The 60,948-nt window shown below is 34.1% G+C and overlaps 1 protein-coding gene across 3 annotated transcripts; it reads left to right on the top strand.

Moving 5' to 3' along the window:
* Positions 1 to 256: 256 nt before the first annotated feature.
* Positions 257 to 47,578, top strand: Baldspot (elongation of very long chain fatty acids protein baldspot). 3 transcript variants are annotated; one of them, XM_035355427.2, is made up of 2 exons: positions 257 to 524; positions 44,014 to 47,578. In XM_035355427.2, the coding sequence occupies exon 2, from the start codon at positions 44,059 to 44,061 to the stop codon at positions 44,896 to 44,898; it is 840 nt and encodes a 279-aa protein (XP_035211318.1). In that variant the 5' UTR covers positions 257 to 524; positions 44,014 to 44,058; the 3' UTR covers positions 44,899 to 47,578. The 3 variants fall into 3 exon arrangements, with proteins under 3 accessions (XP_035211318.1, XP_035211319.1, XP_035211320.1); XM_035355428.2 differs by lacking the exon at positions 257 to 524 and adding an exon at positions 30,339 to 30,492; XM_035355429.1 differs by lacking the exon at positions 257 to 524 and adding an exon at positions 30,515 to 30,829.
* Positions 47,579 to 60,948: the final 13,370 nt, after the last annotated feature.

The raw sequence follows: 60,948 nt of genomic DNA, 5'->3' as shown, positions 1-60,948 counted from the left end.
AAAATTTAAAAGGTACTGTGAAAATGTAATCGGAGATAAAAATTATTGAGCAAATGAAATTCTAAAATTAAGGAGTCTGACTTTTTTTTTTTTTTTTTTAAATTTGTAAAACTAAAGGAATCTTAAATTTTGTAATCGAAGGAACCAATGGAAACTTTTGGCGAAACTTTCGCAGTCAGTCACCTGGAAATACATATATTGGCAACCCTATGTAACACGTAATGGTGTGACGTCTACATGTGCCTATTCGTCTGCTCTGCCGCAACATCATGGCTACTCCACATGGTATAGTCTGCTGGTGAGTGGTGGAATCCCTTTGAGCTTCCGTCGGTTCCATCACATGATTTTAAGATTGGATTTAATAAAAGGAGTACGAAAGTTGTCCCATTGATTGCTTAGAATAAACTCAGTTTCTGTAGGTAATAGCCAGGCAATTACCTTGTCTTCCTGTGCCACATTAAATGAGGAACTAGGCTTACGTTGACACTGAACCGCTTTGCATCGTTTGTCATTCTAAAATAGCGGTAAGCTTCTTTATTTATTCCCAGGTTAATTATTTTACTTTATTGAGTACATCCTGATGCTATCTTGAACTGTGATTTATTTGGATTTGTCCGGTGTATTGAAAAATAAATTATATTACTGAATTAAAAAAAATTAAAAAATGGGCGTTTGGACATTGGTTTTATATATTCCATTTATTAGCCTTAAATAGTAAATTCATTATATTACTTTTACACAGCATTAAACAGAAAACAAAAAAATTGAATTTCCGTTATTGCAATCTGAAACGAAATGATAATCATTTGAAATTACAAACGCCGGTCAGCTGGTATCCATATTGCATGAAATACTAAAAATCATATTTAATTTTTTAAAATTTTTTACTGTAAATGCAACTGAATTACGAATTTATTATAAATTTTGCTCACTCTTTTAGAACTTTTATTCGGATACATTGTTAAAGAAATAGAAACTAATGCGATAATTTTATTATTTCTAATAGTTCATTTGTATGATGTAATATTTTTTATTCTGTGCAATGTTTTATTATAACTCTTCTGATAATACTAAAACATGTTTCAAAATAATAAGAAAGCTAGCTTCGAATTTTAATCCAAAACCGTTTCCGTTATTTTTTATCCAATAGAAATGTAATAAACGCCTTTTTAATTAAACTTAAACACTTGCTTTGTCTCCTGAGGGGGAAAAAATTGAATCCGGAAACATGAAAATCTATATTTGTATCTGAACATTACAAAAGTTAATTAATGTGAAATATTTACTGAAACAATTTGAGAAGAAATTTATATAATGTCAATTGAAAGAAAAATGTTTACTCAATAGAATATCACAAAATTTAATTCTGTAAAACCTTCACAGCTAATTTTTTTATTGATATTTTTTTGCATATGTTGTATGAGAACTTCCTATTAAAATGTTAAATTTGTGGTTTGTTATTCAGTATTTTAATCTAGTATTATTATTTTTAACAACTTCTGCTAGCATTGTAAAAAAACTTGTTTCTTTGAAAGATGAGGAGGTGTTGTAATAGCATATGAAAGAAAAACTTTTATTTATTATATTTGTTCAACAGTTTTCTAAATTCATTTGATAAAATGTGCAGTTTTAATTTTTTAAATTTTAATATTAGATTTTTAATTCTTAAACTCCATATGAATAGTTTTAGACAACATTGTTTAAAATAATTGGAATTTCTGCTGTTTTTTGGGCTACTTGCCTGTTCTGGAAATATAACCAACATGCAGTAAATTGATGTTTTGGTATTTAGTTAGCTTAATTCCGCTGAAAGATGTGAACTAATAATTCAGATTTGTATTGATAATTTAAAATGTTCTTATTTAAAATTGTACTTTAAAATTATTTATATAACTTTAAGCTAATTACTAAAGTCATTGAGCTTTAACATTTCCATGAGTGGTGTATGTAAAAATTGAGTTTGGATTTTTAAAAAAAAATTTATAAAATTTAGCTGTTTGTTTTTAAGTAAATTCAAAAAATTTTATGAATACTAATTAGTAACCAACTTTTAATTGCATGAATGTATATTAGTTTTGTTACATTAATACCAAAGAAAAGGGGAAAGTGCAGAATCTCCCACTGCTTGGCACGTTTTTAAGAATTGCATAAAAATGGTATTGCGCACTGCCTTGACTTTATCCATGTACACATCGACTTATTTTCACTTAAAAAGTCAAAGAATTCTTACTCTTGTAGAAAGCGCCAAACTAATAAGTGGGCGATTCTGCACTTCACCCAAACAAAATGTGTTTAGAAAACTGATGTATTCATTAATTCTTTATCTTAATGTAAGCATAATTATCAACCACATTAAATGCATAATTTTAACACTTGCTCACCTTTCCTGATAATTTGAAATTAAAAATGCTAAAAAAATAAACTAAAAAATTGGAGGGGAAAAAATTCTGTCTATAATGATCTTATTAATCACACATGAAATGTGAATGATTATTCCATGACTTAAACAAAAGATTTGAATTTTTTCGAAATTCTTACTTATTCCTGAATTTGTTCTTTACCTGATCAAATTTTGAAAATATCTTTTTTCGGTCTCAACAAATGTTGTCTTGGCTTGTAGGTAGCATTTCGGAAAGAATTGACTCTATTCTATATAATAATTTAGCTTAGGGAATTTATTCACTATTATACAGTCACCATTTCTTAAAACTCCTTTATTAGAACAGAAGCGTGTCTGGAAACTTTTCACTTGAAAGTAGAACATTTTAGAAAGTTTTGATGACAATTTTTTTTTTTTTTTTTTTTTAAATCTGGCTGATTAAAATTATGATTTTAAATTGGGGATGATTGAAGACATTGACAATTGCTGTGAGATAAGTGCAAGTTTTATACAATCATAATTTAAATGTCCCACTTCATTCATTTAAGTATGGGAAGTTGTGCCTCTTAAATTTGCTCAGATGTAGCCATTGTTAGAAATCTTTTGTTGAATGGTTTTACTTCTGTGATATTACTCACAAAAAAATAATATTTTTCAAAATGAAACAAATAATTTTATGTTATAGTGACTGCTGTCAGGATGTTATTAAATAAAATTATTTGGCTGTGAAACTATGGCTCAGCTGAAATTTTGAAAATTTGTTTTATAATGCAATTAAGTTGTATCTAGCATTTAAACAGTATTTTAAATGAACTAATTTTGTCTCTGAATATTAGAAAAATAATTTCAGTCTTATAAATTATAGAATATGCTTATAAATATTCACAAATAGAAATTATTCTTAGAACAGATTTCCAACAATGTGTTGGAAAGAAGATTGCTGTATTAATGTATGAAGTTAAAATTTAATATTTATGGATATAGCTATGCTATCTGGGGTGCTGTCTGGTAGTTGCATATTATTTTAAATTTACTGTAGTTATAGCTTAAAATATACTGAATAAATTTTCCTTTTTCAAGATTAAGATTTCATTATTTTCCTTTTTCAATATTTTCAAGATTAATTTACAGAAATACATTACAATAACTTACATTGTAATGTATTTCTGTAGATTATCTGACCCCAGTAGTGGGAATTTAATCCATTTTATTTAAATATGAACTGTTTGTTGCCTAAGTCCAACACTGCTGGTTATGAGATTGTAACCTTGAGTTTTTACTAGTAAGGTTCTGTTACCTGAAGTAGTAGTTGTTGAGTATCTTATTAGAACTACATTTTAACCGTTGCATTACTATTAAATATTTATGCATTGACTTTTAACAATAACATATTATGCTATTCGTAAACAGAATTGCAAGATATGAAAAAAAAATTGCAAGATATGAAAAAATTATTTTTGGTATTGTTAAGTAAATATTGGTACTTCCTTGTTAGAGCAACAACTGTATGAAATTTAGGTTAATCTTTGGATTATGGTAACTTGGTGATTTTTTGGCGACCAAATCTGCTACAGCAACCTGCTAGTTTTTGTTTGGATGCCATTTTGTTTTCACAAAGTAAAGGCATTTTTTTTTTAACTCAACATTTTTTTCCAACAATCTGCTAGCCGAATTATGCTTATGCTAGAAATTTTATGGAACAAAAGTGCTTAATCATGACGAAGATTAGGTGCAAAATTGGGAGAAAGTGCAGAATCGCAAACTGCTTGCCCTGTTTTTAAGTACTGTACATACACAGTATCCATGTGCACGTCGACCTATTTTCACTTAAAAAAACATCCCAGACTTGCACAAAAATGGCATTTTGCACACTCTTGACTTTATTCATGTACACTACTAAAGTCCTAGCTAGTAACCTTTATCTCCTTACCAAAATGTCGCCAAACTACCTGTTACCATATTCCAAAGATTAGCTGAAACTTACACTTTACGGCTTGGGCATTTAAATTTGCCAGTTTTGGTGACTTAGCACAGTAACCACTTTAACAAGGAAGTACCAAAATATTTATTTGGGGAAATGGTAGGATTTTGTTATATATTAAACCATTGGCAGTTGCACAGCAGCCCAGCAGTTTAATATGCAGTGAATTCCTGACATTTAGGATGTAATTATGGGTTTCTTTAGTGAAAATTATTAATTTCTTTATTGCAATGATTGAAGGTTTCTAACAAAAAATGGGTTCTTTTGAGGAATTGGTTATTTTCTTTGTATTATTAGCAAATGTACCTTTTAGAGGGAGTGATGTATTATCTTTATTATTTGAATTTCAGTGGGTGGATTCCTTATATTATTTCAATAACTGCAAGAAAGCTCTTTCTGTTTACCTGCACTTCTACTGAAAAGCTGGAAGAAGGTCAAAATATATTTATGCACTAATCTTCGGTGTTGCCAAAAAGCATTATGGCAATCCAGGTTATGCACATAGCATCCCCACAGATCGCTGTCCACTTGTGCAGATACTTTCGCTTGCATGACAGCAGATTATTATCCCACCTATTGGAATTTCAGTATTTTAGGATAGCAGTAGACTGCATATTGCAGTTTTTGTCATCTGCGAAATCCTGGACATAATTTTTTGCATATAGAGAGCTAAATGTGGCTCACTAATAGGTATCATGCAGCTCTTTTTTTTTTCTTTCTCATTTCAGGATTTTGGTGCCGATGTTGTACGCAATGAGTTTGTGGAATTCTCCGATTTTTTTTTTTTTTTTTTTAGTGTGAACAGATCATTATGCTACACGGAGAGACAACTTTTTGTTGCAGATAATCAAAGCACCATAAGAAATTTAATAAAGTATCTAACTGAGAGCTGATACTTTGCCTTTACTATCAAAAATACTTTATTTTTTATTACTGATTATTTTTATGCATTGAGAAAATAAAACCCTTTTTTTCATAAGAAAGTCATAGTTTTTGGCCTATGTATAATTTCTCATAGAGAGTCTGGATATTTTATTTTGGCTTAAATGCTTTCAGTGATTCAACACTTACTGATGAGAGTGTTTCTGCTAAAAAGAAATGTTCTTCAGTCAAGGTTAGTTTTTTACATTCAAATAGATTCAAATTATTAAATATTCAAAATCAAAATAATATAAAATCAAAATAATTCAAAAATTACATTCAAATAGAAATATGATTTTTGGCCATTATTAAAGTACACCTTCCATAGAAAAGGTAAAAAATCTACTTTGTCATGTAATAGTGAATAAGACATTGGGGAAAACCAAGAAAATGGAAAAAACACTTGGGAAAAACAAGAAAACACATGATGTGATGCTTGGGATTTTCTTGTTTTTCCCCATGTGTAGCATGAATAAAACGTTTTCCCTTAGTTTTCAACACTTATCACTTTTATGGCAGGCGCATGTTGAAGCAAGGTGCATTCTTGAAGGTATGTACAGTGGGTACAAAAAGTATTTGCACACATACATTTTTGTTCACAATTTATAAGAAAACGCATTAATAAATACAAAAATTGGCATTTAAAAAATAGAATAAGCCTATTCATTTAAATTAATTACAAAAAATACAATAATATTAATAAAAAACATTTTTTGCAACAATAATAAAATAGCTTATGTCAAAAAAGTATTTGCACACTCAACTCAACTCTAGCAAATTTGCATTTTATGCTATTATTTGACAGTCATCCCGCAGTAAATAATATATGTAAGACGACTATAAAAGGAGGTGTTGTCGAAACGTTATCAGTTGATTGCCGATTCAAATTGTAATGGCACCTAAGAAATCTGAATTGTCGATTTCATTGCGAGAAAATTTTTTTTCTCTACGTGAAAATGGCCTAAGTTATCAAGAAATAGGTAAAAAAGTAAATGTTTGCTTCTCTACTATTTGGTATGTTATAAAGAAAGAGGATCTACATCAAATAACTTGCGCTCTGGACGCCCAAAGAAACTTTCACTGCGAATGAAGCGAAAAATCATAAGAGAAGCATCAAAAAATCCATTTGTTAGTGCAATTACTTTAGCCAATGATGTCGCTTCAACATCTGGAGTTCAAATCTGTGCCCAAAGTGTTCGAAATGTCCTGCACGATGCACAAATTTATGGGAGATCACCAAGGAAAAAACCTCTCCTAACTGAACGAAACAGACTGAAGAGACTTGAATTCGCTAAGGAATATATCAATAAGCCAATCGATTTTTGGAAAAATGTCATATTCTCCGACGAAAGCGAGTTCAATATCTTTAAATCAGATGGCAGAAAATTAGTTTGGAGAAAACGTTGTGCTGCTTTTCATACCAAAAATGTGTTACCTACAGTTAAACATGGAGGAGGTTCTGTTATGATTTGGAGTTGCATGGCTAGCAAAGGAATTGGTAATTTGTGTTTCATTGATGGGAATATGACAGCTCGAACCTATATTGATGTGTTGCGAGATAACTTGCCACAAAGTGCAATAAAATTGGGTATCAGTAATTCGTACTATTTTCAGCAAGACAGTGATCCCAAGCACACTGCTGGTATAACTCGTATGTGGTTGCTTTATAATGTACCCAGAAAACTTGCCGCTCTACCACAATCACCAGACTTAAATCCTTTGGAAAATCTGTGGAATTCTTTGGATTTAAAAATAAGAAAAAGGAAGATTTCAAGCAAATCTGCCCTTAAACAAGCCCTTATTGAAGGGTGACCGAATACTGAGCCTACTGTTACAGAAAATTTAATTAAATCAATGCCAAGCAAGATTACAAGCAGTAATAGATGCTAAAGGCATGCATATATTAGTTATTTGAAATTTGCTTATATATTTTATTTCTTTTGTATTCATGCAGGTGTGCAAATACTTTTTTGATACGAGATATTTTAATTTTGTTACAAAAAAGCATTGTTATTTATATTATTGTAATTTTTCTGTTTGTTTTGGATGATTAAACTTATTCAGATTTGGCAATACCAATTTTTTTATTTCTTAATGCTTCTTTTTATGAACTGCAAACAAAAATGTAGGTGTGCAAATACTTTTTTTACCCACTGTATATAAGGTATCACTGGATAAGCCTTGTCTCAATTTTGATAAACATTTCAGGGGTGGTCCAAGAGTCTCCCACCTCTTTCCCTACTATCATCTACTCAAGAAGACTCTAAATACAGCTCACTGTGTATTATAAGTGCCTCTTTCCTGCACAGATACTGTGTGCATACAAACATCTATGCTTTCTCTGAAATTCAATCTGGGGCTATGCAGTCTGAGCGGCCACTTCTAAGGTAGATAGCCCTCTTGAGTTTTATATTGTATGCAGACTCGGCATCTAAAATCCTAAAATGAGAAGTTAAAAAGATGCACATGGTGCCTTTTAATGAGTCACATTATGCTGTGTGGATAAAGATAAGTTCAGGACTCACTGGAAAGGACTAAACTGCTGTATGTGGTCCCTCACTATGCTAAAACTCTGAAATTCCAATAGGAGGGATCATATTCAGTGAAGTGATTAAAAAAATGCTGTATGTGGTATGCTAAAACACTAAAATTCGAATAGGAGGCATGCTGGCGAAAATGTCCAAAAAAGTGGAAAGCCAACTAGGGGAGATGCTTTTCACATATGATTGCTACATGTATAAATTCTGGTAGAATCATGGGTTCCTACATAAATACTGGGTCATCCAGAAAGTTCTATTGTTTTTTGATGATGAATATAAGTGAAACTGTTGAAGAAGCAGTCTCGCTGTATAACAAAAGCACCATTTTGTCTTATGACTTTTATCATTTCTCTGCTAGCCGAAGAATTCCTTTTTTTGGGAAAGTAGGTTTATGCGTAAAGATGCTGTTTTAAGAGTCAAAAGAAACGAATTCAAAAAATTTTGAAGTGACCTGAAGAGATGAAAATATCCAGGGGCAGTAGCAAGATCTATAAAGGATTACACAAATCATTCCAGTCTTATTCAAGTTTTTGACATTCATTCAAATGGGGGCTAAGCAGTATCATGATGGAGGACTACACCCCAACAATTAATCAGTTCTAGGTATTTTACTTCAGTTTTTGCCTTTAAAATTGCCATTTGTAAACTATACTTTTCTGAATTTGCCTGATTTAGTGGCAGCAATTCATAATTTGAAATTTCTTTGTTGTACAACATAACCAGCAGCAAAGCTGGTGCAGATGTACTTGGCAGCAGAATTTAGAGGAGCACCATGCAGAAAAATGTAGGAATGTAAATTTTATTCAAGGCACTAGGCAGCAGAATTTAAGAGAGGTTAAAAATTATTAGAAATTAGAAAGGCAAAGGGCAAGGTGATACACAAGAGAAAAATAGGTGGTACGCAAAGAAGAAAAGTATTTTTAACTATTAAATTCAAAAATTAAAACCTCAACATCCTGATTGAGTTTTTTCTCTAACACTCATAAATGTATGCTGTCTGGGCTTTGTTCAAGAGTGGCGGTGGTAGCAGTATTTTGTAGTGGTGGTACTAAAGGCTTTCAATTTTTGTTTAGGTGGTACATGTTAGTCAAAAGGTTGAGAACTGCTGGCATAGGGCATCAGAATTTTGGATCTGTACAGACTGCATTGGGTGGCAAAATATCTAGCACCAGTTTTGAATCTCACCATGCACAAAGCCTTACTTTTTTGGGATGCAGCCCTATCTTAATGTTGCTGAAAGAGGTTATTAACATATTAATGCAACCACCTTGCTGCAATTTGGTGATTTTTTGCCTATGAAAAAGTAAAAGTTTTTTTAACAAGTTGATTGTTTTTGTGACTTTTTTCAGAAAGGATTACTGAAGTATCGATAATTATTTAAGTTCTCAAACATTATTAACATATGAAAAGTCAACTTTAGCACAATTTAAAATAAAAATTTAATTTTTTAAATAAGGATTATATGATATATTAAAAAAGTAAAGCATGCTGATCTCCAAATCTTTTTGTAAATTTATTTGCATTATTCTTCTCCTCGAGTACACAGCCATCAGTTTTCACTGAAAAACAATCAGAAAACTGCAGATAAATGACATTGCTTAAACCTCAGCAGCACTAGCTATCTACCAAACGCATCTCCTCATAGATTTTGTGTTAAAATTCTGTGTTCTTGAAGAAATTTTACTGCAGTTTCATTGATTGCTGGCAAATTCCACAAGTGCATATTTTAAAATTAAGTTTTGGGCATAAAATATCATGACTTGCTTATAAAAACTGTTGGACTACAACAAAAAGAATGCATGCAAAAATGGTGACGTTGCTTGACTGAAAATATTGTTATGAGCATAGTCGCCAGAGTTTGAAGCATTCTAAAAAATTTAGTGACTTCTACTAAGGTGGTTGTGATAACATGCAAGTTCCCTTTTGGCTTGCAATATAATCTTTTTCTTGAAAGTATATAGTATCCACTTTTTATTTCCAATAAGAAACCACTTCAAAAAAGATTTTACATTGTTGGCTATCTAAAATTCAACACAAGGAAGGACAAGAGATAACATTGCTAAGTTTATAATAGAAATTATATATAATATCAGTGTTAGTTGATTTGAAATGCTGGTTTTTTGAGGTGAGGAAAAGGATAAAATCAATAAGTGTTGCCTGTTGTTGTGGAATGGCAGCCCATGTTGCCTCCACACGTAGCCAGATTCATCTGGTGTTCCCGTGGGTGCAGCATGCTGGGTTAGGCATTCTCCAATCATTGGTCAGACATGTCATGGTTTGATGGTCGCTAGATCTGGAGAATGGTCAGGCCAGGAAAACAGTACTATATGCTGAGCTAAGAAGAATGCTTGAATACTGCTTGCAGTGTATGGTCATGTATTGTCCTGTTGAAACCTCAGGCAAGCACTAAAGGTAAGGAAGGAAGCTGCAAAATCTCAGATATAGCATCGGCTGGTAAGTGTACTGATAATGCATACTAGGAGGGGGGGAAGTAGAATCCAATATCACCTCACACCAACACAGTGCAGGATTGTAATACTGTGGTACTGCAGGCAGAAGTGCGATTCATCTCAAAACACAATGTCATGTCAATCAGATTTCTCTCTCCACCATTCAATGCACCATCACAAATGCCTCTGGTTTAAAGGTAAGCGAAGCAGTGTGTGTTTAGCGGACAGTCCATTACCCATAATGATGCCAAATTGTTCATGTAGACACTGATTATGGTGTTTGTTGTGTGATATGGTTGCTTGTGTAACTGTAAGCTCAATCATTGCCATGCACACACCCATGGAGTGTGTGCCCATTATTGTTTTGCAGATTGTGTTTGTTGTGATATGGTTGCTGATGTAGCTACTATAAGCTCCATCAGTGCCATGCACACACCCATGGAGTGGTGCGATGAGGCGGTTGCATTTGCTTCTGTCTATCAGTCATTCCTGCCTGCATCCACTGATTCCATATTCACAGGACTGTTGATTGGCTACAATTGCTTGACCAATTTTCCAGAAAGATAATCTGCAATCTCTGTATTGCAATGATTCTGCTTCACTTGAACTCAACATGAATGATGCTTATGTTTTTCTATGAGGCATATTGAAGCTGCACACACCAAAAATCTGATGAGAGAACAATTCACATTATTCAAGACAGCAAGCTTTCTTCTCTTTATATACAGATTGTAATGAGTGCTGCCGTCGCCCATGATGTGCACATGCACTGCAATTGTAATCATTTCCATATTCCATCTCAGTATTCACATGATGCAAGTTTCATGAAGTTTGGATGCTTCCTTCATGGTGTTGCATTTTGGATGGCCAGCTGTTTATTTCTTTTCGGCAAGGAATTACATGCCGAAAACTTGGGCAAGCATTCTGCTGTGTTAACGCAAGGGGGGCTCATCATTGTACCAGCTACCTAGGTTTCTTCAAATGATCATGTACTGTACTTTTCGGAATATTCAGCCCATTTGATAGTTCAGTTATATAATGTTGATTTTCGAAGCATCCTTTTTTCATAGGTTTCTCTGTTTGTCATGATCTTTGTGGCTGAACTTTATGCAATTAAACTTCTCAAACCGCCTCCAAACTTGGCATCACAAATAGCACTTTTTATATATACATATAGCATAAATTATATGAGAAGTCTGACTAGCAGTTTTCCAGCTTTTAATAATGATTATGCAGTTTAATAAAAAAATAAACTTTTGGTTCTCCATTCTTAGCACTTCACTGAAATATAAGAATTATACCCCAGTATGTACTAAGATTATTAAACCTGAGAAGAAAAGGTGGTGGGTATTTAAACATCTGCTTCAGTTAAGGTCATCCCTTGTAACGAGAAAACATGCTTTTATATTAAATACTGGTGAGCCTTTCGGATGACCCAATATTTTTTCCAAGTCTGATTAGCAGTTTTCCAGCTTTTAATAATGAATGCACAGTGTAATAAAAAATAAACTTTCGGTTCTTCATTCTTAGCACTTCACTGAAATATAAGAATTATACCCCAGTACATACTAAAATTATTAAACCTGAGAAGAAAAGGTGGTGGGTATTTAAACATCTGCTTCAGTTAAGGTCATCCATTGTAACTAGAAGAAATCATGTTTTTATATTAAATACTGCTGAACTTTTCAGATGACCCAATATTTTTTGGTGATAGGTGTATTGCCTCAGTATTGTTTAGGGGCTTTTGGGCAGTTTGGTAGGCTTTTCTAGTGTATGAAAAAATTGTAAAATAAATCGGTAAAAAGAATCTATGTTGGTGTATTTAGTGAATTTATTACTTTGGAGGTGTTAACATAAATTTCTCTCAATTTAAAAAATACATAAACATCCAAAATCTCTTTAAACAAGAATATTTTGTAAGCATTTTATGATGCCAAGCAATTGAAAGAACAGTTTCTTGGCATCATAAAATGCTTACAAAATATTCAAATATAAATATTATTTGGAAGGTAAATTTTGAATTAATACTCTAATTGGCATTACAAAATTTTATTTTCTGAATAAGGCATTATTTAAAAATAATACTGATAATAGGTTCTGATAAGTTATTTTTCATTTGATTTCAATATGTTATAATGGCCTGCCTGATACATGTAAAGAAACATATGCGACTAAATTTTACTTCCTTCAGTAAAGATAATATATCAAATTATGTTCATAAAAATATATTAAATGAAGTGAATGCAACCGGGCATTGTTACTACCATAATCTTTTGCTTAATTTTGTTTTTTTATCAGCTAATGGTCTTTTAAATGACTGCTTCCAGTAGTTATTATGCAGAGGTTGTTTAATAGGTGTTGGTTTTCATGAGAAGCACTAAAATTGGAATTGTGGTCATTATTATGCAGCTACTTACAAGTTGATTTCTACTATACTGCGATTATGGGCTCATTGGGAATACTCTATATATTAGTTGTTTTATATTTGTCTATTTACTTTAATATGGTAATAAAATTTTGTAACTATTTGTTTCAGTTTAAATTAATATGCATTTGAAAGGGAGTCTTAATTTAGTTAATGTAACTATAATAGTAAGATTTTTTTTAGTGACAAATATTCCTTAAATGCTGAATCTTTCACAAGACATTACAGAATATATAAGGATAGGATGATCTTTTTCGTTTTCGAGTTTCTTGAATCTTTCATATTAAAATATGGAAAAGAAAAAGACTAAGATAATAAGTTTTTGATTAAAGCAAAATTTTAAATATGCTTTCATAGAAAACAAATTGAAAACATATTTTAAAAGCACACCTATATTTATTAAGGAAATACAAATGACATTTAATTAATAAAGTGCATAGTTAAAACTTTACTTTGGTTACAGCTAAAAGCATTGCGGACAAAAACGTCGCGGAGAAAACAACGCAAGGCGAAAACGTCGGGCTACAAAACATAGTGGGAGAAAACAACGCAGTCCTAAAACATCGTGGTACAAAACATCGTCGTCGAAAATAAAGCGGTTCGAAAACTTCGCAGTTTAAAAACATCGTCGTCGAAAATATCGTGGTAAAAAATAAAGTTATCTACAAATCATCGCATGATTATAACATCGCAGATATGCTTTTTTTTTAAGGATTTAATAACTGTAAATGGATATTCCCATAATGATTTGTGAGCGCAAGATGGAAAGAAGGATAATTTTTACTTTCATATTTTTATTAACTAATAAATTTTTGCTGAGAAAATGAGAAGGAAACTTAAACATAGAAAATTAATGCAACTTATAGCACTCAATAGAATTTTAAACCGACATAGTTAACTAACAAAGGCCATTAATGAATCATTTTTATAAAGTTTTTACTGGTAATTTTTCATGAAAAGTATAATATACAAGTTGCATTTAATTGTCTTTGCTTAAGTTTCCTTCTTACGTTTGCAGCGAAACTTTATTAGTCAATAAAGAACTGTGAAAGTAAAAATTATCCTTCTTTACATCTTGCGCTCACAAATCATTATGGAAATATCCATTTACAATTATTAAAACTTGAAAAAAGCATGTCTGCGATGTTATCGTCATGCGATGATTTGTAGATTCTTTATTTTTTACCACGATATTTTCTACGACGGATGTTTTTAAACTGCGAAGTTTTCGAACCGCTTTATTTTCGACGACGATGTTTTGTACCACGATGTTTAATAGGACTGCGATGTTTTCTCCCACGATGTTTTGTAGCACGACGTTTTCGTCCGCGGACACCTTTACTTTTGATAATTTTTTCAAAATAATTTGACAAAAGCTGTTTTATTATTTTTATATTAACAGTAGTAATATTTTAGTATATTTCTTGCATCGTCTATAATATTTTTTAGTATATTTCTTGCATTGTCTATAATATTTTTAAATTAATAAAATAGTAGACAAATATTGGATTTTTGATGGTGTAATAACTCTTAAAAGCTGTTGGCATTCCCCAGTAACTAACGTTTTCCAGTGTAATTAAACTTTTGTATCCTTATGATATATTGTTCAATCATTGAGCTTGGACAGTTGATTGTAATTGACTAACTTCCAGTTTATCAATCTCGTGCCTTTACAGACTGTTACCAAAATGATGTTTCTAAGACATTTAATAAAATATAATAGCTAAGTTATTAATATAGATTTACCTATCTGTATTAACACTTATTTATACCTTATTTGTTCGCATTTTCCTTATTTGTATATTCTATGTGATATAGAGGTGTAGTTGAATGCTTTCAGCTTTGATTTTTTAAATTAGGCTACATTCTTATTGTAGTAGAGTACAAAGTCCGTAATCCGGACTTGTCGGGACTTCGGCGATTCCGGATTAGGGGTTTGTCCGGATTATATATCACCAATTTAAATCTGGTAAGATGGCATGCAGAAATTATACAATTAAAAATATGAAACCGTAATTTATGAAATAAAGAGCAATTATGATCTAAAGGGTATCAAAATTTACAAGAAAAAAAAAAAGCTTAATATTTTTTGTTTACTTTATTAAACATTTCTTTCAATGTCAGTTGTTTAAATTCCTTCGTTTTTTGTGCTAATACTTTCTCTTTAATTCTATAAACAGACATAATTTCTTGTTCAGTTACAAAGTTCCACTGTTCAAGTCCAGTAATTGCTGTGTCGAGAATACCGACTAACTTGTCAATCGAAATTTTTTCGTTTTCAATAACCTCTCCGTCACTTTCTTCACTGTTGGGAGCGGTATTTTCTGGTTCTAGAACCATACTACAGATTTCGCCGTCCGTTAATTGATTGATGATTGGGGCATTGTCGTCGCAATGAAAAACTTCTTTTATATCATCTTCATTTATTACCGCTTCTCCACATTTCTTTACAAAATCCAACAACTGGAAAATTTCACCTTTAGTTTGCGATGTCCGAAAACCGTCAAATTCGCGGCTATCATCTTCGTCACCATGAAATATGGTAGCTGGCCATAAATTTTGCCAAGCATTTTTTAACGTATCTAGAGACACATCCTCCCAACGCGCATGCGTAAAGCTTACAAAAAAAGTTTGTGGCTTTGAGGTCCAGATTATAGATCATTCCGTATAATGGACGTGTGGATTACGGACTTTGTACTGTATAATGAATTTGTGAAGTATTTGAGTGTTAAGCACATTTCCTAAAGTTGGCTTTTAATTTTTGCATATTTGATATATATATATATATATATATATATAAGGGTTGCCCAAATGAAAAGTGGACACGTGCGATAACGTCAGAATGAATGCATCGATAGCAGTGCCACTGCACAAGTCTATAACGGGCGGTATGATGTATGCATCTCAGACGGCGTTTAACCGTGGAACTTGTTTGTAGGAGATTAAATTGTGCGAAAGGAAAGTCGTGCTATCCATGGATGCGTCCAGATCAACGCGCGGTAGTACGGTTTCTGATTGCGGAAGGTGAGCGTAATGCGGACATCTATCGAAGAATGGTGACAGTGTAGGGCGACCACTGTTTAGGTCGTACGGTTGTAAACAAATGGTGTAAAAGTGTCCGTGAAGGGCAGCAAACGACATCAGATCTGCCGAGACCGGGCCAAGCAAACAAAGTGATCACCAATGATTCCATTGCCTCCATTAATGAAATGATCCAAGCTAATCGAAGGGTTACGACCCGTGAAATCAGTCACGAACTCAACTTGAGTTGAAATCAGTCACGAACGGTTAACACCATTATCTACAAACATCTGAGGTACAGCAAAGTATGTGCGGCATGGGTACCAAAACACCTGACCCTTGATCATCAGAAACGACGAATGGGCTTCTGTCTCCAGCACTTGATCCGTTATGAGGAGAATCCCGCATTTCTGGATTGTATCGTTGCAGGCGACGAGACCTGGTGCCACCATTACACACCCGAATCCAAGAAAACGAGTATGCAATAGAAACACAGCTCATCTCCACCGCGAAAATCGAAAGCAACAATAGCTGCACGTAAAGTGATGCTTTCATTTTTCTTCGATTGTCGTGGACCACTTTTAATCGAGTTCCTGCCCCAAGTGAGCACTAACAATTCCGCAGTACTCCGACAAAACTGCGACAAGCAATAAAAAACAAACGGCCGGGCCTTTTCACACAAGGAGTGATCATTCTGCATGACAAAGCCCACCCACACGTCTCCCAGGAAACCCAGAGGGCCTTAAACACATTCCTTTGGGAGGTTTCAGAGCACCCCCGTACAGTGCGGACATGTCACCCTGTGACTTTCTGACTTTCACATCTTTGGCCACTTAAGTGAACCTTACAGGGGAAACGTTTCCATTCGGACGATGGAATGAAGGAAGCCGTGCAGGACTTTCTTAGGAATCAGCCCCAATCTTTCTACAGCTAATGCATCGAGCTGCTGCCGCAACGCTGGGACCCGTGTTTCAACGCCCATGGCGATTTCTTTTGATTTACAATGAAGGTATTATTTTTCTTAAACTTGTCCACTTTTCATTTGGGCAACCCTTATATATATATGTTACGGTGAAACACCGAAATCTGGAGAATGTCGACTTTCACCGGTGAATGTCAACATTCACATAGTCGCTTGGTGTATGTCCGAAATATTTTCCAAATACTCTTATTTCCGACTTACACCGGTGAATGTCGACATTCACCATGTACTAATGGTAAATGTTGAACGTACAAGAATATTATATTCTCTTATCCGTAATTCAGTCACGAGAAAACGCACTTAAGACTTAAAATAAGAACTTAAGAATATAAGAACTTAAAACACACAGTACATTCAAAATGAGTAAGGACAATATAAGTTAAAAACTTACTAAATTACGTGATTCAAATCTTATTTATTGCAACAACTTAAACTATTATGATACTTTGAATTGCACAAGAGGCCCTTGCTTTTACAACTGCATTTATTTGCGAAACACTTCCTTTTGCAAATGACAGCATATACATATACTCCTCTCTTTTCGACCTACACCAGAGCATATCTGTGATTGTCGACATGCACCGGTGAGGGTCCGAATGTACAAGAATGTAATGCAATATTCGATCTTTCACCGACGTATTTGGTGAATGTTGACATTCTCCGGTGAAAGTCGACATAATGGTCTGACCCAGGAGCCCGACTTCATTGAACTTCGTTCAACGAGACAAGTCGACATTCTCCAATTTCGGTCTTTCACAGTAACATACATACACAGAGAGAGGTTCTAATCTGTATGCTACTACAAAGTTTCACTTTAAGCATTTGATGTTATTTTGAGTGCAGACAATAGTAGGCACAGGTTAGATATTTTACAATCGACCTAAGTAAATACACTCAACTCTTGATTACCTGTACGCGGATGGACTGAAGAAAAAAAAAACTTATGTGCTTTTAAATGAAACAATTTTTAGCGAAAAAAAAAAAAAAAAAAAAAAAAAAACCAATCAATTGCTAGGATTTGCGATGCCTCCTGTGTTTCATTGACGAAGACAAATCATACGAAGTCCTTCAAATGGAAGGAAGAAAGTACAACCTCCAGTCTTGTTGAAATCCTTTCTGGCGCACAGAACACGTGGCTGATTTTTTTTTTGGGGGGGGAGGAGGTTATTTAATTAAATTTTGAGATGTAGACTACATTCAGATCGATATTGTTTCGAATAATTTACAAGTTACTTCCGTGAATATACTGTTTACTTCTTTTCCATAAATATTCTTGACAAATTCAGGTTAAACAAATATTCTAAATTCTCAAGTCCCACTCGAAATCTTACTCAGTTTCTCCTATGCCACATGTGTATCTGGCAGGTAGCTCAAACAATAAAACTAATACGATAACTGTATTCTTTCAAACCCCAAAAATAAGATATATTTAAAAATATTAAAAAAAAGCAATTCAGAACCGACCAAACGCAACTAAAAATTCCTTTTCTAGACTCATGGAGATAGGAGTCCTAGATCATTAGAGCATATAATGATCTTCCATTCCAGAACATCCTATTAACTTCAAAAGGCTCTAAGAAAATTATTGTACTTTAGTTGGATAAAAGGGGATGATTCTTAGTATAATTTTCTTAACTAAACGAACACGTACGAAAAAGTAGCTATATTCATTCTGTACTATGAACTTCTGGTTACAAGCTGTAGTCAACCTACCAGTATCAAGTACACTCAAACCTGTTTTTGTGCGGTGGATAGGGACCGCATAAAAAAATCGCACAAAACTTCACGAGTAGCTATAAAAAATACATTTAGAGTTGACTTTTTTCCAGTTCAGACATTTTTCAGTTAGTTTCAGTTTGTATTATGTAATTTAAATAAGTAATCATAATGTTTTCTATTTTTACCCAACTTTTGAGAAAAAAGTAAGAGCGAACAAATCCCCCCCCCAAAAAAAGAGATTTTACAAGTTTTCAAATTTAAGTATCTTTAAATGTTCGTTTTTATTTTTGTTTATCTCTTCTACAGCAGAACTATATCAATTTTCATTTCAGCAGAATCTATTGCAATATCTGCACTTATTTATCCATCAGTCAGGAAGTCAAAACCGTGTATATCCAAGCGCTAATCAACTGCTAAATAAGCGAAGAACAGATAAGACTGCCCGATAAACAAGAATCTAAGTTTATCGAAGCTTTAAAAGCAATAAACTTGAAACTGGAAAACAATCTGAAACCAATAACTAGAAAAAAGTTGCTGATAATAGTAAAACGCAGAGTTCGCATTAAAAAGTATAGATATAGTATCAGGAAATGAACCACCTTTCTGAAATTTAACCACATGCGCTACGATTAAACTTCACGGTTGCGGTGCCGTGCGCTACAATATAACAAGCGGTAAAGTGTCTCATTTACGCCGCTCCGCGTCTGCGAGTGCAATCCAGAGCTGTAACCCGAGAAATAAACTGTTTGAAATTAATCATTTCTTGACTTATTTAATAACTTCGGACGAATGGTAATATATTACGCAGAGAAAACCTTTTTAATTAACAACGAACTTATTTATTTGGCATTCTAAACATTACAAAAAGAATAACATTCCGTGAGTCGCTTATTCACAAAGCCTACAGGCAGTACCACCTACATACAAAGCCACGGCACGGCTGACACTACGTCACTAAAGTCGTACTTATCTACAGACAGCATGGTTGCCACATGAAGCCACGTATCGCTGATATTCCCTAAGACGGTAGAAAATGAAACGTAGTCCCCCCTTGCAGAAGGCTTATATCATTTGGTTTTAAATAAATATGTATATCCAATTTGCCCTTCATCGACTGCATTTCCTAATTTCAAATACGCATCTTAACTTTTCTTACATAATTTTACACTTAAAATAATATAACAGAAATTGATTTAACATACTTCAGATGGTGGTATATAGGATGGATCCTTCAGATGTAGGAGGTACTGCTACAGACCATTTCTTCTGCTGTTTGCTCCGATTCGTTAAAACAGGAAACGTAGGGTTACAGAATCTAGTACTTGGCGACTTTTGGTTCATCGCCTTTACAATTTGTATCTGAGCATCGTGTATCAAAAACTGTACATAACCCACCGGAGAAACCGCAGCTCAGCGGTAACGAGCGCGAGAAAAATTCTCAGACTTCTATGCCGCCGGTTCTATCCCCGTTCGTAGCTTTCATAAACTCTGCTCTGCACGGATTTATTTTTATTTTAACTTTATTGAATGTTGTCATTATTTGTCTTTTCGCCTTCGGGTGAGGTGTTAAAAATTAAATGCCTTTATTTTCTCTATTTTCGTTAATGTTAATTTTTCTTATTTTATTTACTAGATTGTACTCTTTGTAGTAGGTACCAGTAGCAAGATTGCGATCCAAGATCTCGAAAAGCGTTTCAATAGAAATAGCGCATAATGGAATAAAATATAATTTTAGTTATACTTACTCATAATTTAGGTAAAATTAATAGATATCCGACGCCCTTAAATGTTTACTGAATGTTTTCATTTGGTCAATTTTTTAATATTCTTTTACTTGTATAAATTAATGCGCTATGGAAATTTACATAACAGACTCTTTCTAACAGAAACGAAGAAAAAGTGCATATGCTATTTTCATGTAAACACCTTTTTCTTGTAAAACAATTACGTACTTTTAAAAGTTTAAATTCAAATACAAATAAACTATTAATAAGATCAATAAGTTACTTAAAATATATTCCACACAATTCCTCTAAGCTTTCATTCATAAAGTAAAAAAATATCGAATGAAATAAACGCTGTTTCCGTTTGTTTAGCGTTAATTACCACGCCTACAGGGCGATAACTCGCCATTCCAAATATGACCGCCAAGCAGATGTTTCCTCCAATGAGAAATGACGTAGAGAAATGGTCTGTAGGTTTTGTGAATATGCCCGTGAGTCAAGCTCAAAGCAATATATGAAAAACATAACTGTTGCCACAAAAAATCTACATTATTAAATTATTGTATACTGAGTTCGTGCACGTTCCTAAAGATAAACAATCTCGTTGTTAAGCGACGTGTGCACCACGTTATTTTAATTTTTGCGATAAATGCCTATCGACGTGGTGTTCACGTCGCTCGCGGTTTGAGACAAAAGCGTCTCGACGTGCGTTGCACGTCTTTTTAGCGCAAGTGGTTAAAGTATCCAAATACTTAGTTACACAAGGATCGCCTTTTGAGATCGTTCTTTTGACCTCTGTAATTTCGGAGACCTCCCATGCGTACAATAAAGTTCAGTACAGCAGAAACCCAGTTGACCCAATTATCCACAGTATCCATAAAATATTAAAGTATACTTCATTTTCATAACGTACCACTTCATTTTCATAATTCTAAATGCTCTGCTCTGAATACTACACAACCGCATGAAAAATTCACAGAAGACCTCTGACAGAACACACAGGAAAATACAGACCGACTAGAAGAAACTCTACGAAAATTCAAAAAGATAAAAATGTGATTGAAAATGATTAACTTTATTGGCTTTTAAAATTGCGGGAAATAACTCTAGTAATGCACATTTTTATTCTACAAACTGCTACATTTACTAGCTGTATAATATATGGTTTTTATATTTCGTAAGCATATATTCTCACCCCACACCTCCTTGTTTTGTCAAGATATAAAAATATTTAAACGGTATTTTACAATACAAGTAAGTGAAATTTTTAAGCTTGCAATTTTTACTCTAGCTGCAGACAACTTTTTATTTATCACAGATAACAAAGCGCATATTATCTCGAATAAACGGTATTCTAGTGAATGAATGACAGAATTGATGTTGTATTTAGTATCAGCTTAGTTCAACAAAACGATACCTAGGTATCAGGGAGCACCTGTCCACAGCGCCAGAATTTACTAGGAGTCTTTTGGCGATTTTGGACGTCAGCGGATCGATTAAAAAGGTTTCTTGATTTCCAGCAGGTAAATTCTGGTAATGGTAATAGCAATTATAATTACATCAAACATGTTGTTCTCCGAAGCTTGTCCCTTCCTCCATATGAACTCTGCTAAGTAAGAAGACGATTTTTCTAGGACCAGTTCGCAGGTCTTATTGACAACTTAACAATACAGTTCCAACGAACACCTTCAGTCTAGTCTAGTTCTCTTCTAGTCTAGTTCTAGTCTACCTTCAGTCATGTATAGTTACACCACGTGAGAACAATATTCGTGATTTTTGGCCTTTTTGGCAATGCTAGAAATAACAGATTGTTTCTATTTCGATTATAACAAATTCAATGAACTTTGATGAAAAATGCAATCAAAATTAACAAAAACACTGTCCCGAATACTTTCCGCGGGAAAACGTTACAAAATATAACGCAATACAGAAGCGCTTGCTTTTATTATTGGTTTAAAGTTAACGTTTAAATAAAAAAAGAAATTCTTAAGCCTCACAAAAAACATTGGCAAATAACACAAAAAAGAATGAAACAGAAAGAAATCTTAGTATCCTAGAAGATTCCGAAACAGTTTCTAGGGTTGCTGCGACATGCAAATACGGATGATAATTTTAGCGGTATATCGACAGATGCCGATTAAGTACGAATAAAATTTCTGCTGAAAGCATCACGACTGTTTCTATCCAAAATTTCAGCTGAACTGTAATGGATATTTAATTTTTAAATATTTCATTAATTTACATTCCCATCGTTTTATTTTAATTTATAGCTATGCTAAAGGTCTAAATTAATTTCTAATTATAAATAAAACTATAATCTGAACTAAATGTAGTGAATATGGTTGAACTATGCACTTGAAGCTATAGATATCAATGTTCAACTAAAATATTCCTAGTTCGCAACAATGCAATATAATTACATGGATAGCATCTTGGCATCCAAGCATTCAGCTTTGTATCCTTCCTACCTTCTCAAACACTTAGACAGACCTCATATAAAATACTTTCCTAAACTCATGCTTGAAAAACCGATGAAACTCTATGTCGGATACGACTTTTTACAGCGGAACATCTCATTTTAGCCTCGAGTGAAATTTATGAGGTACAACAATGACGGTTATCAGTTTCAGCTTGTTATGTAACAGGAAACACCGCAGCGGCATAGTATAAAAAGAAGTTTCTATTTCATAACATTTAAATACACTTCCCGTGTTTAAAAAGCAGCTTTTAGCAGTATACGAAGTATTAAGTACATTGGGACTGCAAAATATTACTTTAAGATCTACCTATCTGTTTCAAGTAGAATATGATTCTCTCCAAATGCAAATGCTCTGCTGTAAACTATGCCAATTTATATGCGAAGTATAAAATTTTACAAACGCATTAAGGTAATTTTATTTCTTACTTTAACATTAAAAAACACTTATTTTTGTTGACATATGTCGCACAACTTAATCGTCCATTTTTATAGAATATCCAGTGGTTAGTATTTATATTTCTGGTCTAATAATGAATAAACAAATGTTTATGAGCGAAATTGGTTTTATTGTTTTTCAGATAGTCTCCATGAAAATCAATATATTCTTACATGTGTTTGAACCAATTTTTGAAGCACAATTTCCACTGCGATTGAGGTAACTCCAAAACATGCGTTTTGAATGCATCAGCCGCTTCTTCGGGTATCGCAAATCGCTGACAACGTAATTTATTTTTGATGTGCGGGAATATATTAAAAAAAATCATTGGATGCCAAATTAGGGCTGTACCGCAGATTATCCATCAAATCGATGTTTTGGCCCAAGAAAAATTCGTTTGTTTGAGCCGATGTGCGAGATCTTGCATTGTCATGATGAAGAATGATTCGCATCTTCTGCTTTTTTGAATTTCTCCGATGACTTTTGGCAAACAAATGGTCGTGTAGCATTCAGAATTTGACCGTCTCCTGCGTTGCTTTAACGTCACTGTCGCCATGTTACTGGTAATGCCGAAGACACAAGCAACCATTTGCTTCGATGTGCTTCTTCGCGAACAACTTTTGTTGGATTTGGCTCGTTTTGAAAGAAAAGTCGACTGATATTTTGTTTGGAGCTCATATGCATAGATCCATGATTCGTCACTTGTGTAGATGTTACACACAGCCTTTGATGTATCTTGAACGTATTGATACGTATTTTTTTTTTGACACCAGTTGTTACGTTATTTTCTTCCTTCACGTTCGTACGGGGTTCGTGTGGATTTGGAGTGAATAACGACGACAGCACTTGATGGAATATCGAAACATACTTTATTTAAAAATATTAATCAGGACAGCTCCAAAACACTTTTACAGTCGTCGAAGATCTACTATAAACACGCTGGAACAATCAGCGGCACAGCCTTCACACTGTCAGGTAATAACGGTGGAGACAGCTTCACTGCAAAGCACCAGAGTACAACTCCAGACTCTGCTCGGTCGTTCTTGGAACTCCACGTACTCTCGAGACTCTCCACGCTACAACTCGCGATGCGCTCGACGACACATAGAGCACAGCACCCGACTCTTCGGTTCAGTCGTTTCCGAAGCTTAACACACTCTCGACGATGCACAACCGCGATACACTAGTCTTCGATGCACTCGACGACCCACTCGGCACTCGCTGCCGGGCTGTCAACTCGATCGACGCCGCACGGACTGACTAACTCGAGACTAACCATCTCGCACTCACTCTCGGCGTACCAGCAGGGCTTATGTAGTTTTTGACTTGTGTTCGAGAACATTCTGGGCTAACCCGGTAAGAATTCGTTCCAGATGGTTCTCCATCCGTCTATGGCATATCGCCAATTTTGTCGCCAAATGTTGCAATCCTGACGTCACTTGCCATTTTATGGCAACCCTAAAACTGCTTTGCGGACATGCTATCTTATCGCGCCTGGAGATTTCGTAATAGTATTTTTCCTAAACTTCCTTACACCAATCGACTCGAGCCTTCTTTTGAGCGTTTGTTAGATTATGCAATATCCTACGCGAATAAATCATTTTTACGGCCAAATGTTCGCGTAATATCTTGATGCTTGTCATACTAATGCTCAAAGATGCCTCAATCTCATGGTATGTCACATGAAAAGATCTTGCTTTATCAGTTCACGCACAGCATCGATATTTTCTGGCACAACATCCGATTTTGGACGGCCTTCACCGAATTCGTCTTAGAGCGAACGTCGACCATGATTGAATTCGTTATACCAGTTTTTTACAGTGCTGTGGGATGGTGCTTAATCGCTGAATAAAGAATTAAGTTTATTTAAGCCCTCTTGTCTTGATAATCCGTGTCGAAAGTTATGAAAAATAATCGCATCAAAATATTTAAGAATCAATTTTATTACTTGCCCGAGATGAATTTTTCAATTTACTGTAAACACAAATCACGCTAAAATGGTAAAACGTTCTGAAGAAGTTATAGTTAAAACTATCAAACTTTTGTTTGAAATCGTCTGCGGTCGTCTAACAACACTTACTGTTGCCAAGACCAGAACTATAAATAGCAACTTTCGTACTGCACTCATGCATACATTTGAAAACATTTTATACACAACCCCTACTCTCCACGCTACAACTCGCTGATGATGGCCGGCGCAGGCGTTAAAGTCGCCAATAATGGTACAACTGATGCCAAGCGTAATATCCTCGCTGGTAACCTTTTACGCCTCATTTTCAAAACAATTCGCAGCCATTTCTGATCAGATTGATTGTTTCTTTCAATACTGGCATACAATTACATAAAAATTTTACCAGATAGTTCATTTTTAGCCCTAAGGCCATTCGCGGTAATTAAGTCCATTAGAATGCAATCACACCGCTCACCCGAAATAGAAAGGGCAAAGTCAAGGGTTAAATTCATCAATTCTAATGAAAATGTACTAGGGAAGTAAAGCATCGCAGATTTACATATTTTCTGAGTAAGCTATTCGTACGAATTGAAATAATTCTTGCATTTAAACTTGTATTCCAAATTAAGATTCAACTTAAAATTAATGTAGATAATTACTGTAAAAGATTTTTGTAGTTTACGTGAGACTTGGGGTCACGTGATACGAAAAGGCGAATCAGTATGTTGAACCATGAAAGCATAGTAAATTCTTAAATTAACATCTTTTTACAAATTTATTGGCTTTTTTACAATAATTTTAAACGATATTAAAATGTTTATGCCTTCAAAATAAAAAAATTCTTAGAACTAACATTTGTTATTTGCATACTGTATGTTGTCACCAATAAAGTCTGCTTGGCGAGATTTGCGTCGGCGAAACGGAAAAGTACCGAAATGTCTGCGACTTGTTTCGAAAATGAGGTGTAAAAGGTCACCATCGAGGATATTCTGTTTGGCATCATTTGTACCGTTATTGGCGACTTTATCGCCTGCGCCGGCAAAACGGAAAAGTACCCGTGTATTATATTTCATATGGAGAAAATCATAAAAAACAACATGGAGGCAGCTCATTCAATTAACTGGAAACAGAATTCATGAACTACCGATGTTTATGGCTTTGGAAAAATATTACCAGTGAAAAACATAGCTGCAGTACGATCCAATAAGAAAGATTTCATTAGATCCTGCTTTCTTTCTATAAGCTTATAGTCTCAATCTTATTTCTTCAGGCCCTTATCAGTGGACTTTTATCCTTATCCCAAACAAAATGAGTGGATAAGATCATAAGACAGTTGCAATTCAATCTAAGTTTGATTCTGAGCTCCTGAATTGGATACACATATGAATATCTTTGTAGTTATCCCACAAGTGATATGAATACAAATAACTTGCCCTTAGAAAATTTTATACAAAGGCATCCATCCCCAGGTAAGTAGATTTTAAATGTTTTACATTTTATCTACTTCACTACTCTTGTATTGAGTTAAGTTGCCTGGTAAAGCATAAGCTAGAACTATTAAACATCAGAATTGAATTGAATCAAAATGAATTTCCACAAATTTAAAAATACATATTTTCTCTCTGGATAAATAGTTTTAAAAATCATATTGATCTAATATAGAAAACTCATCGTAAATTTTTCTAAAACAAGTTATTTTTCAAAATTCCTTAACTTAAAGTGAATACTTATATATATGTGTTACCTTGAAAGACCGAAATTGGAGAATGTCGACTTTCACCGGAGAATGTCAACATTCACCAAATACGTCGATGAAAGATCGAATATTTCTTTACATTCTTGTACATTCGGACCCTCACCGGTGTATGTCGAAAATCACAGATATACTCTAATGTAGGTCGAAAAGAGAGGAGTATATGTACACGCTGCCATTCCAAAAGGAAGTGTTCCACAAATAAATGCAGTTGTAAAAGCAAGGGCCTCTTGTGCAATTCAAAGTGTCATAATAGTTTAAGTTGTTGCAATAAATAAGATTTGAATCACATAATTTGGTAAGTTTATAACTTCTATTATTTTCCTTTCTCATTTTGAATGTACTGTGTGTTTTATGTTCTTATATTCTTAAGTTCGTATTCTGAGTCTCAAGTGCTTTTTTTCGCGAATGAATTACGGATAAGAAAATATAATATTCTTATGTGTTCAACATTCACAATTAGTACATGGTGAATGTCGACATTTACCGGTGTAAGTCAGAAATAAGAGTATTTGGAAAATATTTCGGACATGCACAAAGCGACTATGTGAATGTTGACATTCACCGGTGAAAGTCGACATTCTCCAGATTTCGGTGTTTCACCGTAACCATGTATAATATGTGTGTATGTGTGTGTGTGTGCGCGCGCGCATCTGTGTGTGCACATGGAGAGCGAGATTTCATTTATCGGATGCAACATGTTGAAGATCTTGTCCCAAAATCAGCGTCGCTGCTACAGAAGGGATTTTCTTATTGTAAGCCATTCACTTGGTCGTCTCGTAATGCATCTGGTGGTCATTCATTTCAACAGTTATAACACACTTATAAATATACATTATTTTCTTGTAAATTTCGGTGACTAAAACAATTTTTTTGTTCTCATTGTTCGTTGAAATAACTTTTTTTAATGTTCAATCGAACAGCAGTTTACTTGTGCTTATATTTATCACATTTGCATGGTGCTGAAGAAAATACTGATGAATTAAAGTTATTCCGTTGCAATAAAAATGAAAATTTCCTTGAAGCATGTGCATCTGTCGCGAAAGAAGTAATATTTTACTTTGATGCCCATAAGCTCGATATTGCCACTATTTCATTCTTAAAACTGTAATATATGTTGCATACTTTATTTCTTTATTGAAATGTTTCATTCCGTCTACCCTTGTAACATTTTTACTTATCCTTCTTTGTTGCATAATGGTTTTAACTCCCTCAGCTATGCTACGTAAGAAAGTGGCCATACCTGGAAAACTTTTATTTTCAAAGTAATCGAAATTTTACTTTCTAGTATGGATATCTGTCGTTATCTTGTTCGATCTAAAGCGTTAGTATTCTTGGCCATTTGCCGAGAGAGAGAACCGAGGCGAATTCATTCTGTACTTTATTCAATTTATTTAGTTATTGTCATGGTCATTCACCTCATATACAGTGTTCAGTCAGTCTGGCATATGAAGTTTTTCAGTTCGTTTCATTATGGAGCAAATCCATTTTTCAATTGCCTTTGTAAATTTATAGGTGAGAAGTTTCTCTTTTTTCTACACATCAAAAAGCGAAGGAATTTAGCGTTCTTACTGTCTTCCGTCGCCCTCCTGGCTGTTTAATAATGACTGTAGAGCATCATTTGTCTGTAGAGATACTTCTTTGCGGAGTCGGTACCAATGATATGGATTAGAGTTGTCAAAACTTTTGGAACTAACTATAAAGAGTGATAAATAGTGGAGCAGAATGTTTCAACAACACCATTATTGCTTATAAAATATGAAAATTTTGTTGTTCCATCTAAAATATCGGTTAAGAGTTGGTTTGTGGCTCTTAACATCCATAGCGGCCGTTTGATACTACCTCTGAGCAAAGGTTATTAGACTTGGGTTTAGTTCACAGAGACTGATTTAGAGTTTCGATGATTATCCTGGTGAATAAATGGGAAATTTTCCTTGAAATTCCTCTGTGAGTTCTAGACAGACGGCTTTCGGGTGATTTCCATCGTGAAGAGCCTACCAGTGGCCGAGCGGTGAAGTCGTTGATCACCCGAGTTCCGTCCGAGGTTCGAATTCCTCAAACGGGCTGCCTGCATGGGCGTTTTCGTGCTTTCCCCATGTGTAACGTGTATACGAACCAGTTTGTCTTAGGAAGGTCCCCCACAAAGGCATCTGTTCCTTAGGCAGATAGCCTTTAGAGGCTTTGCCGTAATCACATAAACCCCAACTAAACCATCTTGAAGATAGTCTCACACAAAATAATTAAAAATTGCACCTCCCCCGAAGGCATGAACTTTTGATTACGGTGGAGGATTTAAAATGTGTAAGCATTCCTTCTCGAAGTCTGCATTGTGGAAAGATTAAGAAGGAGTATTTTATTGTATTTTGTAACTGTGTCATTAAAGCATCCTGTGTTTTCTAGGAATCAGTTAAGGGGAAATAGGATGGGATGATTATATCACTGTTCATATTTTTGATAAATCGGTTTTATCTACATATTCATACAAGATGTTTCAGTGAGACTGCACGACTGACTGTTTCTTAATACGTTAAGCGCCGTATCAGTCAGTGGTGACTTACACTATACTTTCTGATCAGACCTTTAAAAGAATGGTGACTTGACAATATGCTTTTCGTTCAGGCCGCGTCAGTTATGACTGACGATATACCATATAAAAAATTATATTCTATCAAATTCTACATATATATCTGTTCGCTAGAGCATAACGCTGATATTGGATATCATGGGCTAAACAAAAAGGAATGCAAAAAAGGCTCGGCTCCAAATAGTTCGTTTGTTTTAAGAAGTGAATCAAATAAAGCAGGCCTTCATGTCTTTTAGTCACATAATGCTTTTTAGTAAAAAGTAAACAAAATTTAATACTTCTGGCAAATATAAGTATCGCAAAAAGCACTTTTTAACAACCCCTCCCCCCCCCAAAATGCGGTGAAATCTACCTGTATGTATGGAAGCTTAACCAGTTGCTCATAACAGGTCATGTTTTTGGGTGACCAATATAATGAAAACAATGATTTGCTTTCAGCAGCTAAGCGAATGAAGATGAGAGCGATTTGAAGCCTAAAACAGAATTAGTCACTTTGACGATGATGACAACTGGACAGGTATTGATGAAAATTCTGAGGATTACTTACCACAAAGAATTTCACTTTTGATAGGATTCAAGAGCATATTACGTCACAAGATGCTGTTAACAATCAGTGTCTGATAAAATCAGAATCTTTTCAAAACAGACTAAAATAGAATGAAAAAGATCAAATTTATAAAAGCATAATTTCTTTTATCCTCTTTTATTTTAAATCTGTTCTTATTTCGCTGAATAAGGCCTTACTCTAAGAAAGCACAAAAGAAAGCCCTGAAAGTGTGAAGCATTTTATGACATGTCTCTTCCATAAATAAAAAAAACTCATGCGGTTAGGTCCGACCTTGAAGAAGTTCGTGAATGGAGATTGACAGGTTCCGTCTATCCTGCTACTCTTCTTTGACGTCAGTTGTTGCAATTGGGTGAACTTGGAAACGTTACGTTATCTCTCTTTGCATAGATAAAAGGAGAAAAGATGTGGACCACTTTTTTTTCCTTCTTTGGCCGAATCGTTCAATCTTTCACTGCCTTTCCTGCGCGATATTTCCTTATCATTAGATTTGATTTGATTTCAGCTTGATTGGGAATTGTATTTAAAAACGCAAACTTCATATCATGGTCCCTTTTTCTCAGCGGGAGGAGAAGCGAGAGGTGAGGTTTGAATTTTTTTTATCTGTAAAATGAAACGGAATTTGACAAATGTATCATGCTGAGGATTTGTATCCTATGTCTAATTTACATTCCTAAGAAAGGCCTTCTTAATTAGCTTCAGAAATAAACGAGGGACAAAATGTCGCTACCCACTGAATGGTAAACTGGTATCTTATTATAAGTTCTGTTATGGAAATGTTCTGAAGAGCACCTGGATTAGTTACTTAACTACCAGATAAAAAGCAGTGTATATCTGCAAAGCAGTTAGAACTAAGACCACTTTTGTACAGCTTTAGCAGTTGGAGAAATGGAGGAACTTCTGGCCCACTCTTTTGAAGTAGGAGTTTTATTAAAGTCTGACTTATTAATCATCAAATATATTGTCGCGATGTATTTTTTAGTTTATTTAATATTAAGTACTTTTTGACAACTTCAGCATCAGTGGTTTATTGCCATTGTGATTATTAGGAGCGAAAAATGGAACAATAAAACCAATTATTCGTATTTGTCATCAGTTCCACGTTTCTTTCAGAAGAACGAAATTTGCATGAATTTTATTACTTCGGGCAGGCAATGGAACTTTGTTACATTAATTACTAATGCTTTTCTTAAAGGTTCTGTGTAAGCCAGTAGCAGTTTTATGCAAGATTCTGCGTTTATGAAAAGTATTAAAAATTGTTTTATAAGATATTTTTTCTACGTTTATGTTTGTGTAATCTAATCATAAACAGCGCTCATTATAACGACCTTTATTTTTGTGATCATTCCATTACAGCGACCAGTACAAAAGTCCACACTTTATGAAAATGTATTAAAATCCCATTTTTGTTATAAGGATGCGAGTTTCGTAATAATGAGCATTAGTTGTGTAGATATTATATATTCTAAGATGAATTCTTGATTGATTCTCCTTGATTGATTTTATCAATGAACTTCAATTATTTTAATAAATTTCATATAAAAGGCAACATTGTCAAAAATTTTATATATAAGTAAGATTTTATTGCATTATTGATATTACGTACGTTTGTAATAAAGTGTCAGGAATCCTCGTGTTTGGGAAGGATATTTTGTCTGCTACTTGCTTTGTGTAGCCACAAATGCGATACATATTTTTTCGCAAATGTTTAAAAATTTTCTTAGTTTTCTGTGTATTAAGTTATAACTTGGATTGTTGATTGGTATATGTTTTGAGCTGTATATATCGTCATTTAAAATAATCTAGGTCGAAAACATTGACTATTATTCATTTTTGTATCTTAACTCTGATATGGAGCAATGTTATTTAAAAATTATTGTATATTATTAATCGATCATATTTGTATAAGATCATCAAAGAAAATGCATGCGATTTATATTTCAAAATTTTACATTACAATGCAAATTTTATGTCACCCATCCTAACTCAAGCAAATTTTACAACAAGAAGTATGTCGCAAGTATTTTACAACAAGCAAAGTTTCTTAAATCGGTGTTTATATATATATATATATAATATATATTTAAAAGAACGGGGATGCAGTTTTTGACTTTTTGAGGTTTTAAAGGTTTAAACTGGAGTAACGTGTTTCCAAGGCAGCTTGTCGTAAATGTCAGATTTTGTGAGCATGCATTTAAAATGTAACACGATATTCCTCAAAATTTGCTGCTGTACGTAACGCTCTGTGTTTTGTTTGTAGAACAAAACACGAGAATGTTTCACATCTAAGAGAAGTTTTTACGATTCGTTATGTAGAAACATTAAATTAACCATTCTCATGGTTATCTAATGATTTTCGTTTTGCTTTTATACAGCACTTCTATGCTCAAAACATACTGTGTGCTCTAAAAAATGTTTATACTTTGTCTCATGAGTGTGGATTCTGAGGCTTGGTTCTTAAGGTACTTTGTGTGCGAACTGTCAGGTCGCAAACAAGAAGGTTTTCATTCGCAGATCTCTGTCATTAAATTTACGCAACTTATTGTGATATACACAGATCATGGTGCCCGCGACGATTTCCGAAACAAATTTCTGTAATTAGAAAAGAAACACGCCAATGTAAAATTTAATAGTAAATCGAAGAAAACGGGGGGGGGGGAGCAGGCTTAGATTGATGCAGATATTGACTAAAATTGTCTATTTCGAGGGTGATGCATCGTTTTTAGAAAGATGGTAATTGATGTTATGCCAGAACATGCTGTGAAGTTCGTAGTGATTATTGGTTTAATTGCTTTCGACTTCATTTTAGAATTTATAATTCTCGCCCTGCTTACCAGATATGTGATCTATTCTGCCTTTCTGTCCCGTTATGAAGAAATTATGAAGAATTTCTTATTTAGCGAGGCGTCATCGTAAGTCGAATTTTCTCACTCATGCTACATTAAAGTTTATTAATTATTAAATAATATATACTTACGTCAGTTTTTAAAAATGCCTTTTCTTAAAGTGTTCTGTTGCAGTCAATATAGATCAATCCTGAAACCTCGTATATTGTTCTTTCCTTATATAAATCATATTATTCAACTTTAGTTATAACAAACCGAAAAGCTTGCCCTTTTACGGACCGTTTCATTGCCATATAAACTACACTGTTTATTGGGAAAGAAATTATCTTAATGCAGTTTAAGTTAATTATGAATTATACAGCATAATTTTCATTTTCCATTCGTTTCTTTTCGATCAGGATTAATTGATGGGTATGAACAGGTCCGTTCCTGCGGGGTCGAGCACATGCGTGCAGGTATTTTTCTGCACCCCTGTGTAATTTTAAATATTTAATTTATTTTGGCTTTTGGACAAAAAAAGTTTCCCATCTTTTGGACAAAACAATAAGTGGATAATGTATTTGTCCTACCACTGGAAACTTCTATTTTATAGGATACCGACCGAATTTGGCGCCCCTAAATTTTGCCGCCTGTGTACGAGACATTCGCTGCATACCCGCCAGGAACGGGCCTGGGTATGGATTCCCTTGAAGGTTCATTGAGAGCTTTAAATTTTATTGAATAATAAATTGTAACTGTAAGGGAAAGGGTGCATTTTTTGATGTATTACGTTATTTATGTTCACAAACTTGTTTCAGAAATACCGGTACTTTCTGATTAACCGCACCTATACGAAAAGTCTCCCATCTTATTAGCAACTTTGTAAGTTTGCGTAAAACGTTTGTTGAATCCCCTTGTGAGTCATAGTTTTGTTCTACGTAATGTTATCTTCGTAAATAATTATAAAAATTAGCATTTTACAAAAAACGGAAACTTTTTTTTTAAAGCAAGAATGATGTAGGGCTGATATTTGCATTTTTTGCAGCTGGTGAACACTGTTCAGTTAAATATAAAGTGTGTAAATCCACGTGTTCTCGTGTACCTTTGAAAATATGCTACAAATACTGCAGTTATACCGAACATTGAAACCGGGGATACGAATAATCAGAAAGTACCAAAACATCTTCGAATAACTTCGCATATTTCAAAGAACAGCTCAAAGGAATCTTTCTCTAAATGTGGTAAAACATGCTGTTGTGTTAATATAAAACTTCTGATTTCTGTGAAGTTACTTAACTATTTAAAATCGAAAGCAGTCTCTTAATAAAATATATTTAGATACTTTAATTTTATTTGTTTATGTAAATATTATAATTTAATGTAAGGTTTCCAAATGAATATTGCTTAAAACTTTAAATATATTCTTTTAGAGCATTTCGGATGTATTTGAAATAATTTGTGTTTATTTAGGAAGATTAAAATATTTGTTAGGAAAATTAATTAAAATGAAAAATTTAAACATCAATCCCAGTTTTAAGTTTTAGGAACTCTTCCTTTACTAGCTAAAACTCTCTTCACTAAAGCACTGTCAATGTTTTCTTTCGCGTCAAAATTGTTCATATTCATAGTCTCAAAACACTTCAAACATCGTGCGCATATCTTGTCACACAAAGCGAAATATCCGCCTTCGGGTTCTCTGTTGCCATTGGACGAAATCGGAGGTGGCGTGATACGTTTTTCATGTAGCCTTTGGGTTAAGTTCTGTTTCTGGTGACCCGATTTCGAGTCGTCTTCCTACTGCACAAAATTTTGACCTAAAAGTAAAACTGCGTTTCCTGGTTCATATCGCTTGTACTTACGTTCCGTTACTTACTTTCTTCTATGAAGATGTAAAGGTCGAGCATTCACCATTTTCAAATTCATTCAGCCTTGTAGAAAAATTGTACTTCTTCATGGTTTGAAATTCCATGAGTATGAATGATGGAGGGTTAAAAGATAACATGATGATGATCAACTTTCAGTCTTGCAAGTCAGTTTGAGAGAAGTTTCTATTAGGAAAAGAATCAAACCTTATGTATAAAAAGAATGTTAAATAATAATGATGTTCAGTAATTTTAAAAGCTTAGACATTTTCTTCCTAATTACTATAATTGAGTCTTAATAACAATAAATGTGTAAGGTTTATTTTAAACAACGTTATTTTTGTGTTAATTCTTTCATGTTATTTCTGTTTCTTCCACCACCTTTAGGGGAGTAAATAGGAAACGTCTGTGTAATTAGAGAATTTGGCAATTCACCAAGAAAGCTGTTCATCTCGTGAGAAGCCCACCTGCTAAGATGGTTTTGATGATCGTTTTCTTACATTTTTCAGCGTTTATGGTTAAAAATCGCGAAATACAGCCATGCTGTAGACAGACGTATCTATTAGTTGTATTCTACGTATTGAAGCATTTGTGTTCCCAAAGATCCGCAAAGAATGATGAATAAGTTTTGTTAAATTTTAGTTGTAATGCAAGTTCTAATGTTTAATGAACATTTAGTTAAATTTTATTTCTATGCTTTTAGAGTTGTAGATTTTTGGTGAATTACGAAGACGATAAATCATCCAAAGCACTGCACTGTTGAACAGATAATTTTAAGTGTTAATTAGGTTTAAACTTACAAATGAATATATTTAAATTTAATTTATAGAAATTTTATTCGTGGGATATATTATTTTTATTATACTATGAGGAATAAATTTTGAATTTAGAGTTCAAATGGTTCATTTTCAGAATCCTATAATAACTTTGAAAATAATTAAGTAAAAAATAATGCGTGATTCTGTCGATAAGTTTTGTATAGTGATGTAACGAAATGAATATAGCACAGCGTTTGAAAATGAAACTTTTGATACCGCTTTTACGGCTCGTGAATTCCCTACCGAGCTTCCTTTTTAGAAGATCTCAAACAATAATGTAACTTTTAATAACAATATTATTAATCAGCCTGAGTTATAGCATAACTTTGTCGATGTATTTTTAGCGCCGTTGTTATTCATCCAAGAAAAAATTAGAGGATTCGTAATCAATTCTTAAAGTAAATTCCTTAAAGGAGTTCTTCAAAAGGATTTTTTAAATGTTTGGATATTTTTTCCCCTGGAATTAACTAAAATTACATACCTACCATATTAAACGAGGAATTCCCAAAAGTTTGAGCTAAATTCATATTAGTTTTTAGAATTAAAAGAGGTCTTCTAAAAGTCCTTTAGATTTTTAAGCATGATTATTTAATAGCGAATGAGCCTTACATTTTCTCTTATCCTTAAGTATTTGGATCCGGATCTATTATCAGCCTAAGTGTCGATATGATTCTGTGTTTTATCGCTTTGTGTTGTTTTCCGGTCTTCCTATAATTCGATTTATTATTTATTTCGCTTTTATTAATCTTTTAAACCACTTTTGCGAACTGCACACAGCTGCGGTTTGATTTGATTTGTTTGATAATAGCAAAGCGCTCGAGGGCTATCTTCATAAGGAGAGCGGTGCCTTCTTTGAGGATTTTCTAAGAGAAACAGGCACGTGTACACGAACACATTGGAAAAACTACTGAAACACCAAAGCAGTCAGCCCGTTCTCAGGAATTAGAACCTCGGACCGAACTACAAGTGTTCAGCTACTTCACTGCTAGGTCGCTAATGGGCGCAATAAATTTTTTTTTCGCAATAATCTGTTTCAGTGCTGTTAAAAAAAATTACTGGAGCATTTTATCCTTTTTTATTTTTACGTTTAATAAAAATAAAGTTATTGCATGAGGTGTGCAGTAGATAAATTTGTCTATAAATAAAAAAATTTGAAATTTGAAAATTTATAAAACTTTTTAAAACTCAAGTTTTAACAACTTATTTTGCAGTCTGTTGAACTCCTCTAAGCACCTAATAATAAACAAATATTTTTAAGGATAATGTTTTAAAATAAAATAAGAACCACTCTGGGTGTTTAGGGGTTACTTCAGGCAGCTAACTTCATGTATAAGATTGTCTTGGCTTCGAAATGTGGGTAAAGAAAGCGGCATTTGTGGCTGCATATCTGTAAGTAAGATAAATAGATTCTAATCGATAAATAGAAAGAATATAAAATTTGTTGATTCAAAATTCCTTTTGTGTGATAGATAATCAGGGAGAGAATGGTGAAAACCTTTCGACATCGCAAACACACTATGACATTGGACAAGTCATAGTCATTGTAAGGCTATTCAATGAATGGAGAGAGCTGTAATTAAGTTCTGGAAATGATTCACCAGCGTGTTCACTAAAAATGGTTACGGCATTAGTAAAAAGCAAGTAGATAATGAAATTTTCCATTTACTTGAAACCTGAATACTGTTGTTTTGTACTTAAACTTATTTGCGTAAACTTTTTAATGTTTATTTCTAGAGATTCTCTTACCAAGTATTGCTTTCAAGCAAGTCTCAGTACTATGCCTGAATGGCCTAATTCCTATCTGCTTTATAAGCGTTGGAAGTTATAGCACCAGTTTCTAGCTTGTATTTACTAAAAATTTGTGGAGTAATTTCACCATAGTATTAATTTCTGCTAATTTTTAAGGGATTTTTTGAGATTTTGTGAATGTCAAACAAATCTGTGAACTAAATGTTTTTGGACTATTTTCTACTTAACTGTTGTATTACTTTCCACATTTATATTATTTTAATACTATCTTTATTAGAATTTAGATAAAAGAGATACTGCAAATAAATTTACCTGTAAAATCTACTTCGGAGTATTAAATCTTAAATCGAGATTAAACAGCATGCTTTCTGCTGAAAAATGCGTGTTTAGTGTCTTCTTGCATTTTCCACCTGGCTGTTATTAAGGAACCATAGTGGTGACTTGGTTATGTTAGGGCATCCAGTTGTATTAGTTTTATCTTTTGAGAGGGAGAGATTGACGAGCAGTTTTTAAATATTAATTCTAAATTTGAGAATGAATCCGTGCAGTACACGAAAAGAGCATTCTGTGTAAAGCAAAACACTTGGCGAAGTTTTAACTAAATTATTAATACTAAACTTTTGAACTTTGTAATCCCCCCCCAGAGTATTTTCTGTGAATTTTGCTTTCGCTCTCGGGATAAAATTTATAATCATCAGCGGAAATTTTTTCGATATAGTCTACTGTAATGGCTTATTACCTTTCATTACTTAACATTAATTGTTTAAATCCCAAGAGTATTCAAGAAAATATGATCGAAATGGGCTAAGTTACGCGATAGTGCTTGTAATTCTCGTCGAAAAATGAGCCAAGTGGCTCATATCTACGTACCACTTGGGGAAAATCATGAAAACGTTCATGCAGCTAGAAGACTGTTTATCAGGATATTCATTGAACACATTAATTTTTGAGCAATGCAGGATAGGAATACACCCGACTAACTTTATTATAAATTTTATGAAATTGAATTATTTTTAATTGAAATACAGTTTTTTAATTAAAAGTACTTTTAACTTGAAATATAATAATTACTAAATTGTACTAGTATTGCTGTTTATTAGTACGATTAATTTACAAAAATCAGTTTATAATTATTTATTAGTTTTTAAATATTTCAATATTTTATTGAATAAAAGTAGCTAAAAATAATGACATTAGAAATAAAATATATTAGATGTATAGTTTACATAAAAAAATTTTTTAAAAAATGAGAGCAGCTAAAATCTCTAAAAACTGACCACCCCGAATGCAGCGGAATCTATACGCGTCGTGAAATGCAGGAGTAGTATATCTTTTCTGTATGAACTCTGTAGTAGTCTGAAATCTGTAGAAAATGTAGATCTTTTTCCGTATGAAATTTGAACAGCTCCGATCGTGCCGGCTTGAGATTCAAACGGATAAGTAAATAACATGTAACAATAATTACATGAAGTAGATTTATAAATCGCGTGGAACATTAAAGGAAAGTTAAAAGGTTCGTATGTAGATAATTCTTTAATATATCATTTACATTTTTCAAACAGTTCAGTAGCAAGATTCCGTGTCCACTGTCATTAAATTATACATAAGAATGTTGACTTCAGGAAACATTGTTCTACTTTCGCTTTCTTTTATGCGGAAGGATCCGATCTCTTCCCAGAACTGATCGATGTGTTCAATTGTCGCGACGGCGATCTATTAGCCTAAATTTAATTCAGGTTGAATAGTTGCTCTGAGTTTTAACTGTCTTTCTGAAAAGTGCTAGAGGAGGAAAATCGTATTTCCGGTTTCTCTTCTGCTTTTTGAGCGGTTTTTGTGGATGTTCTTTTATTAGAGAGAACTTGAATGAAGTTGCAAGTGTTCAGCTGCTTGAAACAATAACAATATTGCAGTGATCTCAATATGTGGATTATACCAGAGATGCTCAATCAGAGGAGAACTTCATAGTTTCGGGCTGGGGGGGGGGTAATGAGGTCGGCCTTTTTAAACTGTCAGGTATTTAATTAAAGTTTATGAGTATAAACTACTTTCGACATTTTCTATACTTTTCCTTGTGTAATTTATAAAATGCGTTAAAAAATAATCTAAATTTAGTTAAATGTGTATTTATTTTTCGAGTTTTGGAAAGAAAGGGGGAATGATGGTCTAGTAATGGTGACAGGGTGCATGAGACAAAAAAAAAAAAAAAAAAAAAAAAAATTAAGAATCCATGATATATAGAATGTATATTGGTAGGTATAGAAGACTATTCCACCTCTTAAAATGCTCTTTTAAATCATTACCCGTTAATATGCGCAAAAGAAACATAGAATGTTTACACACGATTTCAGAGCCATTTAATTAATGTTTAAAAATAAAAAGTACTCTTTTAAATGTTCGATCTGGTAGCCTTTGTTCTGAACTATAAGACTGCATCGTGATTTCCATGATAGAAGGGCTTTTCTTAAAATTTCCAGGGGTATTGACTTTTTTTTTTTTTTTTTTTTTCCCAAGAGCCCATTAATCGTTGGTGGGCTTGAGCTTAGAAAGAGCTCTTTTCAAGAAACCAAAGGCACAATATTTCATAGGTGAAACGTCAGGAGACTTTGCAGGAATGCGTTGAAAAGGTATATTATACAGTCAAAAGTCGTTAATTCGGACACCCATAATTCGGAATGATCTATAATCCGGACATCAAAACTAAAAACTTTCTGCGCATGCGCCGCGTTTACACATGCGCAGAGGCGTTCACGCGTGCGCGTAAGACCTTTTACGACTGCGCATATGAGTGTGCGCAAGTGCAGAATACGTTTTAGCGTGCGCATTTTATGTATAATGGACGTATAAGCTAAAATTATCTGATTATCTATTTCAGTTAATGTTGATGATTGCGTTGTTCCTTAATTTTCGAATTGCATCCGGCTTATTATTTTTTGCAGACTGTAAGAGCAATTTTATAAAGGTAAGCTTAAACTTTCGATTATATCAAATAGAATTTCCGATATATATTTGTTAATATGTAAAGGATCTAAAGCGAAAGTATGTTTTGAAATCCGAAATCTGTTTATCAATTTCACGCTGCTCGGCGGCGGGCGCGTAATGAATTGGAAGTTGATTTGTCAGCACTATCCTTATCTTCAGCGCAGATGTTTTTATTTTATTTGGCTTATAATTCCTTACCAAATGTAGTATTTCATCTCGATATGCTCCGTCTTTGATATGATTTAAAACAAGTTCCTCGTCATTATAATTCGCTTCCGATAGCGAAGAAACGTGACAGAGGTTATTGAAAACAAAAAAATTTCGATTGACAAATTAGTCGGTGTTCTTGACACAGCAATTATAGGACTTGAACGGCGGAACTTTGTAACTGAACAAGAAATTATGTCTGTTTAATAGAATTAAAGAGAAAGTATTATCACATGAAACGAAGCAAAACTTAAACAACTTACATTGAAAGAAATGTTTAATAAAGTAAACAAATAAATATTAAGCTTTTTCTTTTTGCAAATTTTGATACCCTTTAGATCATAATTGTTCTTTATTTCATAAATTACGGTTTCATATTTTTAATTTTAGAATTTCTGCATGCCATCTTACGAGATTTAAACTGATGATCTATAATCCGGAAAAATCGATAATCCGGAATCGCCGAAGTCCCGACGAGTCCGGATTAACGACTTTTGACTGTATATGCAATACTTGTATCAATCTTTATTTTTTCAACGAATATAGTGGTACTTTTTGAAGTAAGACGCGTTGCTTTGCCTTGGTGAAGTTTCACTTTTTGAAAGTCACTGGGGGAAAAAAGAGAAATTTCTTCTGCAAATATCGGACGTAAACTAAACTTTCTGTAAAACTTTCCTTTGATAGTGCGTGGAGTTGATTTTAACACCTTTTTTCTCATTCTTCTTATTTTCTTTTCGTTTTCGATAATAAATGGACCTTTTTTTTTTGCTGCAGTCATTTAGGTCAATCTATACTTCATCAAGGGTCACAATGTATTTCCGTTTATCTCCTGCTAAATAGAATTCATTTAGGATTCTGGACACATGTTTTGGCAAAATCTGGGGAACATTAAGCTTTTTAGCTTTTTTTTTTTTAGCATAAATTTCAGTTTCTTATTTTATTTATTGCTGCTTCAAATGCATTTAAAGACGTTAAATTGATGTCTGCTTTGACGGATTTTCTCTTGTTATCAACGAACTGTGGTTAGAAACATTAAAGCAGTGCGTACCTTTTGGGTATTCGTTTGAAGATTTCTTTCCATATAGAATTAGATTGATAGTTTTTCCCTTTTTGAATAATAATGTTGCTTATTTTGCACTTAAATTGTATCACAATGCATTTCACCAACGTTTTTGAATTGGGGCAGAAAAAGATGGCTTTTTTCCACAGCTGGTTTACATGCGACATTTTTTGGGGAAAAAATTAAAGTAGCAGACAATAGCTCTCATTTCAAATAATAAGCTGTTGCCAGAAATTTTTAGCATAAAAATTTGCTTTTTTAAAAAAAGTTCTTTATCGAAATCGTTCTAAACATATGTAACATTCTGTATTTATAGTAAAATCCCGATATAATCCGGCACCCTTTTTATTGATATACGTAATGTCAGATGCGGCACGACAAGTACTGGTGAATATTCGGTAGTGCTTGGTAGTTGCTTTGCCATTTTCAGCCAGTCTTTTAAAACTTCACGTTTATATATCATTTGCTTTATCCTTTTTTGAAAACTTAATGCGATACTTTTATGTTTATGAAACTTCACCCGCCAAATTTGTGCCAGTATACCAACGCGTCATGAATAGGTGTGCAATGATGTGGTGGAGAATAAACAAGAAGAATGAAGATCAATCCAGAAATTTTAAGGGATGAATTGTCAGCTACTGGATACGAACGCTTGTAGGTTAACCATAAACATGTATCCGGTACTTTTCTATTAATAGGGTGCTAGTCTTGAAATGGGTACCGTACCTCTGTTTGGAATAACCTTTTTATATCAAATTCGTAAATTTGAGACGAATAAGCGAGAATAATTTTCTTCAATCTAGGAATGTTTCACAGGTTTTTCAGTTGCCCTGAGTGAATAAATTTTCAATTACCGGGTATGAACAGTTCAAGTCAACCACTAATACGGTGTTACTGATTCTAATACGGGTTGCCATGTGCAAAATGGTGAAATAAATCTCATTGCGACGCCACCATCTAGATTCCTGTTTCATCGAATTCATGCGTCGGCGGTTGAAAATATTTTCGGCAATGCTGAATGATAGGCAGTTTTGTGCATGCTATGCAGTCTGAAATTAATCTGGGTAAAATTTGTATTGTATTTTTCATATTTACTCTGGATTTAATAAAATGGTCAATTCTTTTCATGGAGCTGTATTTGTTGTTAGGGTTGCTGCCGTCTAGTTAGATTGCGAATCAACGTTTATGCTTGACGGTCACATGACACAATTACAATCTGTAAATCGACCTTATATTTAATTGAAAAAAAGGACTGTGGATCATTAAACTGAGATCAACTAACTTCAGATAAGCTATGTTTTCAAATAATGGATGCATTGGTTGCCTGCCAATTGGAACTTTATTTAAGTACTGAATTTGGCACTTCTTTGTTAAAGCGGCCACGGAGTTTAGTCCCCAAAATTAGCTGAATTAATTTCTCAGTCTGTAATGCTCAAATTTCAAATGTCTCCAAAGGCTGGTATAGTGGCTTCGTTAACCAATTAGTATCCCAGAATTCATATTGTTGCTGTGAATTTCGGTAAAAGAAGTTATGCGTTTCAAAAGGGTGTGGCGTGGCTTTCATCTCAACAAACTATACAACGGGCCTTTAAAAAGGCCTTTATTTTTGAAACCGTTCGCCCTAAACATATGTTTCCGACTGCGAAAAAGGTTTAAATGACGCAAAGATTCATGTTTTCGTATTTTTAAATTTAAAAATAAATCAATTTTGTATAAAATACGAGATCTAACATTTTACATGTTCCTCTGGCCCATATACTTATGTTTAGGAAAAATTTGTACTTTATACATAATAAAACACAAAACACAGAATAAAACACAAAAAGTTTGATTCTCGTATGACAAAAAATGACCGAAATATTTGATAGTATTAAAAATCGAGAACGATATCCTTCCTACTAAGAGTAGTTAGAAAAATAATCGCCAAATAAGTAAATGCCTGTTTTTTTAATCAGATTTTATAGGTCACGTAGCACCGTCTTTAAAGTTAAATCAAATTCAATTTCGGAGTTCTCAAAAACGCGGTCGGTAGCAAGTTAAAATTTTGGTTGATTTTTTAATTTGTAAATCTGTTTTACAAATATTTGCTACAGAAAGCCGCGATTTTACCGTATGCTTGGATTTTTGTAGCGAATTTTTACTGTTCCTGATTCTCAGGTTTTGTCATTTGATTACTATGCGGGAATCTGCGATATAAAAAGATCCTTTGATATTCAAAAAGTATTTCATTGTTGTGACAACGCCTTGTGGATTTTTCAGTGTTGTTGAATTATTTTTAAAACACACACACATACACACAAAAGAATTTTTAACAAACTTCTGTATTTGAGTGATTGTGAATTTTAATACTGTGCTATTAAACTTTCCAGGATTAATTTCGGTTACGAATATTTCATTTCTTTGGTCTCAAAATATTATTGTTTTTGAGCACTTTAACCAAAAAGATTGGATATTAAGTTTGAGAATTGCCATTCACCCTTAATCAAGTATTTGATTTAAAAATGTTCTTAATGTATATCTTTCTTTGAGATAATCTTTTGCTCGCTAATTATTTATTACATGAAGTACAGTTTTTAAATTTTAATGAAAATTACTTTTGCAGTTTCCTCTGGCAGTTTCCTCTGGCAGCTGAGACCAACCATCCAAAATGAATATGCCATCCCTAATCAGTGATCTAAGAGAATCACCCTCCTCTCCAAACTATTCCATCATATTCGACTTCGAGCGAAATTTTGACAAGAGTCTAAAAAGAGAATGGATGATCCAGCACTGGCATCAAGCATTTTATTACATAGGGCTTTATATGTTGGTTATTTTTGGAGGTCAGGCTTATATGCAGTCCAGGCCTCGTTTTGAGCTAAGAAGAACCTTAGCAGCTTGGAATGTCTTCCTGGCTGCATTTTCTATCTTTGGACTATGTAGGACACTTCCTGAGTTGGCACATGTTCTCAAAGAATTTGGTTTTACGCATTCCGTTTGTAACCCAAGCTTTATAGAAGAAGTCAAAGTGAGTGGCTTTTGGACATGGATGTTTACACTTTCAAAAGTTCCTGAGCTTGGAGATACCATTTTCATCGTGCTTCGCAAGCAGCAGCTCATATTTCTTCACTGGTATCATCACATCACAGTCTTACTTTTCACCTGGTATAGTTACACAGAGCATATTGCCCCAGCCAGATGGTTCGTCGTAATGAATTATTTTGCTCATTCATTGATGTATACCTATTATGCCATGAGGGCTATGCGGATCAAGATGCCTCGTTTTGTGGCTATCATAATTACTACTTCTCAGATCCTCCAGATGGTCGCTGGTTGTTTTGTCAGTTATTTTGGTTACCTAACTAGGCGAAATGGAGAATTTTGCCAGCTTCCAGATAACATTGCCAATTATGCCCTGCTCATGTATTTTTCATATTTTGTACTGTTTGCTCGCTTCTTCTATAATACTTACATCACTCCTCCTAGCAAATCAAAGAAGCTAGATTAATGTTACATCATGTTAAATTATAAAATATGTTGCTTAGAGACAAATGTCAGTTTCATCATGAAATTATTGTTGGTTGATAAAGTCATGGTTGTTAGCATGTGCATAAAATGGCCATTTGGGTTAGGATTTGGTGCTTTTTATTTGGGTAGAGAATCTATGCAACTGGCTTACTTGGCAAATTGGTTTGTGAGCAAAAATAATGCAACTCTTTATGCTTAGATAAAAGGCCAGTTTTCTTATCCCATTGTACACCTTAACTTGGTTTCTCTCAACATTGGATATTATTTTTGAGGCAAGCTAGCATTAATGAGAATATTCCATTTTTTAATTATTCTGAGACTGCAAATGCACTGCTAGCTTCAGTATTGAGTCATCATAGCCCAATATAATTTCATGATAGAATTGATTGCTGCGAGTAACTCAAGAATGAAAAAAATATTCTGTAAAATACTTGCATTGACAAAGCACTTGTAATTGCTGCTGTAAGAGATTTCCAAATATGTTCTTGTGTGAAGCAGTCATGCAGTTTTTTAATTCTCCCTTCAACAAATAGACGCATGTTTCAATGAAGTATAATTGTATAATTTTGTAATGTGTATCATGTTGCAGATGCATTTAATTGTGTATTTTTTTTCCATATGTGTATTTTTTTCCATATTTTTTCTTGTATTTGCAATCTTACTTATAGCAGATAAAAATTAAAGCATGTACTTTGAAATGTGTGAGTGGTATACATTTTAACTATTCTTGAAGCCAAGTAATATAATATCTGAAGTTTGATTTTTCATTCTGTGTGTGTATATTTGTTATTTTCTGAAGATACCTATTTTGTTGATTATTTTAAATATTATTTTGGTGTTTACCATTGAAAACATTTTTTAAATAATGACTTTTTTGTTTTGCTAAGTATTGTGAAATATGTATTTTTATAGAAAAACTGTTTCACTGAATTAAATTACAGTTGACAGATGAAAATATTTTCATACGAAAATGTAATCCAAATTGTTCTGTTTTACTTCCGGTGGTATTTGTAATATGTGTGGCACCTCTTTTGAATAGTATATAAATAAGAAATTGTGGTGTGTAAACTTTTAAACAAAGCAATATGTATTGGCTACTTAGCTTTATTACATGTGTTGCAAGAACAAATATGTGAATAAAATTTCTCGTTTACTTTGTACAGATAAGTACTTATGTTATATGATCATTTCATTTTGAATATTGGAGGAATGTGCAATATAACTTCAGTATAGGATCAAGTAAATTTTTTCATATAGCAAGAAATTTTAGATGCTGGAAAATTTAAGTTGTTTCAAAATGTATGAAAGCTTTATTGGTAAATATATCACTTAGAAGATGTGAATTGTAAAACTGCATTCTTCTTCTCTGAAATTCTAAAAATTAATTAGTAATTTTTAAAATTCTAATGCTTCCAACTATTGCTGTAAAGTAAAACTTTCGTTGTACAGAAAGTGAGGCTAAATTATCTATTTAAACTTTTAATGAGTGCATACACTGAGGCAGATATTACTTGTTATTGCAACGCACAATCTGTTCAGTGCTTGCTGAACATTAGTATATGTGCTATACTTTACTAATGTAATATGAATTTCTTTTTATGTTTTTTTTTCGAATTGTTCAATTATGTACATTTTTCAAAAATTTTCCTTTAAACCCATCTGAATAAATTTCAAATATTTTTTACTCCATTTTGATAGTGATGTGATTTGATGAACACCAAGAATTATGAGATTATAACAATGGGTGAACTTGATAGGTCATGTATTTTCCATCCCATGAACAGAGCAAAGTGCCTTGGTGAAAAGATTCAAATTTGGAGTTATTAAAACGAAATATTTAATTCTCTCTTTAACTCAGGATTTTGCATCCTCAATCAAATATTTGCTACTAAATTTAAGGGCTATGCCATTATGTTAGGAAATCTTAGTTGCAGTAAAGACATTTTTGTCCTGCTGTTGGTGCTAGAAGGGTAAAAATACAGTTTTTTAAAATTTTCTTTAGAAAGTATTCAGTTTATTTAACTTAATATAACATGTATGAGAAATCATTAAATGGACTAATTTAACTTAAAAAGGGAGTTTTTATGGAAAATTTATGAGGAATAGCAATATGCAGAATGAAAACATACAGTATGTATTCTCTGCCAGTGAATATTTTACCCAATTGTATGATTTTTAGAGGAGTATTTGTATAGTGTGGCTTACTGAATGCTATCTGAGTAAGTTACAAGAGTGTTAATATGCTTTGAGGAATCTGCAAATTTTTATGAATGCTGACTGTTTGTAATGGCTTGATGTACCATTAAGAACTATCTTATTTGAGTTTGAGATTTTAATGAATGTAAATTGCTAAAATTTGTGTAATATCTGAGCTTATAAAAGTATTGGAAAGCTTACTGAAATTAAATTCTTTTCAATACTTCACTGTATGCTGTGTGTGTTGTTAGGGTGTTAAACATAATTCTTATCATATTCTAATTGTTAATAATTTTTGTTACTCGTTAATCATTGTATCAACTTTTTATAGACTGCGATAAAAAGTGCCGATGTAATTTGTTCTTTAATTTATGCTCTATTTGTGTTGACCAAAGTTCCAAACCAGTTTTTTAGTGTATATATATTTTTGATAGCGTATAAAAATAAAATGTTACGTAGAAAAATGCTATGTGTTTTTATTTGAATTTTTAAAAGAAAGTTGTAGTGTATCTTCATTACAAAGATTGGTTCATCATTGGTCATTTATGTAATAGCAGCAGAGTTACAGGCACGTAATGATTTCTTATAAAGCTCCAGCCCTAGACTAATATGGTATTTCTACACATAATTGTTATATTCCTTTTTTAATAAAGCCTGGATGAACTTCTCAAAATGATGTAATAAATAGAAATCATCTTGTTACTGATATATAAAGCACACAGGTGTTAAAAATTAAGAGAAATTTTCTTAATTTCACAATTTTCTTCTACTGTGCGAAAGGTACCAATTATGCTTCCAAGAGAAATTTTCTTCTACTGTACGAAAGGTACCAATTATGCTTCCAAGAGAAATTTTCTTAATTTCACAATTTTCTTCTACTGTACGAAAGGTACCAATTATGCTTCCAAACAAAGAATACAAATCTATAATGTCGAATAATACACTCGTACGTGGCCGAATATTTAATTGTGACTGAATATTAGGCTCATTCAAAGCGCATTTTTTTACACTGGCATTACTCGGCGACTTTTTTCAGTTCTTCAGTTCAGAACTTGACAGGCTCACTGACCTTTATGTCTTGCTCTGTTAGGCTCCGTGGCTGCTGCGAATTATAAGGAAGAGATCTTGAGCCAAAGCTTTATGACCATCTTCACATTTTACAGTGAACTCGTCTGAATTATTTGTAGGGTATGTGATTATGTGGGAAGAGTATTTAACTGCTGCTTGGAGAATTTAAGGAATTATTCTTGCACTTACTTCTGCGAGTGATGGGATAGGCTGCAGGTCTAAGCGAAATTGATAGAGGGCAGATTGTAATTGTCCGAAGTCTCGGAACGAGTATCTCCAAAACTGCACGGCTGGTAGGTTGTTTGCAATCTGTTGTTAGTATTTTTGCAAAGTGGATAAATGACGGTGAAACCAGCAGTAGATGCCAAGGTGTTGGACGTTGGCGACTGTCCCTCTTGCTACAGCAAAATCAGCTCCAGACAGTGGCTCAATTGATAGCCCAATACAACGCAAGGTCTTTCGGAACACACAGTTCAGTGGAAACTGTTGGATATGGGACTGCGTAGCAGACGCCCCACTGACATGCCTCTCTTTACTAAGCGTCATTGTCAACTACGCCTGCTGCGGGCCCGGGAGCATTGAGACTGGACCGTGGCTAAGTGCAGGACAGTTACCTGGTTATGATTCACAATTTCTCATTCATCACGTCGATGGTCGTGTCAGTGTATGCCGTCTTCCAGCGAACAGTTTTTCTCCTCCTGTACTGCAGGTCATACACAGGCTGGTGGTGGCTGTATTATGCTTTGGAGGAAGTCCTCATAGGCGGCTTTGAGATTCTTTTTTGTGGTAGAACAGACCATGAAAGTTGCGGACTATCTGCGAATAACTGCGGATCATTTGCACCCTTACATGGCATCTATCTTCCCAACTGGAAATGGAATTTTCCAGCAGGACAACGCCCCATGTCCCAAGGTCGAATTTTGTTGTAGTGGTTCGAGGAGCGTAAGGATGAATTCCAGTTAATCTCCTGGCCATCTAACTCGCCATCGGACAGATGGACGTTGGCGCATACGGCGTGAAATGTATAAAAACAAACACCGTGCAACAACTGCCTGAAATGTCCAAGCTGGAGGAAGGAACATTATGGTTTGGTATATTTTGTCTTGTAATTTCCTAGGCCTTCTCATCATTGTAGAAATCGTAATAGATGAACAAAAGAACGTACGTCTTTGTACTTGCGGACATGTCCACCCCTAAGTGCAGTTTTTCCTCAAAATGATACCCTCTACCAGCAAGACAATGCGATATACAGCTCGCACTGCAGCGTGGTTCGAAGAGCACGAAGTTGAGTACACCGTATTCCTTTCTGGCCACTGAATTTCCCGTGCTTAAACCTAGTAATTAATTTGTAGGATTATCTCGATGGGGTTGTTTGTGCCATGGATCTTCAACCTAGCGCAGCTGACCGCGACACAGGAATCCACATATCCTTGATAAAGTACAGAACCTCTAGTGACTCTTTTCCTGCACGTCTCGCAGCGGTCCACGCTGCGGAAGGTGGTTATTCTGGCTTTTGACAGGTAATCGCATTAATGTGACTGGACTGTGTGTATCGGCAAAAGGTGTTGGAAATACTATATTTACTGATGGAATCATGGATATGATTTAAATTATTCTTCAGTAAATAACACACTAAGGAGGAATTTGAAAGGAAATTCTGAAAAGCTGGTTTCCGGCAAAACTTTTTAGGGAGTTAAAGAGCAAACATATGTAATAGTGAAAGGTTAGTTAGTTGCTTTTTATACGATTGCAAATAACTATTATTAAAACCCGCCAAAATGTCTAAATTTTTAGAGTGATTGGCAACTTACTATTACTGCAATTTGAGAAAATAGTTAGAAAGCGCAAAAACTTTTTTGGGGGTAAAAAGCACTCTTTACCACAAAAGAGGAATGCTTTCGTACATTTAGAAAGTCATAAATCTTATTAGCATTGAAAAGTAGTAGTTCGACCTAAGTTCAAATCGCGGTGAATGGGACTGTCTGGGAGCTTTCGTGGTTTTCCCCTGTGCAATGTGAATACAAACCAGTTTTTCATAGAAAGGCCTCCACGAACGCATCTCTTCCCTTAGATAGCTCTTGTATAACCAAATAACCAAGTTATGATCAAAGAATTTAATCTTATCTTCAAGCGCTTAGCTTTAATCTACATAATCTAATCCTATAAATATTATTAACTCAGTGCTCCTCTGATTAGGAACAATTCTGCACGGAAATGTTTAACAAATTAATCCCTTTTTATTTTGCTTCTTATCTAACTATTTTGGATCTGTATTCAGTTTTGCGATTTCAAATTTTGTATGTTAGGCATTAAAATATTTATTAAACATTCGTAATGAATGTGTAATTTTTTTTATAGCCTATTGTATTCTAAGTATTCGCTTTGACATTCCTGTACGAACTTAAGCTCAAATTGTTAGCCAACAAAATCAATAGTATTCAACAACAATAACAAAAAATGGGGGGGGGGAGACCAAACCTGACATTAAAAATTAACTTAAGCAAATGTAGTGTCAACGCATTTCATTTGCATACCTTTTCTGACTATTGCCAAATGATTTTATTTGAAACAGCTTAACATTAAAGTTAGCTCTTAATGCCGATTTTAGTTAAGCTTCTTTTTGTTTTTTTATTTTTAAGCTCAAATTATTATTGCTACACATTTTTGACCCTTTAAAAAGTCGACGCATATTCAATTCAATGAAAAGACTGTAAATTCTGAGACGTGAATGTAATTTTCATTCGATTTGTATATGCCAAATTGCCAGTTCTTTAATCATTATATTCTTAAAGAAGAGATTTGATTGTTAGCAACGGCTGGTAACAAAAGAAGAATTTTAAGCCTTCTGTGTTCTGTGTAATGAATCCACGTGGAGAAGATTCAGTTTAGAAAGTAAATAAATACTGATTCTGCTCAAATTTGCCAGTGAGAGCTGCACTTTCGTTCAGCAAACATTCTATTATACAAATCTTAAAACAAACATTACAAAAGAGCAAACCGTTAAATAATGGCCATTTAATATTAATGTATTCGCATCATTCTTTTTATGAGGATCGGTAGAAAGAATAAACAGCAATTTTATGATCATGACCAAGGTTGCTATACCACTGTCTGTCGACTAACCTTGGTCATGACCGTGATATTTACTTAAGACTTCTTTCATTCCCCTCCCCCCGAAAATTAGTATAAGCACTTGGAAAACATGAATTTTTTTAGAGAATTTAATCTCATTGGAATCATGGTTTTAAGCTGTTTTGTTCTATACGCCGTGTCTGCAGAAATTATTACCCGGCATTTTATTTCGCGACCGTTTGGTCGTAGACTTATACTTCCAATTACAGAAATCGTTTAAATGATGCAAATATTTAGGCTTCGCGTTTTTAAATTTAAAGAAAAAGAAACCATGAAAGTTTTCAGTTTTTATATTGCGTTGAAAAGGGCTTTTTTTTAATGTTTTGTGTGTTACATTCATTTATTAAATAAGTTCTTCGCATTTAACCATAAAATTCAGTTCAACACATTTCGTTCATTATATCACCTTTCGTTCGAGACTGATGCCATTCGGCCAAAATTTAAGATATTTATATTTCAAACTGAGTTTGTCTGCTGTGGATTAACAAACGAAGTTATCTGAAAGCAATAGGTGAAGTTCTTAAGAATATCTTACATCTGAATTCAACTTAAAAGTTCTTAAATTTATTTAAGAACTTTTAATAAGTTCTTACATTTTAATAAGTTTTAATACATTTTAATAAGTTCTTACATTTGAATACAACTGATTTAAATAATAAAAATGCCTTTAATTCATGATCTGTCTAAACAAAAATATTCATTATTTTCATAGAATGATGTATATTTCGCACATTTGGCATTTCTCATTCAATTAATTCTCACTTCGCGGCAAAGCAAAAATTCATAAAAACTCAAAACATCTTCATTGAAAATTGTAAAATACAGAAAAACATAAAACACCACGTTCAGTTAAAACATTTAAAATAATTTCTGCAATTAAAATTAGTTTCTACGCAAAAACAAGCAATTTGGCCAGCGGATGCACAAACTGAAAGTTTACTTTTGATCTCATTCGGCAAAAAGACATTGAAGATGCAGAAGACTGACTTAATTCACTATCCCAATGAGTTTCAAATGTAAGCAAATGGCAACTCATTAGGCTTAATTCTCCATTTTTAAATTGTTGATAATTCTACAACTATTGCATGCACATTAACTAAAGGCATAACAACCTTAACCAAAACATAAAAACCACATGATTCAATCACTTCTAAGACAAAAAATGCACAATTTACCAACATATAAGGAAAAAAAAAAACTGAGATCAGCTAGGTAACAGTGGGAATATATATATATGTAATGATATTTTTAAATTAATTGATTAAATTAAATTCTAATAATATTGCTTAATAATGTGATGGCAATTCTCTACCTAAATTGCATCCCTGTTCCTAAATTTTGGCGAAATCCTTTCTTTAGTATAAAATATATTAACCTGTTGGCGCCCGCCAAATCGCCAAACTCATAAATCTGTCATATTACATAAAGTCCTTTAGAACACTCCTGATGAGAAGATAGCGTCACCTCGTGATTTCAATTAATATCGCTGATTGGAGGAGCCTCGTGACGTACACATATGTATAAGTAGGGCTTCTGCTCAAGGTACGAGGAGAACGCTTGTGAGATGGATGCTAAAATAAACCTACCACTTTATATTCCAAAATTTGTCTCATTCCTGTTGCCCCGGCTGCATAAAACAAATAATGTATGAGAAATTACATTTCAGAAAGCCGGTAGGATACCACCTTCAAAGGGATTATCTAAAAAAGAAAATATCCCAAGGATTATACGGATAAAATGTTACGCACTTTAGATGAATTTGCCGCTGTGCGACAGTGGCGTAGCAAGCATGACTGACGCCCGGGGCAAAATACCTTTTTGGAGCCCCCCCCCCCACACAATAAAAAATTTCAGTAATATAATGTATAGAATATATTCGTAATAAGAAAATAATGCAAATTATAATAAAATGCTGAATCTGCCATAAAATACTCAAAAATATATTAAGAATAGTCACTACCTAACTTCACTATCCTTGGATTCGGAAATGCATCTGTGTCGGCGGAAAAATCAGACATACGATGATCTAGAATTAGTTCAAAAGGTGTTATAAGTGTTTTTAAAAAGTGCAGGTTTTAAACAATTAAAAGTTTAATATACATTATAGATAAATAGATATGTAGCAACTTGCCTACTACAACTCAACGCTGCCAGTCTGGTAACCCATAGCAACAAAGAACAAAATAATATTTATTCTATTCAATTGTTATAATTATTTAATGATCTGTCTCAAAAAATTGTACTATCATAATTGGTAACACATACTTATTACGAATAGCAACCTTCAATGTTGCACGAATATGGAGTTCATATGTCAAAATTCTGAGCAGCAGTAAGTTATCCAGTGTGATGAGATGCAAGTAACATTTCACCTGTCATTTAAAGCGTTGTGCCGCATTCCGGTGAGTCAACATATTTCTGTCATAATTTCAGTGGTTATACGTATGTATCGTCTACAGCATTTGAGCCGCCAATTTCTCTGATTTCAAGTACCAAGAAACTGTGTCACTATAAACATATTAATTATTTTTCTATACATATTATTATTGTGCGTATTTGATTGATATAAAGTGGTCGACAACGATGCTGCTTCACAATTGGTGCGAGTGGCAGTTAAGCCATCACCTTTTTGTCGCCGAGACCCATCGTTATGGTTCATTCAATTGGATGCGCAGTTAAGTCACATTACTGCCGACGAAACTCAATTTTATACAGCGATCTCCGTGTTAGAATCAGAGGTACTGCAATCAGCTCGTGAAATAATTTTGAATTCACCGGCGACGGACAAATGCAAATCTTTAAAAAATATTAATTTCTGTTTGTGAAGAATCATAGACAGAATCAAGCAGTTGTTGCACGATTTACGATTGGGTGATAGAGGCCTTCTCAATTGCTGTCTAAAATGTCAGACTTAGCCACCGGTAACCTAACGGATAACATTCTTAAAATATTATGGATACATAGACTCCCATCTAACATGCAAACCATTTTAGTGGCCAGTAGGGAGCCACTTAAAAATCTTCCCGAAATCGCTGATAAAATTCACAAGTTAGCCATTCCAGCGCAAATACACGCAGTGCAGGTTCCTGGTCCAGGTACTGTGGCGTTACAGGCTCAAATTGATGATTTGTCCAAACAGGCTGCTCAGTTAGTAGCCATCCAAGCTGAACCTTTTCAGCGCAACCGCTCCACATCCCGTGGTCGAAATACACGTCGTAGGCCACTGAGGTAACGTTATGAAAGCCGGGTATTCGTAACACGGCTATTTGTTTTTACCACCACAAATTTGGAAACAATGCAAACAAATGTGTCGAAAAGAATTCGGGCTTAAAGTTTCTTGTAGACACCGGGACTGATGTTTCTGTCGTTTCACCACATTTTCACGAACAAAAGGGCCTTACCAAGCTATAACTTTATGTAGAAAATGGAACTCCTATTCAAATTTTTGGTGAACGCCTGATATCTGTTGATTTACGATTGCGCCGCAACATCCAATGGCCATTCATTTCAAGTCCTATTAGTGGCGCTGACGTTTTTCAAAAATTTTCTTTGCTTGTCGATCTTAAGAATCGCCGTTTCATAGATTCCACAACCAACTTAACTTATCCGGGAGTAATTCACAATAGTCAAGATTTGAGCATTAAACTGATTTCGGGTAACTCCCCATGGCGTCAACTTCTCAGAGAATTCTCTACAAACACGCTCCCAGTTATGGGTAGTTCCGAATCCAAACACGATGTACTACATTATATTGAAACTACCGGACCTCCAACTGCAGCTAAACCAAGACGTTTACCTCCGGACAAGCTTAAAGCCGCCAAAGAGGAATTTCAATACATGATGGAACAGGGAATTTGCCGTCCTTCAGAAAGTTAATGGGCCAGTCCGCTCCATCTAGTTCGGAAACGAAATGGTAACTGGCGCCCGTGTGGCCAATATCGTCGGTTAAATGCAGCTACAATTCCTGATCGTTATCCAGTCCCGCATATTCAAGACTGTATGCAAGTTTCAGACGGAAAAGCTATTTTTACAACCCTTGATCTTGAGCGGGCGTATCACCAAGTGCCCGTTAACCCAGCTGATATTCCAAAAACTGCTGCAATGCTGCTCAAACGTTTCAACGCTTCATAAATCAGGTGTTAATCTGCCTCGACTTTTGTGTACCTTATTTTGATGACGTCTTAATCACCTCTTCAGAGCAAGAACACCTATCACATTTGAGAACAGTTTTTGAACGTTTTCAAAGGTACGATGTCAGTCTTAATCCTTCCAAATGCGTTTTTGGCCAACCAAGAGTATCCTTTCTTGGTCATGAAGTTTCCGCTGATGGCGTTCGACCCCTTCCAGATAGAGTCACCGCTATCCACGATATACCCGAACCATCTTCAGTGAACGACTTAAGAATCTTGCCATGCTCAATTTTTATCGACGTTTCTTACCTCATGCAGCGACCATACAAGCACCTCTAAATTCTTTTTCGGTTGGAAGCAAGAAAAACGATAAACGTGTTATAACCTGGACCACAGAATCTCGCGAAGCGTTCCAAAAATGCAAAAATGATTTAATTTCGGCACCAAATTTGCAGTATCCTTCCGTATCTAAACAATTATCACTCTACGTTTATAAGGTATTTCTCCCGCTTTCCTAGCGTGCCTTTGTGGTGTAGTGGTTCTGCACGCTGGGCCGGTACTCCAGAGGTCCGCGGTTCGATCCCCGGCGAAGGCCGTTGCATATTTTTCATATCTGCTGCTTACAAAAAATAACCTAATGTCTCTATACGATGATGCATCAACAACAGGTATAGGAGCAGTTTTACAACAGAAAGATCAAGAATTATGGAGACCACTTTCATATTTTTCTAAAAAACTCTTACCAGCACAAACCAGATAAAGCACTCACAATCGCGAATTATTAGGAATTTATGAAGCTGTCAAATATTTTCGACATATGCTACGAGCAATATATATCAAAAGATATCCGTTATATTGAGGGTTCGCAGAATATTGTTGCAGACACCTTGTCTCGTATTGAACAACTAGCCGTTCCTTCGCCAATAAACTTTGCTGCCCTTGCTGATGAACAACACCGGGATTCAGAACTACAAACCCTCTTGAAAAGCAAATCTTCCACCAATCTCAACTTGCAGCCTATGCAGCTGTCACCTGGAAAATCACTTTATTGTAATGTTCAGGATTCAAGATTTCGACTTTATGTTCCCTCCAGGTTTCGCCATGCCATTTTTAGTCAGTTACATCGTCTGTCACATCCTGGTATCAAGGTTTCGAGGAAACTGATACAGCAACGTATGGCCTAGCACGCAAAAGGACATAGCCAACCGGACACGTTTGTGCTTGGAGTGCCAAAGATCTAAAATTGTCAGACACACCACCAGCCAACTTAAAAATTTTAATTTGCTCTCATCTCGCTTCAATCACGTGCACCTCGACATGGTCGGGCACTTATATTTATTAATAATAATATAATACATGAATACAATTAATTACTATGTATACATTTTTCTTACCTTGGATGAAGCAGATTTATCATTTACATCATCAAAGTCGATCCTTTCAAATTTTTCTCTTTCCACACTTAAAAATGCTAGATGACTTAGGGGATCTTGGCCCATCGTTGATTGTAAATATGTGAAAATTTATTTTAATTTGCTGAACGAACGTTCATAGCTAGCATTTGATAACGAAATAGTAAATAGTATTTAAAGTGCGACTCTTAGGTTTGGAAAAACATTTTCTCTATAGATCTGTAGTGGAATTTTAGGTTCCGTTTCTTTTCTACTGCGGAGTAACGTCATGAAGTAACATTCACTGCTCAAAACAATTAGGGGATATTGTGGGTTTGGTATGAAAACCATATAATCGATAACCTTTTTGAACAAAAGGAAATAGAAGAGATTATAAAGGGAAATTATAACGTTTAAAAAGTTGGGAATATGCAAATTTAGTCTGTGACGTCGAAAACTATGAGTTTAAGATAAGGAATAAAAATCGACCTGCAGCATTCCTTTTGTAGTAGGAGATTAAAAACAATTGACAAGAGTTGACTGTTTGCAGCAGTCAGTCCGATGTCTCAGCAAGATGACTTAGTAGAATGAGTAGACTAGAAGGCCATCAGTCATTTACAGGAGAGTCAAATGCAATCCATTGAAGCGGAAGCGTTAGGATTTTCCCAAAATGTTATTTCCAGATTATGGAATCGGATTTTGGAAACTAGATATGTTTGAAAAATTCGGGAGAAGGTCGTGTTATCGTTTTAAAATAAAAAGCGAGAGATATGCGTGCATTTCGTTTAAAAAAATAAAAATATATCTCTACTTTGGAGAAATAAAATGGTCAGAAAGAACGTTTTGGTTGATGTACTGCAAACATTTTATTACACATTTTATCAGACAAATCAAGAAAATAAATAATTAATTATATTACAATAGTTATTAATTTTAAATATATTTTCCAGAAATCGAACAAAATAAAAACTGAAATTTTCGGGAAAATCTTGTTTGGAGACCGTTTGGCGCCCCTCTACGAGCGGCGCCCGGGGCATCATGCACCCCTTTGCCCCCCTGTCGCTACGCCACTGGTTTCGGGGTGCAGAAAACTCCAGATAAGGGATTCTGAGAATGAATACGAAGCCGATGCTTTGGGTGTGAAAATTACATTACCAGTGAATGGTTTTTCATCACAATAAACGGATCTAGGACATTAAAAATTAAACTATTACATAACCATTAAATTCATTAAAATGTCAGCACAATATAAATTGTTTCTTCTGCAGAAATTAAGTTGTAGAGTTTCTCAATTCTAAGTAAATGTTGGAAGTGAAGAATCTTAAGAACTGATAAGCGAATAATCGCTTAAGTTCGGTGACAAGAAACAACAAGATAGAAGGGTAACTAACCCTTTATTATTTTAATCAGATTTAACAAAACTCCGCCTGGGAGTGTACAAACAAAGCCCTCACTTGGGCTTGAACTTAAGAGACTAAGAATTAAACTAAAACTAAGATTAACTAAAGAAATGTAGCCAAAGCTACCAAGATTCAAATCGAGTTGGCCACGCATTTGACTACGAAGCTTAGCAAGGGCCTGAGTACGGCCGAGCATAATAACAGCTTTGAGAGAGAGAGTGGCCAAAAAGGCAGACGTGCGTAAATCAGAAACTCTGATTCTCTCTCCCTCTGTAAGTAACTTCCGTGGTTTTAAATACCGCTCCTCCTCATTAAATATTCAGCAAGATTCCAAAACTACGTTCTGGCCGGAAGTAGTAAGGTGAAATTAAGAATTTGACAGGAAAGGAACTTAAAATATAACTGTTAATAAAATTAACATAATCATTACAAAGTATACACATTCATTATCCAGATCGAGTTTCAATTACCATTGATTTACCTTACCACCAGTCAGAAAATGTGAATTCGATAAACTTTAATAGAAAGAGGGGTAAAAATTAAGTTACCTCAAATAAAATTGAAAAAAAATTAACACATCAAAAGTGCAGCAACAAGGCTTTAAAAATAATTAAATTTAAAAATTAAACAACCTTAAGGGGCAAAACAAAAACTAAAAAGCCAAGTAAACTTAAGTCCCTAAACTCAAATTAAAATTAAACAATTTCAACTTAAGAAAACTTTTAAAGCAACCAGACCTAAATTTAAAGTTTACAAAAGTTACAGTTTAAACATACAACCAACTATAAACAACTAAAACAAAAATTAATAACTTCAATTGCTGAACAAAACTGAATTAAGTAAGCAAATAACTTAAAGCTTGAAAATAATAACAATTAATACATAACAGCATTTTATGGGATGAATTAAGATTTTTAAATATATTACAAAATTTAGATGGAGGGGAAATAAAATTAATTAGGCAAAATTTTTTAAGACCAAACAGAGAAAATCTGTGAAAGATTGAATAAGTTATTAACTTCAATCTACTTAGCGAGAAATAAGCAGTTTTCGTAGTTATTTAATACGGTTTGGTAGTTAAGGAACACCTGCAATAACTATGCTAAATTTTACATAACGAAGCTGATCGAAATGAATACTAAATGCTTTGCATTGTAAGGAATAATCACATTTTCTCGTGTGTATTCTCGTGATGTAAGTGATTAACATATCCAGCTAGCATTGGGAGATGTGTAGTTTGAATCCTAGGAAGGGGACATTTGATTTCCTGCTTAAAAAATTTAAATAGTCTCTATACTGATGCCTGAACTAAAATGTGGTAGACGATAATTCATCACCACCTCGACTTAGTCGACAGGTTATTGTATCTTTCCTCAGTCGACGTTTAAGTGGAGGAGAATATAAAGAATCATATTCCCATGCCTGTGTTAACTACTAGTACAAGAGGCTACATCTCCAGCTAGTACTGCAAGACCTCTGGCGAGAATACCAACCGACGGCACAACTGATTAGTCATGTTTCCTTCTCCGAAAGTTTCAAATAGTCTCTTCAGAATTGGCAAAAATATCGCATCCCCCTCAATGCATGTTCTTTTGGTTGTTACCACTTTCAGATAGGAGTTGAAAAATCGGTAGCTCGAATCTGGGTAATTGATTTTCCATGTTTTCCGGTCCCAAATATCTAACAGTTTCTACAATTCCGTATCTGAAATATTAGTATCAATGGCTATATAAAAGCAGTAACAGATACATTGTATCAAACTCACACAAATTCCGTGGTTTCCTGACTAATTTAGTTTGTAAATATTAGGTTAATCATAGTATAGAATTTTTAGCTTATCAATAATTATTTCGGCTTCCAAAATAGCGACTGACTGAAATAACTTCCGCTTCTACGGAGGATTAAGTAAGCAAAGTGTAATCTAAATCTGCCAGTCTACTGGTCTAAAAATGAGCTCTATCCATGGTTGAGAGCAATAATAAGTCTGCTGTTATCGAAAAAGAGACTCTAGAGTTCAAAAAATATACTACTCTTCGAAATGTTTATTTTCAAACGAAGTTCCGCATTCTTTACGGTCAGTTTTTCTTTGTTATTTGCAATTTAACACATTGCGGTTGCTTTAATTTAGAAATGGATGAATGGCAACATCGCGTAAACTTTACGTTCCGAAAACTGAACTACACTGGTTATCATAAATTAAGGAAAAATCGCAAAAATCACGATTACTGAAAAAGTTACATGTAGAATTTAACGAAACTTACCCACAATATGTAACACATAGTAAGGCATCAATTAACATAAAAAGAAATTACCAGACAAATATGGTATAGAAATTAGCACATGTATAAAATGAACAAATCGAAGGTGTCAGCTTGGTATAGGAAAAGTACCTACAATATGGAATATGATCGCCTCTAGAAGCAATACCGCACATGCAGCGATGTGTGATGCTTTCAATTATGCGGTCTATCAGCTCCATAGGAAGCGAGAGCCATTGCTCTTGCAAAGCAGTTGCAAGAGCGACAAGGATTTGAGGGGGCGGATTAAGAACAGCTAGACGTCTCCCTAAAGCATCCCAAACGTGCTCGATAGGATTCAAGTCCGGGGATCGAGCTGGCCACTCCATGCGCATAATTGTTTCCTGTTGAAGATAATCATCTACGATGCGAACCCTGTGTGGTCTTGCGTTGTCGTCCTGGAACAGGAAAGCATC

This window comes from Stegodyphus dumicola, chromosome 8, assembly GCF_044657685.1.
Source record: "Stegodyphus dumicola isolate Sdum_Otavi_A_Nest chromosome 8, ASM4465768v1".
NCBI lineage: Eukaryota > Metazoa > Arthropoda > Arachnida > Araneae > Eresidae > Stegodyphus > Stegodyphus dumicola.
Note: the sequence above shows the minus strand (reverse complement) of the source record. Positions and strands in the feature narration are given on the sequence as shown.

Coding starts and splice junctions, on each gene's coding strand:
- Baldspot (XM_035355427.2), top strand. CDS start 44,059: ATGAATATGCCATCCCTAATCAGTGATCTAAGAGAATCACCCTCCTCT.